We start from the raw sequence: 72089 nt of genomic DNA on the forward strand, positions 1-72089 counted from the left end.
CTTTCACAGCTTTTCTTTTCCTTATATAAGAAGAGAGTCTACATATAAACAGTATGGACTGAAGCGGCATTCATGCTCCCGCTCTGTAGGAGAATTATTTATCTTTAGCTCTATTCCTGGGAGGATGCTTTTGACAACATCTCATCTCACTGTCTGAAAACCACTGCCATCCATTAGGGCCATGAATTGCACTACGATGTCTTTGTGGGAGGCTTTGCCAGTTGCACTACGTTTAAAAGCTTCGAAGGAAGCAAAGCAATACTGAGGCAAAGAAAGAAAACATTTATTGTTCATGAATGTGGTGTCACACAGGTCCTGTCAGAAAAGAGCAGGGAGGTGAGGTCTTGGTTTGAGGTCTCTGAAGTAATCCTGCCTCCCCTCTTCTCTAAGCACAGGAAACTGGACTTTGGAACTGTTCTTTTTCAAGAACAATCAGCACATTCGTGTAAAAGCAGTACATTGCAAAAGACAGTCTAACATTCCACATGACAGCTAGGTTTTACATTTGTGATGCCCACTGTAATTTATATCCTTATAAAAATTTACAGAATAACATTTTTTGTGTCTCAGTGCAAAAGATATATATTCCAAAAGAATTTCAGAAAAGCCGTGCCCTTGTTAAATGTCCGTCCATATCCCTCCCCTTATCTGTACCCCTACAATAGTATAATTGGCCTGTTTACTGTACAAGACCACCAATAAATAACTAACAGAAGCAGTTTTACAGTCACTGTCAGGTAGCAGCAGTGTTTCAGCTTAGACTTTAAATACATATTCACAAACAACAGTGTGTCACTGTACACCCACAATTCATCAGAACTTTAACTATAGATAATAATAATAATAATTACATTTGTATTGATAGTAATTACCATGACAATAACAACAGAAAAAAAGAAATACATAGTGTCACATCGGCATTAAAGTATTTACATTGCTTTTTCAAGTTCTGTGGCTTAATTTCCCGTGTGTGAATTTCCCAAGTAAAAGAAGGCAATGAAGTGTCTCTAAGGTAAAAGGTTGACAGTGGGGAGTTTATCAGCTGGTGCAGATGCTATTGATGGAAATGATGCCTGGGTCCACCAGGCCAAGCTCCTCATGCTCATTCACACACAGCTGATAGCCACAGCCCCGCCTACGCTTCAGTGGGGTCACCTTGGCATCAGGCTTGGCTCGAGGTGGCAGGAGAAAGCCCACACTCCCTGCAATCAGCATGTGCCAGATGCTGTGTATGTAGAAGTAGTTCTCCTCCGTCTCCACAAAGGCGTAGAGCGCCACGGCAGATGTGGCAATCATGGTGCCCGGGAAAAGGAAGAACACCCAGCGCTTCCAGGTGGGCGGGTAGCAACGTCGACGCCGGATGGTGCGCACAGTCTGACAAGGTCCACAGACACATAAAAAAAAAGATTATCAATATCACTATTTACACCTGTTTTTTTCTGAAAGCTCACAAAGTAACATTTTCCAATGGGAACAGTTTAATACCCACTCATAATTTCATACAGGAAATGACAGCCTCCAAAAGAAATTCCATGAAAAGAAAAACACAGCGCCAATCCTTTACTGAGATCCATTTACAGACCAAGAAAAAGACTTAATTTATTCCCATATGTGCTGTGGTGCCTGCAACCAATATAACCCTAGCAACAACCACTAAGAACCTGAAAAAATCTATTTTTGTATTCATGTGTATCTGACCTCATCGCCACAGACTAGAAAGCAGAGTTATAATGTGCGCTTCCCAGGGCTGTGTGTAAACACGTGTTTGAACACATTGTCATGTGTGTTTCTTTTATGCTCACATGTTAACAGTATGATGTGTGTCAAAGGCAGCAGAGTCTCGCGTAGCAAACCACAAAGTGTTTTATATAGTGAAGTTTATTTTCATAGATCATAGTTTGTTTTCCACATGAATTGATCTCCAAGGCCTTGTGTTTAACGGTCTTACTAATTTAATTTAATGAACTTTTTTATGTAGAAAGAGCATATTGAAGTGGGAGATCACACAGGGAGAGTCATTAAAGAACTGAGACCAGTGGGATTTCAGCGAGGGACCACTAGACATCTCTATTTTATTGCAGGTGGAGAGGGATGGTATTCTCTGTGAATCTCTTGTGGTTTTATTGTATGAAATTTTGTATTCATGCCTAGCGCCGCAGAAAAAGTCTATCATCTGGATCAGCTGATGGATTAGTGACGTGCCTGTCAATGCTTTATCTGCTTTTTTATGTTTCTTTGCTGGAGCTGGATATGAAATCTATTTTTGAGAATATGTGCTAATGCTTTCTGTAAGTGTCCCATGATTGCCTCTATTACAGCGCAAAGAGAAATGAACATTTAATTTCATTCAGTCTCTATTTTCATCGCTTCATAAACACTGATTGCTTGAATGATTTTTTTTTCTTTCTCAAAAGGTTATTATGAAGAATTTGACACAATATAAGGGGAAACGTAAGCTGGTCGTGAATGACAAAAGTAATTACATGCACGAAACGGCTCTGTATGCATTTAACAATGAAGAATGCAAAATCCTTGCATACTTTTGTGGTTAAGCCAAATAATTCTAGACCAGGATTGTGTTTTTATGTATGAGGCAGGGACCTCATTTAGTTTGAAGAATTAGGGATATTTGGCATTGACAGAGTTGAACTTCCCCCCCCTTCCTCTTGCTGCTAATGACACCCCTGCACAGCAGCAGACGCTCTGTGCCCTCCGCTTGACTGATCTAATTCGGTTGTGTCTGAGAACATTCAGAATGCCAAGCTTTGCAGAAACATGACAAGCTGAAATGAAAGGGCTCTTGTAGAAAATGTGCAGTGCTCAGACTCGGAGTTGGAGTACGGAGCGGAGAATGTTGAAATGCAGACATACGCTGTTGAACCGCTGATAAATTATTAAGTGTCAGGTAATCAAAGCAGAATCCCGGGTTTATCTTTAAAAACTGCAACATTAGCATGAGATTCAACTGCCTTTTATGGAAAGGTTGCTGCGAGGAGTTTATTCCTATGCAGTCTGTTGTTTCATTTGCCAAGGGAGGATGAGATTATCTGTCTCTGTTTATACTTCCAGTCTGTAGACACTGTCACAGTATATCATTTGCCACTCGTCAAATAACATATGTCAACAAACCATCTATAATTGAATTACAAATCAGCCAAAGACTAAAGAAAATCAGCCAAATATTGAAAGCCGGTAGCTTTACATACATTTGCAGTGATTTATTTTAAAGCATTTAGAACGAAGACATTTTTGACAATAGTAAAAAATACACTTTCCTACTTATTGTGCTAAAGCTGCAGGGTTTACATGGTGGAATTAAACAGTACTTCGTCTTCCAATATTTCTGTAGGATCCTCCAGCTCGCAGATAGATAACTCTCAGAGCTACAACTCCCACACTTTATTCAGCACAAAGCTTTCTCCAAGGAAACCACAAACCTTGTTTTCAAACTCATGTCAGAGGTTTGGTGTTAAAGGCTTTTTTTTTCCACAAGAACCTTGCCTGAAAGACTATTATTTTTTATCTTCTCAGTTCAGGGAGCACATTATGACTCGAAGAAGAGTCAGTGAAAGTACAAGCTGAGTTATAATGGAACTACAACCCATGACTAATACCCACAGGCTGCAAAACTTTTAAAGCCCCTTCAATACTAATGTAAAATAGCTTCATTGGTCAGAAAACCACCAGTTTTTTATGCATGCACATGTTCCAAGCCTATGTTAGCTTACATGACAGATTTAATCCTTTTATACTTACTATCATCAGGGACTCGAGGGACTGTGGAGACGCATTTTATTTGCATGTCTGAACCAGCGTGAATGTTAAACACAAATTATGTATTAAAGTAACAGTTTCATGTTGTGCATAAATATAAAATAAAATATCTCCTACATACATATAATGTGATAAAATACATTTTGGCACAAGAAAAAAAATTTTACCCAGCCCACTATAAATTTTCAAAGGTTATATATATATTGGATAAAGATTTTTAGTGTGATACTTGTAATATCCACATTTTTATTTTACTTTATATGTTCTTACCTTATATCATATCATATTTGGATTTTTACTTATTTATCGCTTTAGACTGTTTCTCTACAGTTCCTATAAATAAGGAGATCATTTTTCTCTTACCCATGCCACGGCCATGATGCCCAGAGCAAACAGGCTGGGTCCCAGCAGGTTCCACAGACCATGACGATCCAGCTGCAGTGCCATGGACAGAGACATCGCCCCCAGCAGATACAGAACCTGACAAAAAAAAAACATGGATCAATAACTGCCCTCCATAAACACAGTCAGCATTGTTACATGTACAAGCAAGAACATATTTGTGCGGTCAGGCGATAGCACAACTCTACCTTTGGAGAGGTAAAGACTATTGTCAGTGTGGCAAAGCTGTAATCTTTTTTCCATACATATAGGAAAAATGGCTTTGCATCAAATCTCTAAACCATCAGGTGATTCATGTGTGGACTATACTTTCACGTTTTCTCTGTTTTGAGCTGACATCCTGTTATTTGGCTTTCAGAGTTATACTTTTCTTAACACACGTGTTTTTTTGCCATCAAGTTCTTTTGGAGAACATAGCTGTGATGCTCCACAGAAATAAGTGCCTTACTAAAAGAAATGTTGTTGTGCTTTGTCAACAAGTTCAACAAGGCTTTGGATGATGTTATTTTCTACTAGTCACCACAATAATATATTACAAATTTTAGTTTTCAGTTAATAGTCTGCTGTTGCATGTTTACGTGTAATATTGAGCTATTATTAAAGATGTCCGTGTTATGAAAGAACAAACAGGTTCGCGGTTGAGAATCATAGACAGTTTGACAGTATTGACAGATGGTTTTGAGGCACTATAGAAGTATTTGTTCATGTTATCTATTCAAAACAAGAAAATATAAAATAATGGCAGCTATTTACTGCATTGTTAACTGCCACAACAAGCTACCTTTAGCACACAGCATGCAAGTCTGTGCTCCAAAAGGTAAAAGCCTCTCATTATGTAAATATACAACCACTTTAATGTACCCATAGGGAAAATAACTGCAGAGTTCAGGTGAAATCAAAATGGGTATTTTAAAGTGCTTATAGAAAAATACACTAAACCTCTTGAAACAGCTGAAAGCCCCAATAAAACAGTGAAAACAAAATGCTAACAATAGAGCCACATGATATATAAAATCAGTTATTTTATTTTATTTCATTGCCAAGCTCACAACTGGACATAAAGCCACAGGATATAAAAGAGATAAAGTGAGAATGAAAAAAATCAATAAGCTGTGCTACACATGCTCGGGGAGAACTTGAGCCCATCCAGAATGCCTAGGGTCTAGTAGGCAATGTGAGGAGGAATCGGGGATTTTTGAGCTGGTAAGAGATGACCTGTCTGCAGGAGAATAGAACTAATTGGCACACACCAAGGAGGAAAGGAGCAGCATGGTGCAGCCTGAGGACTCTTTGCAGCAACAGTCATCAGTCATGCTGCTCTGGTGGATCACACAGTGGCACAGAAACAAGCATGCATTGCATGCAGGCATGAATGCATAGTGACAAATGAGCCTGCAGGAATTCTAAAAAAAACAATAACAATCTATTTTTATCTGCAACTTATATTTTCATGCTTAATAAGATATATAGTGTGTCAGATTTAATGTATATAGTATTGGTGCATGTCTAATGACCGTACCACACTGAGGTGTCATATAACGGCCAAGGAAACAGTATGTGATGAAGTGGAGCTAAGTAAAGGTCAACTTATCATCTTTTAAATAAAAATTTCATAATTAAATAATGCTGGAACCAGTAATATATTAACATATGCCTATATAAAACATTTTTACAAGGTTGTACAGACATTTGATGTACTAAGATTCCTGTGGATTACTGCTAATAACTGCTAAATTATTAGCAAGGTTACATACTCATTCATTCTATAGTATATTTTCAAATTTTCAAATTATTTGTGAAGTCACTTTACAAATATTAGGAATAATATCGGTTTAATTTCATATCATGAAAAGCAAACGGAAACAGAAAATTTGGAGTCATCAAACACTGAAAGAGAAAACAGCGCTTCTATTTGCAGCAGATATTTCAGGCGTACCTATTTAGCTACTAGTAATTAAAATCATGTGGCTATTTTTTTCTGATTGACTGAACAAACATGTTTGATGTCCTACAGTGCAATTACATTGGTGAGAACAATGTTTTCAGAACTGTTCAGTAAGGAAGGGGCAAAATTACAAAGATGTGATGAAGTGTAATTATCTTCATAATTGTGATCCAGAACTTTCACCAAGTTGAGACTAACATGCCTCCTGGTGTTCAATCTTTATGTGAACTAGCATAAAATGATTTTCAGCCAACATTTTTGTGAGACATTAAGAGCTTTGCGGGTCCAAAAGTCGCATACTACACAGCGAGACAAACAATATTCCATGCTCTTAGGTCCTTTATCCTCTAGTACTAGTGTAACATACAAACAAACACACACATACACACACTCAGTGTCTCTTTCAAGTACACAAACGCACAAAGTCCCACTTGCCAGTCCTGACATGTGCGATTTGATTAGTGACTGCGTACTGCAGCGCTAAGCAAAAATGAAAACTCTAGAGGACAGCAGATGTTCATGCACTCCCCACCCTCCTCCTACCTCACACCCTCTCTCCACTCTCCCCCCTCTCTCTGTCTCATTTATGGACATGGACACACATTTACACATACGCACACACTTTCCCTCAGACTGCTCCATCTTGGTATGCAGCCAGGGAGTGACCCATGGAGAAGGTGCACCTGTTAGTGTTTACCATTACCCACGCAATATGTCAGCAACCAGAGAATTTAGTGCCATGCAATGCTGATTTTAACACATTGATCTTTTCATTTATGACTGAAAATTGAGGCATATGAGGTGCTCGTTTATAGCGCTATAGCCTCTCAGTCCTTTAATCTAATCTAATCTCTCTTTGTTCATGGTCTGGGAGAGTGCAAAGGCATCAGGGTCTGAAAACGTCTGTTTCCAGATGTCTGAATCTACTGACATCTACCTACGACTAATATTTTATTAAGTAGCAAATGTGACAGGCTGAGTTGTTTTTCTAAATGGCTGTTTATCCATTTAGAAACATAATCTCCACATAAAAGGGTATGACCTAAGCTGCACTTCATGTGTCCAGGCTGAAGTGCCGCTTATTACTTTGCAGCTAGAATGGGGAAAATTAGTGTGTTTATAAATATGCACTGTTAATGATGACATGCATTTTCTCAGTTCATTTGTGTTGAGATCAATGTATCGAAAAACTGTTGATATCACTATGCAAGCCTTACATTTTCATCTTTATCTTTATAAAGGGAAAAGTTTCTATTACAACAGGACTTTTCAGTTTTATAGAAAGAAAACAAATATCCAGTCTGAGTATCAGTAGAAACAGGCTTCGCTCAGAATTACACATACCTGTTTGATGATGGATTTTAGCCTAGCCATTGCAATGACGGTGACCCACACTGACATGAGTGACCCGAGGAAGTCACAAAACTGCAGAACATCATACTCCATGATGCAAAACACCACAATACCTGGCTGGTCGCATGCATGGTAGAACTGTGAGAAAAGAAGAGAAAGGCACAAAGGTTACAAAAACACGCAGATGTGTCAGAACAATAGACGGCACAACAGCACAAAAGTATTGATTCTGTAAAAAGCATGAGCTGAATGATAAGCTGAATAAAATAAGCAATACCCAGGTTATTGCTGGTTACTGACAAAGAAGCTATACAGACCATTCTTTTACAAACTCATCTCAGATTCATTGCAACACAGTGGCATGCACATACTGGCCGACTCTATTTATGTATGAAATCCCACTAGCATATGTTTGCAGCTACATTTCTTGCAATTTTATTTTTACAGCTTTGTTGAAAGAAGAAAAAAAAATTCCGATATGAATACATTATCTATAAAATGTCTACTCACTACTGTATACACTATCAATAAATTATTATATACAGTGGGGCAAAAAAGTATTTAGTCAGCCACCGATTGTGCAAGTTCCCCCACCTAAAATGATGACAGAGGTCAGTAATTTGCACCAGAGGTACACTTCAACTGTGAGAGACAGAATGTGAAATAAAAATCCATGAATCCACATGGTAGGATTTGTAACGAATTTATTCGTAAATCAGGGTGGAAAATAAGTATTTGGTCACCTCAAACAAGGAAAATCTCTGGCTCTCACAGACCTGTAACGTCTTCTGTAAGAAGCTTTTCTGTCCCCCACTCGTTACCTGTATGAATGGCACCTGTTTGAACTCATCATCTGTATAAAAGACACCTGTCCACAGCCTCAAACAGTCAGACTCCAAACTCCGCCATGGCCAAGACCAAAGAGCTTTCGAAGGACACCAGGAAAAGTATTGTAGACCTGCACCAGACTGGGAAGAGTGAATCTACAATAGGCAAGCAGCTTGGTGTGAAAAAATCAACTGTGGGAGCAATCATCAGAAAATGGAAGACATACAAGACCACTGATAATCTCCCTCGATCTGGGGCTCCACGCAAGATCTCATCCCGTGGGGTCAAAATGATCATGAGAACGGTGAGCAAAGATCCCAGAACCACACGGGGGGACCTGGTGAATGACCTGCAGAGAGCTGGGACCAAAGTAACAAAGGTCACCATCAGTAACACACTACAACGGCAGGGAATCAAATCCCGCAGTGCCAGACGTGTTCCGCTGCTGAAGCCAGTGCATGTCCAGGCCCGTCTGAAGTTTGCCAGAGAGCACATGGATGATACAGCAGAGGATTGGGAGAATGTCATGTGGTCAGATGAAACCAAAGTAGAACTTTTTGGTATAAACTCAACTCGTCGTGTTTGGAGGAAGAAGAATACTGAGTTGCATCCCAAGAACACCATACCTACTGTGAAGCATGGGGGTGGAAACATCATGCTATGGGGCTGTTTTTCTGCCAAGGGGACAGGACGACTGATCCGTGTTAAGGACAGAATGAATGGGGCCATGTATCGTGAGATTTTGAGCCAAAACCTCCTTCCATCAGTGAGAACTTTGAAGATGAAACGAGGCTGGGTCTTCCAACATGACAATGATCCAAAACACACCGCCCGGGCAACAAAGGAGTGGCCATGTAAGAAGCATTTGAAAGTCCTGGAGTGGCCTAGCCAGTCTCCAGACCTCAACCTCATAGAAAATCTGTGGCGGGAGTTGAAAGTCCGTGTTGCTCGGCGACAGCCCCAAAACATCACTGCTCTCGAGAAGATCTGCATGGAGGAATGGGCCAAAATACCAGCTACTGTGTGTGCAAACCTGGTAAAGACCTATAGTAAACGTTTGACCTCTGTTATTGCCAACAAAGGTTATGTTACAAAGTATTGAGTTGTATTTTTGTTATTGACCAAATACTTATTTTCCACCCTAATTACGAATAAATTCTTTACAAATCCTACCATGTGGATTCATGGATTTTTTTTTCACATTCTGTCTCTCACAGTTGAAGTGTACCTCTGGTGCAAATTACTGACCTCTGTCATCATTTTAGGTGGGGGAACTTGCACAATCGGTGGCTGACTAAATACTTTTTTGCCCCACTGTATATCACATTATCGTAGTAAGACATCATTCATTTTAAGGAGAACTGGGGTTTTTATCATTTTATAAAGGAGGATTTCTTTTGTTAAATAATATTTCAAAAAATTACACAATAGGCACTTTCTCAACAAAAGCATGTGAAACCTTTTCTTCAAGGAGAAATATTAAATTAGTCCCCTGAGATATGAAAAAGCATGGTCTGCTTTTAAATGTAGTTTTCTTTCACTCTATAAAACGCACTCTTCTTGGTTAGGAGGCGGATAAAATGCAGCAGATTATTAAAAAATAATGATGCCATACCGAGCATTGTTTCTGGCTCCAGCAAGATTTCATCCTTAGCATCAATAGTAACGTTTATTGTCAGTATTTCTTAATTGTAATTCTGTGCTAATATACTAAATGTAGCTTTTTAAAAGGTAGCTGAAAGAAACAAAACAAAAACAAAAAACTTCATTTGATTCTAACAGTTCTAGTTGCCAAACGGTACTTTTGGTGGGGGTGAAATAATTTACCCAAACTTAATTTTGTCGTCATTTTTGCAGTGAAAATGTTTTCTAAAACTCGCTGTTGCCTGGGGGAAGTTCCCGTAGTGGAAAAGTAATAAAGTTATGGCTCTGAGCAGGGGATCATAGTAGGGATACTGGAGCATTTTTGTTTTAATGAAGGACATTCATTTTAATGCTTCCAATGCAGAATAGAATTGTAAGCATAGGTATTTCTGACTGTGGTGTAGTTTGGAATGACTTACTCAGAAATAGGAGTATGTCATCTGCATACACGGGAATTCGATGTAGAATGTGTTTCCTATTAAAGCTCGCCTTGCCACAATCTGATGACTTTCAGAAAACATCTGCTTTTGTGATTCTTTCTTTCTTTATGCTTACTTTTGTGCATTACTGATACCAACTGTTTATTAGCAAAGTACCATGCTTAAATAAAAGGAAAATATACTTTAGGTTATCACTTTTCACTCACAGTGGAGAAAAACATGGTGAAGATGTAGACCGAAGCCTCCAGGAGGTAGTGGCTTCGGATGGCGATGGCCACGGGCGGGACAAACATCAGGTTACTGAGACAGAGTAGCAGGGTGGAGAGGAGCTGGAAACTGTACGAATAGGCTTCTGAGTTGTCTGTGCACCCCCATCCATCCCAACCTAAAATACCAACACAAACAGACCACCTTAGTAAATCTGGTACTTTCACCTAAAAAACTAAAGCTCTAAGACAGGTTTTTGTTTTGTTTTTGTTTTTTAACAGGCTTTACATGTTGGGAAAAGCATAAATGGTGCCTGACTTCCTTAAACCCTCAATCAATTCCAGGAAAAACGTGGTTTTGGTTTATGAATGAGAAGAGTTTCCCCAGCAGGTGAAACTGTTTGTTTCAAACCCTTAATCTCTTAAAATGTATGAAATATTTATTATCTCTTGACAAGAATAAGGCCTTAGCAGCCTTTTGCTATGAACAGACATTTCTCTGCAAAAATAATCAAAAACAGATATGTGTGAAGTTGTTTATCCTGCATAATAGAGCCTCCTGGTGTGAACTCACTTCTATTTTAAAACACCCCCGCTTTGGTACATTGGATCTTTATCAAGTGGTTGATTGAATAAGACAGTGTGAATTAAATATTCGTGAGCACTGTTGAACAGAGGTTTTGCAGTCTGAGATGGGCCAAGGGCAAGTGCTGAATGCAAAGCGTCTGCCCAGGAAGTAGTCACACATGTGAAGTATGACAATGAATTTAACTGAGGAGAAACCAACTCTGATAAAAGAAGATCAAAGGCAGGATTTAAAAAAGCCTCAGAGGACATGCTTTGTTTAGTTTCATAAGCTCATCTTTTATTGAAAAGCTGTTGGTAATTAAGACTGTGTTTTATTGTCTTATCAAAATGCCTTATATTAGAAGATTAATACCAGGCCACTGAATGAGTCACTGAAAAGTGGCACATACAATTTAATTGCAGAATTGTCAGCTCAATTTTGGAAAATGACCTGTGCCATCCCACCTGGCTCGCTCTCATTTTCTTGTCACTCCGCATGATGTATTTTCCAACAAATTAGGAATTCTTTGCAGCAGTGATGACCTATTTTCTCAAAGAAAAGTTCTGTCTTATCTTTCATATGCGAAAGAATCTTTTGACAGACAAGTGTAATTATACATTCAGGGTTGCACTTGCTTGCTGTTTATTAATTACTAATTAATTACTGATAAATATTTAAGGAGCTTGTTAAATATATACAGTACTAATTATTTTTCCCTTACATAAAACAACTTCCACTCTTTTATTAATAACTGCATGACTTAGATATTAAAACAGAATCAAAAAAGACTTTACCGGACCACCTCGTTTCAATTTAATTGACAGTGTGCACTACAAGTTCAAATAAATAAACAAGGATTTAACAAAGCTGTCCATTTAAGCTGGAAAAAGTAAGACACTGTGATGGACTGCAATAGATTTTTAAAGTAAAATGTTACCTGCTTTGCATTCACATGCAGCATAAAGGTAATTGTTGGTGCGCAGAAGCTTGCACTGTCCATACGTCCCACAGTCATTGATGCACGGAGTCAGGTATGCACGCATATAAACCTCTGCAGTTACATTGCTGCATTGCTCAAATCTGGAAAAGGCAAAAATATATGATTGCAGGTGATGCCTTCACTGTTTTTCATCTGCATAATGATTTTTGTTTATGGCCAAATGTGTCAGATCTATAGACTGCATAGCTGTGCACACTTTTTAGCATTCCAAATTAAGCTGGTAAACATTATACTTACTAAATACAAATATAACAGCATTGTTATTGTGAGCATGTTATCAGCTGACATTCACATATCACTCCAAGCTCTTTTAGAGCTTTGTCTCACAAAGCCGCTCAGGCGCCTGCAGGGTTTTGTCTAGTTTCCTTGTGTCCTCCAGAAGCCCTCATCACCACAAAACACTGGAGATCAAAAGGTTGTTTCGGCATTGCTAGATGTCAGACAACTTCATTCTATTAGGCCTCGGAAATCTCCAGCTTTATAACGCAATTACAAAACTAATTTTCTGTAAATTATGTCTATTCCACCAAGGGTTCTAGTTTAACCTTCATTAATTATTTTGAATAGGTAACTCAACTGTAATTTCTCACAAAACTCTAAGTCTACAGGTGACTGCATATTCACAGACAGAGGTTACTTACTTAATTTGCTCATCTTTAACACTACAAAAACAAAAACTGCTAATCAATCAGTTAAAGAGAATAAAACTTCAAATATGTTTCTTTATGTGTTTCTGCAACATTTTATTTATTTTGTTTTTATTTAGTTGTATACATCAGCTTAACTGTATATTTGAAGGGCACCTGTCATTTACCATCTAATGACACCTGATTGGTTTAGTATATGCAAATGCGTGGAAATCTAGCACATAACACTCTGATCTTTGTCTGCATTTTCATACATCAGCTAAGTGTTCGTGTGAGGATGAGTCCACGTCCCACACCATCTGTTATTATCTGTTATTCAAATTCAATTGGAACTCCCAAGTGGGACGGGAAAAATCTGCTTAATTTCATTCTGTTCACATTTTTGTGCCATAAAGGCTTCGCCAGAACAGCTCAATCTGCTGAATTGCTAATACTTACGAACTCGTATATAACATTACAACAACAAAACTTAATGAAAACATTCGATCTAACTTCTCTCTCTGACATGATTCGCACCGACTTTAAATAACCCTCAGAGAAAAATACTTTACTTCTTGAATTCACAAGTTAAGTAACACTTACATAAACATGGAGAGAAAAACAGAAAGAGAGGGACACTGGTGTGGCCTTTGCAGTAGGCCAAAGCCTTATTGGTACCTACAAAGTATACTATTAATATCCAAATACCACTACCAATAAAACAGCGTTGCAATAGCATTTTTTCTAAAAAGCTTTTTGCAAACTTTTCTTGGACCCCTTGAATTAAAACTGAATGTGTGCATTTCGATTACAACTTGATTGTTTGATTTAAAATTCACTATGACGTGTGCAAAAAAGTGGTAAGTGTGAAAATGTGGATAAACCTCAAAATCTACCCCTCCTTTATGTCATATGCTTGGTGTGCACCATACACACATTTATGAAGCCAGTGCCAAATCAGTCTGCTGGGTGACAGATGGCAGTGGATGTGGTTCAATGAGGGAGGCTTCGTCATTCAAACAGAAAGCATGGTGTCTTCATTATGGCAATGAATTATTTATTTTGGTAAACAAACTAGTGATTGTGTTATGCTGACAAATTCAGAAGATATGAATGTCCTATTTTGCAATTGTCTTTGTGTAATTGACAGCAAATATTGTCTCGTAGAGGTTGCTGTGGAGCATTGGGACCTGGCCGAAGAACTGATTATGAGAATGTCATAAATTTATGTCAAAATGTATGACGTTCAGCTTGTTTTGTTGAATTCCTGCTTGTAAAAGATGACTTTCTAGGTTGAGCACTCAGGAGATTATAGTTTACACAATTTTAAAGAATAGTTTAAAAAAGGCATAGCTGTAAGGATTCTTACCATTGGACCCAATTTATCAAGCCTTTTTGCCAAGTTTTTCAACCTCCTGTTTGACAGGAGGTTCATATTTAGTGTATAACCATAAAAGCAAGTATCACAATTTTAACAGAGCAAATATTAATTTCCAAAACTGAAATAATGTCTCTTTATAGGCATAAAAACACATACTAAAACTTGGTTTAATTCAGCGGTCTCCAACCTTTTTTGCGCCACGGACTTAACGATAAAAACGATTAACAAAAAAAAACAAAACAATAAAAACGATAAAACCCCTGAAAACCAGAAATTTCACACCCTGGGGGTTGGGGACCGCTGGTTTAATTGATATATATTTAGGATAAGATGAGATGAGAAAGTTACAGCAGTTACAACACTATATGTAAAGCACAGATAATATATAGCAAATATGGAGACTGGTATGAAGCTCTATAAAATAGAATACATAACCAACAAACAGGTAAAGTTCTCAAGGGAAGCAGTGCTTTCTGTCTTACCCATGTTCAGTAGCACACAGAGTGCGCAGACTGAGGTACCAGGTGCCTGTTTGTGGGTAGGGAATCCTCAGTTTGGTGATATTAGTGGAGGTGTTCACAGAGAGGAAAAACCCTGCCACTGATTCTGAAGAAAAAGGTAACACAATAAAACACAGTCCAAGCTGTGACAGAGAAGGTTCATAACTAGATAAGTTTTGCGCATACACGGCAAAAATATCGATTACTTGTGCTGTTCTCACAATTCTACTAATAAACTTGCTTAGATTCAAAATCACACACTATGTGGCTGTTTTGTTTAAGCAAAATTTGGCATACCTGATTCACATTTCAGTGATGTGTTTTCGCGTAAGAAAAGTGGCATCCCGTGGTTGAGGCAGCCAAACACTGTGAGATTAGCTCCTTTCAGCGTAGACTGCAGGAAAAACACATAATCAAACGTCATTCATCCGTCCAACCATCAACCATCTGCTGCTATCATTCTGGTGAGCTAACACTGTTCATGATTACCTTTAGGTCTATTTTCTGCACAGCCACGAGATAGTAAACTTTAAAACTAACAAATCAAGTAAAGTGCTCTCTCTCTGTCTGCCAGAGGCACCTACAGTAAGTGAAGATGTTGGCAGTTTATCGCCTTGAAGCATCAATTATACATTAACATGCTCATGCATTGAAAGAAATCCAGGAGAATTATTCAAGCGTCGGGAACTGCATATGCTTATACAAATTGGTTCATTCTGCAGAGAGGTGAAGGGAGGCCACAGCTGTCCAAATTGGTCTATTGGTAAACAATAAATAGCAGCAAACTGGATGTGTCAATTTGCACTCAAGCACCAAACTTGACACTTTATTAGTTTTAAAATGCCCCTCCATTATTTACCCAGTCTCCATCTTTTGTTTCTGTGTGTGTGGGTGGGTACAGCGATGGGTCAGTTACTAAACCACAAAGTATGCTAAAAATCAGAAGACTTTCTGACGAAAACTTTACATTCAGAAATTCACCACATTATATACATTTGTGGGATAACTTTAGACAATTATTTCTTAAATACATAAGATTTCTATCACCCTCTTAGCAAAAAATGGGCATAATGTATATATAGGGAGTTGGCAAAGTTGTTGATTAATGCAATGACTAACAAACACTTTGCCAGGTGCTGAGATTTCAGGCTTCCTAAACTCACCATCTGGCCTCTATTCTCTTGGTGGGAAGACTAAATCACACCCAGTGGCATTTTGAGAGAGCCCCACACCCTCCCCCTCCTTCATCCTGGCTCTCCTCTACAGTTTGAGGATAAAGGATTAAGCAACAAATATCAAAGTGGCTCACCAGATGCAAACACGGGGAGAGCAAAGCAGGCAAGAGCCACCCCAAAGCCAGATAATATGATTCTAATTGGCAGGTCAAAGAACTCCATCAAAGTAGAGATGTTTGTAGTCAATGTAGCTAGATGGCAAGGTTGGTGTGCCAATTGACCAGTCAAGCACTATTAGAGGGATTATTATAAAATTTTAAACACAAATTCAAAGTATACTTTAATGAGGACGCATTTCAGTGACACTGATTTCCTAACTTTTCATTCAGAACAACAAAGCTGTCGGCTGTTCTTGTACACTAGAAAGCTCCACAAAGCTCAGTGTAAAAGTCAAAAGAGACATATTTTTTAATTGAGCAAAATGAGAGTGTGTGAAGCGTTAATGATGCAAAGGAAATAACAGAAAACATACTTTAATTATTAGACATTTGTTTTTCAATTAGGGCAATTAAGATAGAGGAATTAAAATAAATAAATAAACATCCATATTACTTTATTATTATTTTAAGCATGTATGGGAAATTATGGCATCACAAACCAAAAAAAAAAGACATACTAGAGGTAACTGTAAATTCTTAGCATCTTGAACTGTTGTGATTACAGTCCCAGTCTTTTCTCAAAGTTATCTTTTTTGGAATTCACTCTTAAAAAATGAGTTACCAATCTTAACTTCCTTTTTTGCTGGCCTCATATGCATTCCTGAGCATCTGTTGATTCAGTAATACTGCAGTATTAAAGCGGTTTAAACTGACAGAATCGTGAGGTTTTGCACTGTCACACAAAATATACTTTGTCAAGGTTTAGCGAGGATTCAACTGTATGCTGTCGCATATGAAATAACAAATCCCACTATGGAGTGCTCGACCTACCCCAGCCTGCAATTCAAGCTGCTATGAAAATTGTTACAGGGTTAAAGCTTACATGAAGCCAAAATGTGACGATGTCCATCCTGTTTTTGGTGTATTTACTCAAAATAACATGACAGACACATGTGTGTAAATTATTTGCAAGTTAAAAAAGTACATATATAATATAAGTGCTCCCAACCTGGTTAGCCAAGAAAGCTAAAGATGTTCAAAAATCAATGGAGCATGTGTAGCTTGTTTTCATTTTTTAGAAATTATATCCCCTTTTAAAATATAAAAAACTATAAGACTATTTCAGAATCAATGCACTTTTTAAATATGATTTATTATTCCACCAGTAATGAATCTCAGTGATTCATTTATTCATTTCATTATCTGCCCATAAACATCCTGGTTCCCCAGGAAACACATGCAATTACGGAAGAAAGATTATCTCAAGATACAGAGATGTGATATATGTGATCACTCTCAAATCTATCATCCAAACCGTTCATGCACTCGAAACAACGATATTCCCTTGCTTCTTTGATATTTTACTGATAACTTTTGAGGCTCATTCTGTCTCTCAAATCTGTCTGAAATAATTTCCCTTCAGCGTGGATGCTGGCTTTCTCAGCACACTGCATCATTTCTGTCCAGAACCCAGAATTTCTAAAAGGATTTCAATCACTTCTTAAAATAGCTTTAGCTGTCAGGGCATTATGTGATGTGTTGTTAATAATATTCTATTCTTGTTCTGCTTTAAGAACACATTCATGTCTGGAATTCTAATGTTGATTTTGTATGTTTTTTTTATTTACTGGCTTTACTCGTAAAGCCTTTTGTAATATGATTGTGAGCATTGCTATATTAATCATGTTTAATGTTAGGATTTATATGCCCGATCCATTATGCAGATGTTAGTTATGATTGGTGAATGTGAGTGGCAGACCCATAATTCAATCAGGGGTGCTATCTACCAGCAAAGTAAGGCTCAAGGTTAAAGACTGAAGAAAACTACTGTGGAAAATCTTTAAAAGGATCACTTCGACAGCCCTGATGCATCAACTCTGATTGCTAAAATAGAGGAGAAAAAAAAGGTTTGATGAATGCCAGCTTGTCTGTGTTGTATACTGACATGTTTTTGCTTTGCTGAGTTTAATAGAAGTTATGCTGATGACATGTGCCAGGCAGTAGATAATGCCAACTGATGCAAGAACATGGACAAGCTGTCATGTGCTGTATATACTGCCTCCATATTCCAGTGCCCAAACTAATTAAACCAAACCCCAATCTCTGTGATGGGTTTTAATTTTAATCAATAATATATCTGCTATCTGGATATCTTTTAAAGCACATGTTTCAGCCTCTGACCACATGAATGCTGCTTAGCAAAAGCAACAGAAGCTTTATTAGTTTGGGGTTTTTTTTGTCATTTATTTATTGGTATCAATCCAAGTTTATTATTTTAAATAAAAGATACACGTAGTGCACAATTAAGATGTGAAAAATATTACATTTCTTTAGATTTATTATTTATTGTGCATATGTTTAATTATATATTTATGAAGATTTTTAAAATGATTGTTTTAATCAATATTTATTTTAGCATTCAATTTCACACCTCTCCTGTGTGATAATGACAGATGGTGTTGCACAACTCTGCCATAAAAGCGCCTAGTTTTCACTGGCTGATTAAAAATATGAAAATAAATGGCCGTGGAAATACTGGATGTGAACATAAACTTACAAATAGAAAAATGAACATAAGAAATTAATATAGTTTTAAAAAAACATATTTATTGTTTGTCCCTGGCTGTTTAGCTATTAGGACCTAGTATATTATGTAAGCATTATTTTTCATGTATCACACTTATTTATTTTTTAATCTACTCCCCCAAACACTTATATGCTGCCAAAACAGTTTATTACTGTGACAAAAGTACTAGTGCATAAGGGTTAGCCAAAGCATTCATGAATATGCGCTCATTACACTGTTTCTAATTTCTTTTCTGCGTGAGCCTTACCAAAGGTAAACTTAAACTGATCAACTGCCAGGTGAGGCATCAGTGGGAATAAAAGCCATATGCATTCCTTTCACACTTTTGCACAGAGAGTGATGCAAGGCAGACAAGCAGGTCCAGCTATTGTCTCCTAAAGCCCTGCAAATCTGCCAGAGTCCCCCACAGGCAGCGGCTGACTGGATTCTGCGCCTGTGACAAGCAAGTGACAGATCATCGCCGAGGGGGGTTAAATCTGTTCATAGAATAATATAGCATGACAGTCTCTCTGAAGAATACATCTAACGGCTCATACAACTATCACACCAACCAGGTTTCATCCCAGCATACTGTCTTTGTGACATCTGCAGTGCGCACCCAGTTAAAATTAACCAACAGCACACACTTGGGAGTATACCGAGGTGTTGAATGGAGGGTGAAAGGGGTCAGGGAAAACACTTTGCTACTGCAAAGATAGCACCGATAAATACAAAGAGAGGTTCTGCTGCAAGATAAAGGACAGATACAGTAAACAGGTGAAAATGGGCACACCATGGAGAAAGCCAAGGGGCTCACGTAGCCTTTGTGGGTGGTGACAACAGCCACAGCAATCCCAAACTCCATTGATACACTGTTAAATGGATTACCGTCAATTATTTTCATTTCCTTTAAAAATTTTCTCTGACAATCTTGGAAAGAAGGCTGTTTGCTTTCTTACCGGGGGTTAGATGAGAAGATCGATCATTAATTTCATCTGTGTGTGCGTGTGTTCAGTAGAGATGATGGATGTGTAGTCTGGCTTATTATAAAGTCTTGAAGCGGTGAGAAACAGTATATAAGCTGCATTTGGACAATTTCAAACCTGTGAGGACAGGATTGTACGGGGGGGAGGGGGCACTACACATAGGGTTTACTTTCATTTATGATTAATCTGACATTGATTTCCTCATTAATTGACTTATCTTGTCTATTAAACCTAGAGCGTAATAGATTTAGTGTTAAATTCAAGTCTGCTGCTGCAAATGCACTTTTTCATCTTTTTTAATGTCTGACATTTCCTACTGTTTATATCTTTTGTGCTAAATCACTGGTACTGTGGGCAACACATTTCGTTTACCAGTATTTTTACTCTATCTTTAAATGTGGGGAGATAGACCCGATATTTTAAGCAATACTTCCCAAACTGTCAGGATGTTCCTTAGAAGTAAACAATCAAAGCTATCTGTTAGTGTTTTGTGCTTCATCTTGTTGCTGTCTCAACACTGGCTGGCTTTCTCTCCATTAGAAGTAAAATGTTTAAAAGTCCATCTGCCAGCCTGTAGCTCTCCAGTTTCTGGCTCCCTGTAGACCTCCAGAGCCAATGCAGGTGCATTCCTAATGCCATTACTATCTGAAGGACAGATCAACACAGACATATTAAATCCTGCTTGGCTGATTTTTGCATTTTGTTTGCTCTCAATTAGAGACATATGCCACAAGCCCAAACACTGGCGCCTGTTTCATTGTGAACTTTTTCAGTTCCCACAGCAAAGTCTATGACCATACGTGCATCCATATTTAGCAGGCGCGCTCAGCCAGGCACTTTGTGAGCCCAGTTATTCACCCTTGCTAGCTGCTGATTTTCTCCTCTATGACTGTTGCAAATTTACTTTTCTGATAACAATCTGATCCCTGCACAGGATACAGCAAGCGAAGGGTGAGAGTGGTGCCAGAGCACTGTCCAGCATCTTGGGCCAAATCCCTTCCTTGGACCAGGATGATAATACTGATTTGATGAGCTAACAGTGCCTCGCAATTTTACAAATACTGCGAGAAATTATGAAAGAAACAATAGTTGTATCATCTGTAAACCTCACCATGTTGAGTTTGAGCTCCATGTTTAGGACTCCTCCACTGTCTAAAACGGGCATTAGGTTGACGGCGAACACGGCTGCCCTGTCCGGTGGAATCGATATATTTGGACCGAAGAAGACGTAGAAGTGCACAGAAAAGGTGTCCAGCTCATTGCGCAGAGTAGGACGGATCGGCCAGCACTTGTTAGTGTCTGCAGTCGGTGCAAGGTAAATGATGCTGTCTTCTGAGGTGTGCAGGTGACTGCTGTTCTGGGACAGGCTTGGCAGGGCTGCCATTAACAGTGTATCAGATAAGGAGAAACCCATCGCTGTTCCAAAAGACTGAGGCATGTTCATCGAGGAGCTGGGTTGTGCTTGGTCTTTCAACAAACTGGGTTTGGAGCAATCTGTTCAGGAAAAAAAAAGTCAAAACAATGCTGTTATTTAATTTGCACTTATATGCACTATAAGCAACAGAGTCTCTATAAATGTTTGAGCTGGAGCTCTGTGTTTTAGATCCGTGCTTACAGGCAGTGTTTATTGTTTGCTATTGTTCCTCAATATCATTTATTCTCTCTCTGCTCTCTTGTGACCCCCGACTGATCACCAAGGCAGCCGCCCACCCTGCTGTTAAAAACTCTGTCTGTTAGAAGGTGTTTTTTTTTCTCACAGAAAGCATTTCATTAATGGGGATTAATGGGTTTTCTTTAAGGTCTTGACATATATGTAAAGCACCCAGAGTAAACCATGTTGTTGTTTGGCACTATATTAATGGAACTGAAACCTAATTATTTAGTTCAGCTGGCTTCCAGAACATATACAACAAGATTCAGTGCTGTGGATTGCCTCTAACTTGATTGTAGACTGTATGTTTTCCACCAACACATAGAAAATCAATGCAAAATGGTCACTGATGTCGAATGGCAAAGTATCATCCAATGCCAACAGTCCCCAAGGGGAAAGGATTTCAAAGGCTTTTTAGCTCAACCTCGTTTGCATATTATTGTCTCGAAAGGGTTTGAAGTATTTTGATGTCCGTACAGGCAGGTGGAGAACGCCTAAAAATACTGAATACTGCAGCTGCAGGTAACATTTGTGTAAAATCTGTAAAGCCTCGTAGACGGAGGACAAAGATGGAGCACTTGAAGAATCCTGAAAAAAATCTATAGAAAAATCTATAGAAGAAGAGGCAAATGTCACCCATCTGTCTCAAAAAGAGCCAACCAGTAATTAAACCAGAAGACATGTTAACCAATCACATCATACACAATACAGATCATGATACGTTCGGCTGTGTGGTGGCAGACATATTAACTTATTTCTGTGATGATATAGATAAGTCCACCTTTTGTTTTTCTTGGCTTTCTGTATCTAAGATGTGTATTCGCATTGTATTTATTCAGTCCTGAAATCGAGTAGGTTTTTAAATTAAGCTGTAAACCTTCCATATTGATGTATATTTAGGTCTTGGTGACCACTACAATTAAAGTAAAAGTCTCCTATTAAAGTCTCTTTTCATTCATTTAGATGGGCAGTTGCTCTTATCCAACAAAAATGGCTGCTGAGAGGCAAGACTAAATGTATATACACAATAAGTACTGTACTGTATTTGTGTGGGCGGCTTTCCCCCCTTTGATTTAGAGCATAACACATGAACCCTGTTCAGTTGTCTGCTGAGGACAGAAAAGCTGCAGTGATGAAATGCTTTATAAACAGCAACAATAAATAATAAAGTGCAACCTAGTTTTATCACACTTTGTATTACTAGCAACCGTGACACCTGTAAATTGGACCAAATTCAACTATGGGCACATATTTCTGAGACAGCTCATAACAACAATAACCAATAACAGAAAGAAAGGTGAGGACTCCAGATGGTCTCCTCCCTCAACCTGAGCTGTTCTCCAATTTAAATCCACAAAAGGTCAAGTAAGATCTGCCTGGCAGACAGGATGAGAGACAGAGTGTGAATAATTAGTGTCTGTGTTGCCATAGTAACAAAGTGCACTGTACAGTGCCGAGCAAAGGGAGGGGATCGCTACATGGAAGTGGACGTCCCACAGATTTGTGAGCTATCCCCATTGAGGGAGCATAAAGAGTATCTCGGTTCTCCACAACCCCAAAACAGCATGTAGCACTTAAGGATGGTATCATTTGCCTCTTAGCAATCCTGCACGAATCACCTCAGTTTGGGTTCCAGTCTTTTCTTGAAGAAGCCTCTTGATGATCTGACTGTGTCTGGCATCCCTTATCCCATCAAACATAAACTGTCAGATGCATGAGCATTTTGGACAGTCTTTGAAAAACATTTTCCGATTTGTGCTTAGATAAGAGTAGAACAGCCAAGATTTAGTCTTTTATGTGCATCTGAAAGCCATAATCCTCTATACTTTGACTGCATACCTTTGAATACTTGATATGGCATGCTGCAGAGATCCACTCTGAGCTTTTGTTTGGCCTAATTTATGAGGTAAACCACCCAAGCTTGGTCTTTTAAAGCAGCAGGAAGAAAAATAAATAAAATTGCAGACAAACTGCTCATGGATAAACACCGCAATTTATCTGCAGATAATAAGAAAAAAGAGAAATCCAACAGATAAACATCTAGTAAAGCAGTAAAATACTTTAATTGGCAAAATTGGTAAAATAGTTTAATTCAAAAACCTCACAATGTGAAAAACCTTCAGTTCATTTATAGATCTCCAAATCACAATCACAACAGGCGCTGAATATGCCGTGTCATTAAACATTAAAGGGTAATTTAAATCAATCTATAACACTAATGCACAAAGATGTCTTCACTTTAAAATGTAAATGTAAATTTAAACAGAATACATTTTTTATTTATTAATTTTAAATCTCCATATCTATAAAGGTCAAATCATGAAATTTAGGCAAAACAGAAGGTAAGGGGTTTGTTTTTTTGTTTTTTTGTTTTTAAATCAGCATCTCAATTTTTAGTTTAATCGAACTCAATATTTTTATGTCATTTACAGCGCACTTTTTTTATTCTTTGCAATTGCTTTTCCAGCACTTGTCCAATTAAACACAATAGATAAACCAGGTTATTAAATATAAAACTAATATTGGTTTGAATATTTTACTTTCACGAGTTTAAAATCCAGATAAAAAATACAGCTTAATGATGAAATTCTCAAAAAGAAGAAAGAATATATGTGTTTTGTTATAACATTTTATAAATTTTTTGATCTTTTAATATCTAAATTAATATAATGACAGACATTAAAGACTTTATTCAAATTTAGATGGAAATAATTTATCGTTGATGAATGTACTGAATCTGAAACCGAGGAGGAACTATGCTACACCTGTGCATGTTCCCTCTTAAGTGGACCTGGAAAAGGTATAACAGGAACAACTACTCTGTCTGCAGCTGTCTGTGTCTCCATTCACAGCAGAGCACCATCCCCATCTTCAGACGCTTCATTAGAGCTGCTTTTGTAGTCCTTTCTGCCATCTGTTGTCTTTACTTAAAAGCATGTTCAACTGGGCTGAAATCAGGGGAATGTTACGGCTATTTAAGAACATTACATTTCTTTGCTTTTAGAAGCTCTTGGGTTAGTTTGCAGTATGTTCTGAGTCAATATCCCTCTGTGGATCACTTCAGTTTTGCAGCATTTGACTGAATCCCATGAAAAAACAAAACAAAAGCTATATCACTATACACTTCAGAATTTGCTCGACTACTTCTCATCATCAAAATACTGCACTAACCCAGTTCCACTGGCACCCATGCATGCCTATGCCATCAAATTGGCTCTACCATACTTGACAGATGATGCGGCATGCTTTGATCATGCTCCCTTTCCTTCTCCTGCCATCACTCCGCTAGTAGTTTAAGATATCTTTGAGTTAAGTCTATTGTGGCTTTTCTATTCTTGAGCGTTCCCATACTGAGATAAACTATCTTTTGAATGGTAAATGGCCTGTATTTATATAGCGCTTTACTAGTCCCTAAGGACCCCAAAGCGCTTTACATATCCAGTCATCCACCCATTCATTCACACTCTGGTGATGGCAAGCTACATTGTAGCCACAGCCACCCTGGGGCGCACTGACAGAGGCGAGGCTGCCGGACACTGGCGCCACCGGGCCCTCTGACCACCACCAGTAGGCAACGGGTGAAGTGTCTTGCCCAAGGACACAACGACCGAGACTGTCCAAGCCGGGGCTCGAACCGGCAACCTTCCGATTACAAGGCGAACGCCCAACTCTTGAGCCACGATCGCCTCACTGAAGTTGCTGACTACTTCAACATGTCTTTGGATCACATAAGGAGCTCTGTGAGCATCTACCAAGTGCAAATACCAATTCAAGTACAGACCTTGTATCTTCTTAATTTACAGGGAATTAATGCGGATTTGGGTTTCACCTGGCCATGACACTCCTTATCAGGCAGCTGTCCAATTATTTTTAAATCCATAAAAAGGAGTGACTACGCAAAGGAATATTAATTTAAAAAATGTCTATATGGTAATTCGTTTATGGTTAATGCAGTGTTATTATTAAAACCCCTGATTTAAAACGAAAAGTCTAATCTCAGTCAAACCTCAGTTGCAACATTATAAACGGTCACTGTCTAAAGGCAGATTTCCCCCAGACGTCTGTGGGAAATCTGCCTTGTAACTTATGACGTAACAGGAAACGCTTCTTAACCTTGCGATGTAACCTACCAAGCCATTTAGTTGTTGTGAGATGTATTGACCTGTACCATAATATACACATGTAGTTACATTTTTCATAAGATTAAAAGGGGTTTCCAGCTATGTTGTAAGTTACAACAGATTTCCTGCAGAAGTCTAAATCAGGCTTTACTGATCTATCTGAATGACCAGAAGCAAATAGCAGTGAAAGTTATGTAATATTAACCAACAAAGTCCATATTCTGACTTTATGACTTTTTAACTTCAGGTCTGAAGCTTATTGAAATGATTGTAATTGAAATGATTTTTTTATGTGTTTATAATGTGTTTATTCTGATATAAATAAAGAACACAAATTTGCTACAAACAACTGAAATTAACATTAGCCAGAAAATATGGCAAAAAAGCATCACACTCACCTGTGACCTGCACCCCGATGCGGAAGTAGACGTCAGAGTTACTTAGATATCTCTCCACCAGGATGTAATACCATTGCTCCCAGGCAGGTACAAGGGTGACTAATTCACAAGGGTTCCACTCCCTGCAGTCGAGGGCACTTGAGTTATGCACTGGCGGTGCCCGCGCTCTTATCTTCAGCACCACGGGACAACTGTCACTACTCTTGTTCTTGGTGCTGCAGTTTACCAGCTGAACCTTCACCTTTGATATATAATTGGGGATGAACACTCTGCACAGGCACACATAAACACATGTTTTAGGCATTATACCACACAATAAAATGTAGACCTCTACTGAGTAAACATAATGTAAGTCAGCTTCATTGAAATAAGTGTCTTTTAGATTTGTTGAATGTTGTGTATCACATCTATTCTGCAAAGGCTTCTATGTTAAATCTATATACTATATATTTTATCATGAGAAAATGAAGATAAGGCTTCAATAAAAATATATATAGTATTATAGTCCCTTCACATCATTTATGCAGCACTCATAATAGCAGCTCTCCTTCCTTTAGGCACCATCGCGAAGACCATGAAAAAAATGAAGATTAACCTTGGAAGCAAAATCTTATTATTCCAATCAAAAGACTCAAAGTAGGTGAAGTTGATAAAGGTGTGCAAACTAATCACACACAGGAATTGCACCTTTTAAAATGAAATTGCAAGATACATTAAAAAAACATAACTTAAGAGGCAGATGAAGGATTAGGCTGGGGAAGTGTCATGCTGCAAAAAATAAAAATAAAACGCAATTTTCTCCTGGTGTCTTTTCTCAAAGTCAAGCCCCTGTCAGGTTTCTAGGAGCCCACGTAGGTGACTTACTTATAAAGTGCAGATCTATTATGGACTGGGATCATCTGGTCAATGAAGTATCCAGGGTAAAGTACTGAAATCCCAACCAGCCTCTGAACAATGAGCTGAGGCTGGAACAGATACTGGCATTCCTCGGACAGACCCTACAAAGATAAAGCAGCAGTTGTTCAGATTGTATTTTTGTGGTTAACTCACCAATTTTTTTAAAAGCTGGTAAAGAGGAGATTAGATATCATTCAGACCGACTGAAAATTCCTAATGGACTGTGTGCATTAAGCCTGTCAGCCTCCTGGATTAATATCATTCCGTCCTCCCCCTCCCTGCCACACAGCGTAACATGCACCCACTATTTCACTTGTGTTGTTCTGAACCATTAATGCTTGATGTGCATTACTTTGTGAGATGAGCCGAGTAGACAGACTGATTTAGAGCCAAGAGACCGTGCATTAGTTTCTACACATGATGTGCTGTAAAATTTGTTTGTAAAATGAAGAGAAGCCTTTTGCACCTGATTCAACAGGACAGGTGTGAATGCCAAATTAGGCCCTTCGTTTCTGTCAACTGATCATTGACCCCTCCTGCTCTCGAGTCACAATTACTGTGGCATGTCATTAGTCTGGAAGCTGCTGGGGTGACCCTTTGATTTATTACAGCCTGTCGCTTGGACATGCACATGCACCTTGTGCTTGAATAAAAGCTCAACCAACGTGGGCTTTTGAGAGCAAATGGTTTTACACTGTGAGCCCAAACGGTTTTGATGTTCAATAGCTTTACATTTGACCTTCTTCATAACAAAAGCGATGTGGGCATTCATTCATTTTCCACAGAATTTCACTCTTGGCAAGATGTTAAAGCCTCTAAAACTCCATTAGAGCCATAAAGCACTAAACCTCCCTAATGAAACCCTGTCTAAATGCATTATTTTAGCTCCTTCAGTCACAGTTGCCCACCGAGACGATGTAATTTTAAGGTTCGCTTTGGAATATACAGTATGTCAAAGTTTATCAGGTATACATGGAGAGCTGCAAAAAAACAAAAACCTTTTAGAGCTTGTGTTCGCAACTCTGTTCAATTGTATGCTATTGTATTTGAGTCAGCAGTAAGTATTGTTGTATTGCTGCTGCACTGAATTGACAGGACATAGTACCTGTCAACACATTCTCATCCCAAGGTGTCAAATACAACGGTTTGCCACTGGCATCACAGAGATAAGCAGAAAGCTGTCCCCTTTCCTTGGAAAAGGTGTAGCATTGGCCTAGAGGTTTGTTAGCAAGTAGACCGTGGCTTGTACCTTATTAGGGAACTTTTGCTGACTTGTTTTCTTTTCATTTTTTTTTCATTTGCACTCACGTTTTTATCTTGTATAGGTACCACAACTACCTGTTTAAGTTTAAAAGAACGTTTTACAAATGTACCTCTTCACAATATTAGCCCTTCGTTTATAAAAATGCTCAAGGGCATCCAGTGCGCTCTACAGAGACATATAAAAAGGGTATTACAGAACTCCAATTTTGCTCTGTAAAGAGTAGAATATTCTATTTGCAATAAAGGACATTTCAGCAAATGCAGTTATTCTCTTTGACTCTGTTTTCAGTTGCTAAATCCTTACTTACTCTTAAGATTGGTATTAAACTGAGATAGTTATAAATGCGTCGCACATCTCCCTTTTCTGCTTGCATTGCTTCCAATTGTGTCTATTTTCTAAAGGAAAAACATCTTAGTTGCTAGAAAATTGCTTCAGAAAGCAAAATTTTAAAAGGTTTGTTATTTCCATCTACAGAGTGTGTCATTGGAAGCTGGTCACATTTGAGCCATGGTGGCTTATATCCCCAAATCCCCCAAAACAAACCAATTCTTCTGTATATGTGATGCTGCTGGCAAGTTCTGATTATATTTTTGATTGTTGTGTATTTCAGGTGCACTTTTGCCAGTCAGTGGAAACCACAAAGCACAAGTGAACACCATGCCAGTGACACATAAATTCCCTGAAATGGAAATCAGCAGGTGTTTATGCAGCCAAATAGGAGAACACGATGAGATGAAGAAAAACTCTCTGACACTGTTCAGCCTCTTTAGGTTCTGCAGCACATACTGGAATACTAATGCCAAGGATCACTTAAATCATTTTTATTTAATTTTTTTTTTCCCGTCACAAAGGGGAGTTAAGCAAGCATGAAGAAAATGATTTAGATATCATTAGAGTTATGATACATAACACTCTGACACAAATAAGCTTACATTTTACCAGTCATAAGTGGTGAATGATGTGTAACACAAACATGATGCAGTCTTTTCATTTACAGCTCTAAACAACTGATGCTGGGTGCAGAGGGGTTTCTATTTTTCACAGCGTGGATGTAACGCTGGCAATATTGGTCTAGTGGTTCAGTACTAAGAAAGATTCATTCCGAGTATTTGTTTTCAGTAAAGCTGTAGGAATTCTGGTGTTTATTTGTGATAAATGTGCAGGCTCACCTTGACTGAGATCTTGCCTTCATCCTTAGGTAAATGTGCCGCCAGAAACCAGTCTCCAGGGAGAGGGCTGGTCACGTTGAATGCTCCTGTTGTACGGTTTGGAAGAGTCCAGGTCAGAGTCACAGCAAATGACCCTGGGATGACTGTATCCCGAGGGAAGCGGGTGAACAGGGGGTTGATTACTGGAGGAGCCCCGGACCTGAAGTACCTATTAATCACAAAGCCACAGTTTAGCCTCCTTAGGCCTAATACTGTCATAAACAACAAGAACATCTGCTAAATATTAAAGTTATCCATGGGAACAGCTAACAGCAGAAGTACAGCTGGCATCCTATACACAAATAAGAATCACAGCAACAAGTTCTCAGACCACACGTCTTCAAAAATATTATATATTTATACACCAGACAAAGATGTTTCAAGCAAGGAGTTAATTTATTCAGCACATATCCATCTTTGACCTTTCTTTTGATCTCAGCTATGCACCTGTAGAGCATTGACTGTATCGCGCACAGTTATGACACCACCACACTGACAATCCAGACAGACAGGCATATAAACACCTGCCAAAGCACTCAAAATGGTCTTTGTTCTGGTTTCTGCTAGAGCAAGTGATTCCAAGGCCATGTTTCTGTATGACAAACACACACACACACTCACAGCTGGTACCGTTTCAGATACAGAACATTAATAATAAGCTCTTCATATCTGAATGGAACAAGCGCGTCCATTATTTCAGACGCTATATCACTGAGACACAGGAGACTGACAAAAATACATAAAGCTTCATACAGCTAACGGCTTCACAGTTTCTCCTTGCGTGTAGGCTATAACCCCTTATTTTTCTAAATGTATTTAAGATGCTTATAATCAGCTGGAGAAGAAGAACACTTCAGTTGGAGAACAACAACAGAACAGTGTTAAGCCAAACTCGGTGTCTTACACAGTCACATTGCGGTTCGGGCAGCTGTCTCCAAACGTGCCCCCTTGCTCCTTGAAGGTGATGAGATTCCATACGGCCATCATGGTGTCGTCAGGCACATTGAAGTGGAACAGTTCCACACTGGCGAAGGAGTTGAAAGCACTCAGCTTACGAGGCGTACGGGTGAAGTATTCAGTCACAAAAAGGCAATCTGCAGGGAAGAGAATAAGAGGAATGTGTCCCAAAAATATTTGTGATGGTGGATAGCCTTTAAGCCTTATCGAGCCATTACTCTGCTTTGTCACAACTAAAAGTCACTTTCAACATACTGATGTGCGCATCATGTTTGGCATGTTACCAGATTAGTTTAGAATGTTACCAATTTAATTTGGTAACATTTCTTTTCAATGCATACAAACTATAGCTGAGGTTAATGGAAGTTGCAAGAAAATAAAAACATGACCTAATAATGGTATTATATGAAAAGTCAGGTGATCAAAGTGATGTAGTGTCCAATGCAGGGCACTATATCACAGGGTGGAAAACAGTTTTACTGCCACTATTACTTTAAAGTAACAACGTCCTATAAATCTTGAAGCAAAGTTGCAATGAAAAGATAGACAAGACAGGCGGGTGCTTTGCTTTACTCTGAAGTGCAGTGGTTGGTTTGAGGAAGAGAAACTTTGACTCAACTGACTGAACATCCCATATGCTTTGACTCATGGTTGTAGCTGGGAAACTTAAAACTAAAAATGACATCCATACTGCATGCTACATACTACAGAAGGACTGCAGAGTGTACTATTATAATCTATTAAATGTGTTGCACAGTGTAGTATGACCGCTAAGCTGGAAACAACCCTGGATTTATTTGTATGTTCATGTATTCAGTGTATATATAGCTCCACGGACATTTATGGTAGCCCATGAAATAACTGTCAGCACATCTCAATTAGGAAAGCTGTGTGCTTGGAACAACCATCTCACTAACAGACCAATATCAACATCGTTGAAAGCATTGAATCATGATTAAAGCTGTTGCTTACAAAGAATAAATATTTAATTATGAACATTTCCCAATATGCCTGTACTATCACTGCTGTGACTAGAGAGCAGCTTTAAGGTGACTCGCTGCAATGACTTACAGAGTTTCACCTCAGAGGCAGCAAATTATTTCTTTAAGAGGTAAATAATCAAAATATGTGATCAAAGACTTTTAACTCCTTCAAAAGAAGCTGCGGGAGACGGATATATGCAGGCTCACTCACGTCCTGCATAATGTCAAATCCTTGGATTACACCCACCAAAGCCTCTCCATATAAATGCAGCAGACAAGCAGCAGGTGTAATCTGCCACATTACCTACATGAGCTGGGCTGGCATCAAGCACAGCCAGCGGGTGGGCAAAATCTGGGGGAAATTGTGTGCAAGTCACTTAATTGCTAAACTAGAACATAAAGCGTCTTTTAGGCGAGGCGTTATCATAAATATAAACTCAAGTAGGTAGAAAAGAAGGCAGCAGATTATTACGGGAATAATGCGGTGGCACTTTGATGTTTCACTGGAGGAAAATGCTTCCACTTGTGGCGCATTCGCTTTCTGCGTGTCAGCCATTAAAATTGCAATACCTGTGGTGACATTGTTTGGGTTTTCTTTTTGTCTCACCTACAATTTGTACAAAAATATAAATAATTTCACACCACTGTTTTCAGAATACAGTGAATAGGAGCCCGGACCTCTAAAATGATGACAGTAAAATAACAAAACAAAACATGATAAATAAAACGAGTGAAAAGGCAATGAGGTGCAGACGTGTAAAGAAATAGGTTGTCTTGAATGCGCAATACTTTCTTATGTTTGCGTAAAAGGAGCAAAACAGCTCTTTTCTGTTCTTTTCTCCCCCCACGACATTATCCACTCACCTATGGAGGCAACCTTGAATACTAAAGATGTACTACGGAAGCCGAAACTGAGAAGAATGAAGTGGTTTGCTGTCAAGAGTGAAATCCTAATCCCATACAAAGCTCCAGGTCTTTATTTGAGCCTCATTCCAGCCTTTTGCTGGACTGTTATCTCTGGTATATGTGAGCCTTCTTTACATTAAGATTCTTCTTTGCCCTTTCATTAACAGACTGTGACTGGGGTCACAGCCTGAAGTGCTATAACTCAAAAGGGTGAGTTTGGCGCTAACAGTGCTGGAGTCTGCAGTAAGCCTACAGTCACTGCTTGGCTGATTAGAAAGAAACAGACATGATTTTTTCTTTCCATTTACAGATTGCAGCTAAGCCCACAAAAAGTGTAGTTACAGTGGATCGGTCAGAAAGAGGTTTAAAAAAAGAAGAAGCTGCCGATTTTGCACAGAAGTAGGACTGTGAATGGTGATTACGCTATTCAAGAGGAATCCTTAAATCAGAATTAATTGCTAATCGTCACTTTTTCCAGGTGTCATAATCTAAGGTACATGAAAGCCACCATTCATCATCAAAAATACACCTTCACACAGTCTCTAGATCACTAACAGAGGGTCAGGGCTGTCACAGTGGGTCAAGAGATGGTAGAGGGAACTAAGAAAATCAAACTCTTCCTTTTTTAAAACCTTTGCTTATTGTCATTGTGCCTCTTTACTGGCACAAACTAAAATCTTAGAGGGGTTTATAGCCAAAGGATTTAAAAAATCGTTTTTCCTAAGCATAGCTTTTAATCATCATTTTTATCACAAGTTAATATTTAAGGCTTGATTTTACTTACACGTGTTAATTGCATCAGTGTCTTGCAAGTACTGAATATCCTGAAACAGGGTGCGTTTCTTTGGCAACTGTCACAGCCTCGCGTTTACATTTTTATAGTTGTGATTTCCAATGCTCTCTAATGTGCAAGCTATACAGAGGTGGTTACCGTCACACTTAATTGACAAGACAGGCTACGTGTCAAACACGTCGAGATCTCAAGATCTGAGGTTGTTGTGACAAAATGAATACAGAAAATTAGAATAATGAACTGACATATCTATTTTCAAGCTACGCGTGAAAAGCTCCGGGCTCGGTGACACTCCAGCAGCCACGCACAGAGACTTCACTTAAGTCTGAAGGTGTAAACATGCCAAAATATCTAAATATGCTTGTTTGTTTGCCAGCCAAATAAAGACGTTTCATTTGAAGATAAAGGCAGCCGAGTGCTTACAGGCTTTCTCATAGTGTGGTTCTGGATTCAATAATCTCTTCAATGAGCACCTCCCTACCACTGTTTTACTCTGTTAGAGGCTTAATATAGACATAATCCTGCTTTTTGTCATCTCAACATGGGATTTATCCATTAATACTTAGCTGGGCTGTCTTTAAACTTTACTTTTTGGAACAGCAAAAAGTAATTGCTGCTTTTCGAAATTCCTCCTCCTCTAGCAGATTTTAAAATCTCTCTCAAAAAAAAAACAGCTGCTAAAGATCAACGATCTGGAACAAGAGCCACTAAATGACACCAAATTTAATACTGGCCAGCGATAAAGTCAAATTTTGAGTCAACACTATTCTCTCCTCCATCCTCCTCACATCCACCTACAGAAACAAACGCCTCGAAGATAACACGCAGCCGTAAAGATTACTGGACCTTCCACTTCCACAATGGGAGATGCAGACACCAGAGATATTAAACATTAACATGCACAATCTGCCTGGCAATCAAGTGGGTTAACATAAATTATTTTATGGTAAAGAATAAGCTCTAATTCTATGTTGTCTCTGTTTTACTGAGATATATCCAAGAAAGCAGGGGAGGAAGGGTAAACTGAGTAAACTGGACTTTCTGTCTAAAGCCAAATATGTCGAATGAGTTACTAGAATTGATAAAGCAAAACAGCAACAAGTCAGACAGACCTGTATGGTCCTTAGTGGCCACAGCCAGTACAGTCTGTGCTGTAGGTATGGATTCATTGTTATCACGCAGGGAGATTTTTGTTGCACACCTCAGTCTTGAAGCAGCAAAGAAATTTTCATGGATAGACATTTAAAAAAAGAAAACAAATCAAGGAGGATACGCTTAGGTTCTTCTTTTTTAAGGAAACAGATAGAGAGAAATAATAAGAGCATGCTGCACTTTTCATACATTTAAAAACCTAAAAACAACTTGATTTTACAAAAGTCAACTTCAAAATTCTCCCATTATCCAGTTAAACCAGTTTAGTCCTCATCTCCTATCAAAGCCGGTTAAATTTAAGACGGGAAACAAGAAGGTTTGACTTAACCTTTCCCTTTATCCCATTACTATGGTCACATTTTGTAGTTAGCCGTGCCAGCGTGCACTAACTTGGCTTTGAGCCTTCACGTCTCCGCAAAACGAGAACAAATGAAAGGTAACAAGAGTCAACACGTCCGGACTGATCGGTTTTCTTGTGACCACATTTAGACCTCCGTATCGTAGCCTACAACCTATAGGAGCTTCACTCAGTGCATTGTGAGCCATAATTAGCAGCATCCTTCCCCATACGTAACGTAACCGAAGCAGGTCCGTGTTCGTGAAAACCGTTTTGTCAGTGGCCGAGACTGAAAGCAGCAGCTGTGGATGTTTCGGAGACTGAATTGAAGCCAGAGACAGGATGAGATGCTGCCGCCGCTGCTGGGAGGATTTCAGCACCCCGACAAAAGGAACAGCTCTCCGCGAATCAAAAGCAACACTCACTGAATGGAAACTCACCTCCAACAGCGCAGAGATAGGTGTAAACAAGCAAGAGGAGCCTCGGAGGGCTACATCCTGAGCCCAGGCGCTCCAGTTGCCACATCGTTAAAAGCAGAATATTTTGTGAGGGGCTCCAGCCCGAGTGCAGTTCTCAGACGCTCTGCTGGTCTACATTTTTTCAGATATTTGCCAACGACCAGCTGTTTGTGCATGACGTCATTCAGACGACGACGGGACAGCGCCTCCTCTTTGGCTTTGATTTGACAACCTCAATATGTCGACTTATTTCATTGGACCTCCGGCCCTGTCAGTCCGGCGATAGTGCAGACGTAGATTGCACCACAAGGGTTCACACTTCGCCGTCCGGGCCACCCGACACGGGCACGAGTGAGGTGTGAGGCTGCAGCTGCCCCTCGAGCCTGCAGCCTCTTCTGCCAGGACCCAGGACACAAAGTTGGTACTTTGGAGGAATGGAAGACTTCATCTTATGTGGTCGTGCACAAGCCTCAAAACTAATAAAATACGATTTCCAGCGATTAATAAATTCAAAGCAACTTTTTTGGGTTTCTGTTAGACTAAAAAAAAAAAGAAAGTAAAAATGCAGCAACTCCACGTGTCTGTCTAGTTTTAAAAAACTAGCAATATACATACTCCTTAAAATATAACATATTACGTGAGCATAAATAAAATGAAAGGCTAAAAGGATTTATTTTAATGATTCATAGTGGGCTCAATTTGGGCCTCAAATATAAAAGCAGTCAAACCACAGTTAACAAAGCACAAGTGGACAATGAGTCATTACATTTATCCAGTGAAAAATATTTAAAAGTGAATGAATACACAAAATATACTTGAGGAGTTTGAATTTTTCATTTTAAGGATCACGTGGTCATCGGGTGACGTGTTTGTCAGACAATCATGATGCTACCACCAGGACACCAGCATTAAGAATGACTCAGATTTTTATTTCTAGGCCATGGGGTGACATGAATCATAAGTGTCCCAGCTGATTTATTGGGATTGAGTATAACTGATCTGTCATCAATAAAACATTAAACTAAAGCACTAGAGCTGAGCTAAAAGAAAATGTGTGGAGGGTAAGAATGTCAAAACAATGTTACTGATGTGCCCAACAAGATGTAACTCTACTCATCTAACACTAACTCACAAAGACTTTAATAAATCCAACGCACTGGATGGGTGCCAGTCAAATTGCCTAGGGTTTCATTTAAGCAGCAAACTATAGAGTACAGAGTAGTTGAATTACGTTTAAATTCATTTATGACTAGTACACAAAACAAATATTTGCTTTTTTACATCAGGTAGCTGGCATAGTTTGACATTTCACTGATCTAAAACAGAGAAATCCACTTTCTTCTTATCCTTGACCAAATAAAAGTCAAAGGTTTGACTATGTTACAGAACAAGGTGGGCGAGAAACAAACAAATTCAACACTGGAACCTGAAGTAATAGTGATTGTGGAGGAGCAGAGAGCTAAATAGTTACATATTCTTTAGTTGAAGATTGTATTCAAACTACAATCTAAGTAAAAACTGAGTGCAGAGGTGTAAGATATGCTATGCAAATGTGGTTTCTTATAATTACTTTCATGTGGCGATGGAACAATGCAGCAAATAAAAAATAAAAAATAAAATTTAAATCTTTGGTTTGTTGCTATGATTCAGTGCAGTGTCTGCTGCAGCCATAGTTTACTCTGAAGCCTTCCTCAAAGTTCGAAAGATTGCCAGACTCCCTAGATACCACGACCCACGCATGGCAACCCACTGTGTATGGCCGGCCTCTCTATGAGGTACCACAATATTCAACTAAGGTACTGTTCTGTTTCACTGCGACTGACTGAAACTGCCTCTTTTAAAGCCGGCCTTTTCTTCTTTAGCTCTTTCAATGCATTTTGTTTGTGAAGGCGCTCTATACACAGACTCGATTTAGCACACGGGCACAGACAAGATGCACAGCACTCACACAAAAGAGACACAGGAAAGTATATGCTTATGGTTATCTAAATCAGTGCTGCCAGTGGCCAGCTCATGAAAAATCTGCCTCTGTCTTGGAAATTATCCCAAATACCTCTTATTCCTTTGAATCCTAGGAGAAGCTCACATCCTCAGAGGCAAAACGTTTCATAAGTTTAATTGCTACTGTAATTAAAAGTAGTTCAAGTCAGTAGGAAAGATCACTAAGGCTGTAAATAAACAGCTTCAACAAAAGCGAGCGCACACCTGTACCACTTATGTATCACTTACATGTGAAATGAGTCAAAACTGGATCACCTTGCAGTAACTGCATTAACAGACCTCACAGGATGAATTCAATCCAACAAAAGTCACTACACCTTTCATTGTGGAAATTTAAAGCTCATACTTATTTATTTTTTAATAACACTCTCAAAATCCTTTTTATTGTGAAAGACACAAACATTATAGAAGCTCCTGGAGAGAAATAGTTGAGTCTGTCTTTTCCAGAGAGAATTGTTATTCTACATTTCTCTACTTTCTACTACAGAGGTATTCTGATCCAAGCCAGGCACATACTTGAGCATTTCATAGTTTTTATTTTTTAAGAACACTTGTGTGAAACTCTTTTGCTGTGCGCTTTGAATTGTTGTCATGTTATACTATTCTTCTTCTGGCAGGCTTCTGGACACAGGGAATTATCTAGTTCACGAGAATTCATGGTGCAATCTACAAATGTCACCTCTCCAACACCTTTTGCACTCACCAATAACATCGAACTTTGCTTCACTGTCAGGACAATGATTTCAGTCATTGTTCCAGGCCAACATCAGGCCAAACATGCCGGAATCGATCTGAGCCAAACAAAGCTCTCTAGGTCTCATGTGACTAAAGAATTTGCTGCCAATATTCAAGCTACTCTTTATGCTCTATAGCAAAGTTTTATATTGCAGTCTTGTGTCCTTTGTACTAAGCTTTTCAATGGAGACAGATTTCCATTGAAAACCCCTGTGCCAAGGCTGAAGCACTTGACCATCTGTGCTTCAGTGCTAGATTGTAAGTGGTGCATTATCTGTGGAATCATTCTAGGATGACAGCTACTGCACCTCTGATTAGAGTTATTATGCCTAACTCTTATCTTCCTGATTACTGTCACAACTGTGTTTCAACTGATTTTTAGTTGGTCACTGAATCAGATTTTTAAAATTCCATCAGGTGGTTCTTCCCATGAGGAACCATGGTGCAGACATGGAGATAGACAAAGGATATGTCCAAGAGTCGACTTACACATGAGTACTCACCTTCATTTCAGTATTTTCTTTTTAACGTTTGCGTCGGCGATTGCAAGGATAGTCACTTTTGTTGCATTGCATTTCTCCTTTGCCGGATCTACTTTCAGTAGAGTTCTTCTACAGTGTATGCTTTTGATTGTTTGAATCAATTTCTTTGAATTGTTTGTATCTGTGCTTCAGCTGGATTAGTGCTTTGTTGTCCTGTAGACTCATCTGCTGGTATCCTGTTATTTAACTATTCTTGGTCTGCTCCCATCTCACTTACTGACCTACATCAGTCAAAAATGCGTAGGAAGTTACTGTCTTCCCTCCCAAGACTTAGTTCTTTTATCCATCCCCAAAGCCTCTACTGAATTTGAGAGAGAAAAAAAAAGTGTTTTCAAATATGCTGCTCCATCTGCTTGAAATCTGCTGCAAAACCAACTAAATCTGAGGAAGCTGAGCTCACTAAATATGACTAATCTGAAATGACTTGAAGGCTGTCACACCTGTCTAACTAGACATTGACCTACAGTAAAACACATTTTTCAGGTATTTCTATAGTGATATTTTTAATCTCAATACTTCATTTCTTTAATGTATTATGCGTGTGTTGTTCTGTGACTGTTGATTTCTATCTTGTGGAGGACGCTCTTCCAAAAAGGATTCTAGATCTCACGTGCATATCTCCTGGTTAAAAAAAAAAATGGAACAAAAGTAAATTTGACATTTAAGTGATATTTCACTCTCTGATGTATACTCTATGTTAAAACATTCTTAAAATAGGACTTTTCTGAATCATTATGGCTTTTTTACTTCAGTAAAAACTTTGAAGAAGGGTCCATTGTGCTCGGTAAGTCCTCCTACAGTGACATTTGGTGGAACACGAAGGAAGAAATAACCAGCAAACCAGTTTTAAAAAGTGTGTGTGTGGGTGGCATACACATGCATACACACACACCTTCCACACATATCATGGCCTGAGTATTTTTGCTCTCCCCAAAGTGAGGCTCTCACAGCCTCAGTATACCAGGCACACAGTCATACACAGAGGAGCATGAAGGGCTTCCAGTTAAGCATTTTAACCACCTGGCTTCATACAAACATTCAAATCTACTCCTGCACCAAATCCCTGGCCTCTGAAAATCCTTCGGAGGAAAACCTAACTTGTTGCAAGGGGGAATTCAGATGGTCTATACCAATATGTGAAGATATCAACTGTGTGCAACATGTTCAATTAAAAAGATAAATTGACAAAATGAAAAACCGGGAGGGCGGGAAAGAGAGGCTGGCCAGCTGGTAAAGTGAAGAACTCGTTCTGAGGCTTAGCTTCGGCACACAGCACACTCTGTCTGCAGCATGAGATATAAGACCACATCCTATTTGTGCCTTTGACACAATAGTAGCACACCACCTTTCCACAGCAGACATCACAAAGTGCTTTACAATAAAAGAATAAACAAGCAGAAGCCCCAGAAAGCCAGACAAGAATAAACTCTCCAGTGTCTCTAAATAATAAATAATTACACTAAACTTGGAAATCTTCAAAATACTTTTTCTCCTTGTATATACGCAGGTCCTTCTGTGCGTGCTTGTATGCTTCCTCTACACTACCTCAGATATTTATAGCTAAACAGTGCCCCCTTATGAAGATTTCTTTCGTTCTGGCCATGCACGATTGATGAAAAGGCAGCAATTTGAACTTTTCACATTTTTTTTTAATTGTTTGCATTTACAGTACTTGAGCCAACAAATGAAACACATTTAAGAAAACGTGCATTTACACTGGAATGAAAACAGTTAAGGCACAACTTAACAGGGGAAGTGTCTCACAACAGTTCCATCATCCAGTCACAGCTCAAGGTATCCAAAGTCGAGCGATCCCAACTCTGTGAGAGTTTTTACTCAATCTGGTAAACTACGAGAAATACTATATAAACAGTAAATCTATACTAAGTCTCGTGTCTCTATATGTACAAACTAAATGAGCATTACATCCGGAAAACTCCAAAACGTGTCTTCGTTGTTGGTGCATTGAGTGCTGCACTGAGGCTCAGACCCAAAACCATACGAGTTTCAGCAGGATCAATAATCCCGTCATCCCACAGCCTGTAAAAATAATAAAGTGCTCCACATTATTAGATGGCACATTACTCCTCACTCATGCGATACTTCTTGCGGTGCTTGTGCAGGACTATAATCAATTACTTTAATAGAGTGTCAAGGTTTTGTCTTCCTCTCTTTGGATGACTCCCCTTATAGTCTAGGTTTAAAGATTTGCATTTTTTTCCTTTCTGCAAGGTATCAGATTTGTATTCTTTTCAGAGTCGGACCTATATTTCATTAAAGAGCAAACAATATGGCTGTTGTTAATGTAATATAGCATATGTATATTATAAGCGTATCATCAGATAAATGATTATAATAGACAAGCAAGTCCTGATATTTAAGAAACTAATACCAGCTCCTGCTTAAGTCATAAATAAATGAAGAGATAAATCAGTTTTCAAAATTCTTACTCTTTTGCAGTTAGCTAATTTTTTTTATTCATTAACTGATGCTTCCACAGCAAGCAATTCTGATACAACAGGTTTCAAGCATTAATGACACACATAAATTTGACAAGTGCTTTCAGGGTAGCTTGTGATTAATTAGTGTGTAATGGGGCCTTGATTGCCCCTTGGCCTTTCTCTTTCTTTATATTTTATACAATTAACTGCAAAAATAAGCACCGACATGCTCTGAAATGTGTGTTTAACCTTCATAACTATATTGGTTTTTAATGTCAGTGAGGCAGTTTCCAGTTAGATAAATATGTACAGTATACTATCCATCTCATTTTAAGACGCACATGTAATCACCACATGAGGATTTGTACTCTACGCTTACAAACACACAATGAAAACAGCTCAGGGACTAAATGAAAAGAACACGGCTCTTATTATTTAAACAACAGGACATCTGATGCTAAAGAAAAACATCACAGCATCACTGGTCCTGCATGAATAGTCTTGTGGTTTCTTAGTTCTTGGAAAATAAGGCTAATGTGAGATTACTGAAAAGAGTCTAAAAAATAAATTCTAAACACATGCTGGTGGCCTGCTGATAGTTCATTTGTGGCCAGTGCTGCCATTCGAGAAACAACATTTTATCTTAGCAACAGTAGTTAAACCAATTTTGGAAATTCAAAGACTCAGTTATGTGTAGTCCTTCATTTTATCACACACATCCCTAAAATACAACATATTGGATGAGCAGATCTCACCTAGCACTGGAGTAATAGGGACTGCCTTCCTCTTCAAACCGCCGCACGATTGGCTCCTTCATGGCAGCCTCTTGCTCTGCTGTGAACTGAGAATATATTGAGAAAATAGAATTAGGCGGTAAGGACCTGCGCCAGAGGCGTTTTAAAGGTTGTCTGAATTATTGAAGGTGTAGTGAAATGTAAAGCTGAAAGCACACAGCCATTTCATTTGCCATGAAGGTCAATTTCCCCAGCTTGAAAACACCAAGCCAATCTTTGTGAACACAATAAAAACAGATCATACACTCGATAAATAACGCAAAGCTAATCTTTACTGATTTAAATGGGCCAAACTGTTGTAAATATCAGAAACATTTTTTTTAAAAAGGGGGAAAAATTTAATTAAACAGCAACAAAAATATAAGAAATGGTATGAAGAAAAACTGAATTCATTAGACTGTAATTCAAGGTCTCTATATTAGACTGCTTTAATTTTAACCAGGAAGACGTGTTTTCACACATAAGCTCATTGCCCTAAGTTATCCTTTCTCACATGAAGCACATAATCGAAGATAAAATGCTTCAGATGCATTCTCTCTACTGGAAACACTTCATTTGAGGGGTACCTAGTGTAGAGCCTGCAGGAGGCACGACACATGACACCATACTTGCTGGGAATTCACTGCACAATTACCCCTGCTGCACTCACATGGCTGCAATCGGACACTGCAATTGCACTAGGAAGATGACAAGGAAAAGACCATCCTGTGCTCTAAACGACTGAACCAGATATTTGAGTTCTCACGTAAAGTTCGACTTATATTGGTTAATCACAAAGGAAGTTGTCGTGGGGCAAACAACTGTAGTACTGACTGTACCCCTAATACATGTTTAACATGTAAGCTGTATTATACTGTATAATTTAATAAGCTCTCGGTAGATCAACCTGTGTTCCACTGTGAAGACAAGTAGAATAAAAGCAGAAAAAAATAAGAATATTTGATACCTGTTCAAAAATTGACCCAATGATTAGTTTTTACAACCTTTTTGAGTTGAAACATTTTAAACATCATCAAAACGGCTGTCAGCAGGGCACTGATGTGAGGTGTCATTCTGAAGCTATTAATGCACTGGTTAATAGCCCCATAACAGCATACCTGACACAGTTTAATGACAGCCATTTGATGGCTACACTATTCAGGATAAGTCATCACAGTCACACTTAACACTGAAATTATTTCACTGTGCCATGTCAAACCATTATTGAAAGAAAAGTGTCTTTCATAATGTTTATGCTGTTGGCAGGAAACCCACTAAAGTCAATTCAAGCCTTTCCAGCGGAGCACAGATTTTAGTCTGCCGTGTCAAGCGATTAACATGAATCATTACCTCCTTTCCCTCACGTGCCCTCTGATCCTTAGTGATGGTAGCCAAGACAGTGGCAGCTTGCTCACCACCCATTACAGAGATTCGGGAATTTGGCCACATGTACAGGAAACGTGGGCTGTGAGACAAGAAACAGTGTCAATTTGAGTATGTTTCGAGAGCCAGAATAGTCACCTAGATCACAACCAATAGGATAACAAAAGAAACCCTGAACATCAAAAATATGATTTGAGAGACTAGGAGGGCTTAACCTGGGGAAAAGTACTTCTTTGATATTTCATAGAAAGACTAAGGGAGGGTGAGTATCAGCTCCAACTTTCCAAAACACTAAATCATTTATGCTTATTTCAATTTACATGAGGACGCTTATTACAGCTCAAATAACCTGATAGGAATTAAACATGAGTGTGCCCACAATAATATTATCATTCCACTGACTTCATACATGCTTAAAGCTATTTGAATGGTAATTTTAATACTGTTAAAACCATTTTTTTTCTATCCAGAGGGAGCTGTGCAAAATCTGATAAACTTCCTCAAGTGATTTCAAGACTTCCATCCATCAGTCTATCTACCTATACAAATACACTGCACTCTGTTGTAGAGTGCTCTTCACTAAGGATGCTACACATCAATAATTCAGCTTCTTATCACTCCTAGTCTTTGAAAAATAGCTGACAAAAATTAAAAAGACAAAATAATGATACATCCTCGAGTAATAAATGTCACTTTATTTTGATTAAAATTGATTTTTTTTATTTTAAAATACTTCTTAGCTTTGAAAGGGTTCCACTTAGAAAGTCTCTTTTACTGTTACAAAAGGTCACTACCACCTACACGCAAGAAGTCCAAGGCTATCTGATGCACAAAATGAAAGGCAATTGCATTTTGTACATTTTGTACACTTGAATTTCGCAGAGAAGCAGCTAATGTGTTTCGCAATAGTTCACAATGAATTAATTTACTTTAGCTGTTACCAGGGCTGCGTTTTTATTCCAACAAACCTCTAATCCCTACAGAGAATTTCTTCATACCTGTAGGCTCTGCCACACATGCCATAGTTTCCCGCACCATAGGAGCCGCCAATGATAACAGTAATCTTGGGTACACTGGCACAGGCAACCGCAGTAACCATCTTGGCTCCATCCTTGGCAATTCCTCCTGCTTCATACTCCCTACCCACCATGAAGCCTGAGATGAAGATGAAGACAAGAGATAGCCTAAGCCTGTGTTGTTATTTCAAGGAGGAAAGTCTGGCTGTGTTAATCTTAAACACGAAATAAGTCAAACTGGGAGATTAATGAAACAGATTTGTACATCATATAATAAGATTTGGTTATGATGTAAATTATAAAATTATCCGTATGATCACAGAACACATTGCAATTAAAGTAAATAATATTCAGAATTGTTTGCCGAGTAACAAACAACATCTAAACCCCACAACAGAACAAAATTACCAATGTAAATAAAGAATTCCCACCGACCTGTTATGTTTTGGAGGAAAACAAGTGGAATGTTTCGTTGGCAGCATAATTCAATGAAATGCGTCCCCTGAAAAGAATTTCAGATATTCATTACATGTAGTACATTCTCAGACCTAAAGAACAACTGCCCAGAGTTCAAACATGTATTACCGGTACCTTAAAATAGTACAAGATGGTAATGATTTACTTTTTGGGCCTCTCAAGAAATAACCAAGAGACCATAAACTTTAAATGAACTGCCAAAGGAAAGAGATGTGTAAATTTTTAAGAAAATATATTCAAAGCACAAAAGTTTATCCAGCGAAGTGAAATCTGGGTAATAACCCACTGAAAAGTTTGGATTACATCTGGAGTTTGTATTTTCACAAGAAGATGTAAACTGTCACAATGTTGCCTGAGGTGATGCTTTTGAATCTTGCATTACACCTGTTAATACAATAAATAAATAAATAAAACAAGCAACAGAGTTCATGGCCTCCCCTCAATCCATCCAGAAATAACAGAAACCAGTTACTTTGGGAGCGAGCTCACCTGCCGCTACACTGACTTTGTATTTTCTGTATTCTAGTTTAAATACGAAGGCAGTGAATGGCCTTCAATTATGTCAGAAAAAATCACTGCATAACACAGAGCTGCCAGGAAATATTGAACAGACAAACACATACAAAAGACTGAACTATGTGGAGACAACTCATTTCCATATATTTGTATTGCTGAATTACTCAGGTGTTTTCTTTATTTTGGCAGTTTCCTCCACTGGCTCTCTTTCAGTGAAGCATTTTGTTGTGTGTTGCAAAGTGCAAACAACAGTTGGAAACAATGTGAAATATGACTGCTTCTCTGTGAAATTATTCAATTTCAATTCAACTTTATTTATATAGCACTAAATCAAAACAACATTTGCCTCCAGGTGCTTTATATTTTAATGTAAAGACCCTACGATAATAAAGAGAACAAACCAACAGTCAGAAACCCTTCTTTGAGCAAGCAACAGTGAGAAGGAAAAACTCCCTTTTACAGGAAGAAACCTCCAGCAGAACCAGGCTCAGGGAGGGGCAGTCATTTACTGCCACCAGCTGGGGGTAAGGGAAGGGAGACAGGACAAAAGACGAGTAGCTGATGATTAAATGCAACACACTCTTTATTAGTATAAACACAAAGAGTGAAAACAGACGAGTGAAGAAGAAGAAACACTCAGTGCATTATGGGAAGCCCCCAGCAGCCTAGGCCAATGGCAGCATAACTAAGAGTGTGTTCACCTGATCCAGCCCTAACTATAAGAACAAAAGCCTAATCTTAAAAACAGAGGGGGTCTCTGTCTCCCAAATCCCAAACTGGGACCTGGTTCCGTAGAAGAGGGGCCTGAAACCTCCTGTTCTACATTTAAATACTCTCAGAAACACAAGTAAGCCTGCAGGCTGAGAGCAAAGTGTTCTATTGAGATAATATGGTAGCATGAGGTAGTATGAGATAAGGTTATCTATAACATTGCTCCTGAATGTGTGAACAACAGAAATCTAATCGTATCTCTGATACCTCTCCCTTTTATCAACACAGAAAAAACTGGAAAAAGCTTTTAACAGTTTAACAGTTAGCATAATGGAAGCCTGGGCATGTCTTTAGCGATGACAGCGTGTCTCAGAAATGCAGGTACTGTATTGATTTTTCTTGAATATGCTCCCCGAGCATGTCTGTTCCACATCTTTGTCTGAGGCACTGTATCAGACCCTTTTGAAAGTAATTATAGTGACAAGATAGCCAATGCTTATAATGTCATGTTGAGACCTCGCAAAAAATAAAAAATAAAAATGAATGAAAGAAATCTTCGTTCAGGTCAAGCTTGTAATCCAATTCAAAACGTGCTTAGAAAAACTTATTAGTCTATAATCACAAATTCGGCCCCTCATCTTCCCTAAGCCTGTATAAAGTTCAGCTCTGTGCACAGCAAATTGGCTTGAGAATTAAGTGAATTACACTGAATGAAAATTATTACTGTTCTCCGTGCATGGTTTCTAAATGCTATCATATTTATCAGACTACTCGTGAAAGGATGTAAAGGTGCATTTTAAGGCTTCTTGCATAGGAGAAACACTACAACTCTAATGTGAATGAGAAGTGCAAATAACCTACAAACAGAAAAATGTTGGTGTTCATAAGCAGCAAATATCTGTGGAGCACGCTATCTGTACTATTTCCGCACAGTGTTTAAAGTCCTTGACATTTTGAGAGGCACATAAACAGTACAAAGCTCAGTCTCCTGGAAATTCAGCTTTTAACTTTGTATAGGTTTTATTTATTTATTTATTGTATTGTTTTTGCAGATAAAAGACAGTTTTTACAGTTTGATTTATCTGTAGCTATAAAGTGCCTTTACCTTTTTTGCAGACTCTGAGAACAAGACTCCATTGTTCCCAATGATTCCAACGGGATAACCAAATATCCTTGAAAATCCTTAAAAGGTACAAATTCACAAGAATGAACTCAAACAATGGTCAGGTTTTAAATTTAGAGAAGGAAAAAAAAATCAACCATGTCTTGGAAATTGAAATCAATACTAGTTCACATACCTGTAACAAGCGTGTCTCCATAGAATGCCTTGAATTCATCAAATTTACTGCCATCTACAATTCTGGCAATGACCTGCAATCCAATCAGTAAACAAAAGTTATAAAAAATGTGATGCAATGTCAAATAACACAGATAGTGACAACTTTTCAACAATTTCTACTTATTTAAGTGATTTTCACTCTGCTAAAAGCAATGCTACACTTGAAAAACTCCTGTAAAGAGGCTGCACTCAGTTGATCTTACAACCTTAAATGGACTGCCAATACTATTCTACACTACAAACACTTTGGCATCTGTAGAGTAAGCAGTAATTCTAGCTCGCGGGTCTACATCAAGAATCAAAGGGCACAAGCTTTAAACCAATAGAGAATATCTGGCAAGCACTGCCACACAGCAGAAAAGCAAAGTGACTGATGCCAGCCACCTTATTATTGATTCAGCTGCTGATAGGAGAACATGACAACTCAACATTGTTAAAGTGCATTCTGAACCTCTGACAGCCAGATTTATAAATAAACCAATCAAAATTGGTTTATTTACAAATCTTAAAGCAGTCATAGCACTTCCACATTGTGTAAATCAGTCTTTTGGCTGTATTAAACAATGAGATGAATGAATGATTTTATTATATTTGACTCACATTAAAGAAATAATATCATAGCAAAGAAAAGTCGTCTCACCATTTTAAACTAATTACTAAGAGGTTCAACACAGTAGCCTACAAAATATCCAAATAAGATTCTGAAATGTTCAGAAATGGTAAAGAAATCTTCCAAGCAGTCCTGTGAAAAGCTTAGTACATCCTTATTGCTTCAAAGGAATTCAATAGGAACAGGATAAGTAGCAGCCAGGTGTTGCTAACCAGAAGTATTTGATTTACTGATCATCAGCAAGTGTGACCTATAAAAGCAGAAGCTTTGAGAGTTTGTTGTGAATTGGAGCTGTATAAATAAAACTGAACAGAAATTTTCTAGTCTGGAATATTCAGGTGTGTGTTAATACAATGCCACAATCTTCCCAGGAAATCGAACCAAAGTTCAGGCCCAGCAATGCTCTAGCTTCTAGCAGCTGCACCCATGGTAAAGATTTCCAAATCTGAATCGCATCTTTCTTGAGTTATTGTATTTACAATTGTGGGTGCCCACACTGCCCACCTGCCCACTCACCCAGGAGGGTGACAACAATACTCCATCAGCCTTTTATTTCTGTGGCGTAAAAAAAAACAAGAACTTCATCTCAGATTTTACAGGGTCCAGTTAGCATGTTAAATGTTAACATTCATGACAATACAATTAGAAATACAAGGGACTTGTTTGTTAGTGCAGCCTGGAGAAAGCCTCTGCTCTCTGAAAAGAACATGGCAGCACAGCTTAGGTTTAAAAAGTTGCTTCTGAACAAACTACAAGACTTCTGGAACAATGTCCTTTGGACAAAATCAAAGTGGAGATGTTTGGTCATAATGCGCAACACCATGTAAGGTGAAAACCAAACCCAGCAGATCTGCACAAACACCTCACGCCAACTATCAAGCATGGTGGAAGAGAGATGATTTGTGCTTGTTTTGCAGCACTTTACAGTCTCTGAGTCAAGCATGAACTCCTCTGTACACCAGCATATTCTAAAGCTAAATGAGGCCATCTGTCTGACAGCTAAAGCACGGGCACAACTGAGTTGCGTAACGGGATGACGATCTCAAGGACAGCAGAAAATTTACAACAGACTGGCTGAAAAAGAAAAGAATCAAGGTGCTGCAACAGCCCAATAAAAGCCCAGACCTCAAACTGATTGAAATGCTGTGCAGGTATGTTAGGAGAGCTCTGCAGAAATCAATGAACTGAAGAAATGTTAGAATAGTGGGACAACAATCCACCACAATGATGTGAAACACTGATAAAGTCACACAGAACATTATTACTCCAAGTTATTGCTAGTTCTGCAAGCTAGTGAATAATAGGGTATAGTCCATCACAGATCTACACACACTCCTGTGAAAGCGCATCACTTAATATAGAAGGGAATTTTTTTAAGTGCGACTTGAAACCATCGTTCTGGAAACTGGGCAATTACCTCTCTGACATCAAAGTTACGTTTCAAGTTATCTCCGACTATGCCGTAGAGTTCATCTGCAGGATAGAGAGGACTCTCAGGAGGTTCTATAGTAACCTAAAAAAAAAAGCAAACAAAAAGACTCAGTGTCAATGAAGCTGCAGAGAGAACAGTTTGATTTAAATTGTCGACTGTAAACAACAGACTGACCTCGATATTTTTTCTGTAGTTAAGGCTTCTCACTGTCTTTCTCGCTAAATGAAGAGCGTGGTTATCGTCTAAAGCATAGTGGTCTGTCACTCCAGATTTTCTGCAAAGTAAGAAAAAACAAAGGCAGTCATTGGAAATATTACCTTATAAATCATTACTGTGGGGGAAAAAAAACCTACAGTACTTTCTATGTAGTACATAGTGTAGGTAGAAAGTTTCCTGAACATTTCATGCTTTCGATGAAAGGGTTAATAATCGGATTGAGTTCATTTTTATATGAAACAAAGACAAAGCCCAAAATGTATTTTGTTAATTGGTTCAAAATAAGAAAGAAAGAAACTGAGAAACACTTTAATTACCCAAGTCAAATCAAATCCTTTGCTATGACACTCAGAGCAATGATCTTTGAGATGTGTATATAACTTGACTGGATTCCAATTGTGCCTAACTTAATTAAATAGAAATAATCAGGAAAGGCACACACAGCAGACTGTAGATGAAAAAAACAAGTCATGATGTCGAGAGAACTATTGGTAGGTGTGCTAGATTGGATTGTCTCAAAGCACAGATCTGGGGAAAGACACAATAATATCCAAGAGAACAATAACCTCCATCATTCTTAATCCTGGAACAGTCATCCTAAATTTGGCTGCTCAACTGAATTGAGTCATCTGGGAAGAAGGACCTCGGTTAAACAAGCAACTAGAATCACACAAGACTAACCTGAAGCATACTGCCAAGAAAACAATGGTGTTGCTTGGGGAAAAACTCTGTCAGGGTCCAGACCTGAACCTAACAAAGCATCTAGAGATGTCTAAAAAAAAAAAACGTGGTGAAGCTTTTACCAAACAACTATCAAGAATAATGGGACACGTGTCTAAAATGATGGTGTTCGAAGCTTGTAGGAACTTTCCCAACATGACAATAAGGGAAAATAACAATAAGTAGTTGGATATTTAAGTAAATGGGATATTTGGATATTTTAGTCTTTTTCTTTTGTGTAACAACACTTTGTCATTGTGAAGTACTGCCTCCTGATTGACACAGAAACAAGGAAAGTGAATTTGTTTTAAGGATCTGTATAACATTATGATTTCAGTAAGAGAACAATCTACTGGACGTATAACACAAGGGCACGGAGGACATTAAATCGTCATTTTCAGGGATTCGAACATCAAGTCCTGATGTATATATTTTGCGAAAACTATTTAGCTATCTCTTTGGTATTTAAAAGTCAAGATGAGAGCTAATATTGAATCCCACATATCCCACATATCCCATAAAAATGATCCGTTCATACTTGCAGTGTAGATCAGCACCACCAAGATCTTCTGCAGAAACTTCTTCCCCAGTGGCAGCTTTGACCTATTAAAGAATTATATTACCAGGAAATATGCATTTTATCTCTTGTATTCAGTACAAGTTCAAATATATAGCTTGCTATATGAACAAACATTTAGCTCTATAAAATGAAACACAATATTTGTCTGTTTGTCAGTTACTTAATGTTAAATAATAACAGAAATAATAAAAAATTAACAAACCAGTGGAGGTCCTCCAAGAAAAATGGTTCCTTGCTTCCGTACGATGATGCTCTCGTCTGCCATTGCTGGCACATACGCTCCTCCAGCAGTGCAGGAGCCCATCACGACAGCAATCTTGAAGAGAGAAGAAAAATAGTTAGGTCTCATATCAAACATATCCTTCAGGCGTTTTCAAAGATATCTTCATTACTCTGCTTTGAATAATTTGCATATGATTAGGGGGTTTTTTCTCTTTAAAATTTCAATTAACCTTATGTGCAGTTATAATGCCACCTATGACTACTCCATTAGCAAAAAAAAAAATCTGGTTATAGTTTCACTTGAAAAGTTTAAATACTAGAAACGAAATAGCCATTACATCACTGAACAACAACTTTTAAGCTATGAGTACTGCAGACTTTATGATGCCTATTGGACAGGGAATGGTATTCAATTTAGATGTGGGAACTACAACTCTTATTTCAGGTGGGCTCATAGAAACATTCCATTTTCAAGAAAACCACTCTTCCAGAAATAAATTCTGAACATATATTATTCTGCCAAGAGAAGGAAAAATTCCAAAAGAACATTACATTGGCCAAAACATTTTATAGCTCTGAAAAACTTTCGTCTTCCTGCAGATGAATTTGAAAACAGCTTTTTAACTAACACACAGTGAAGGTCGGTTTGGTGAGCAATATATCCTGCTTTTTATCATCCTTGAATCAATAGAGATGTGACTGCAAGACAGGTGCAAAACCGTGCACAGTGCAAAACTGCTGCAGTTCTTTTCATCATCATATATAAGATGGATTTGAGTAGCCTGCAGGTGCAAAACATGAAGAGCCTTCAAGCGTGGAATTCATTTGAATATACCACCTCTGCTCTTTGATATTTTTCTTGTTTCAACAAAGATGTAAACACACGTATGGTTGAAAAAAGAGAGAGCTACCAGAACTGCAAAAAATACAGACACTGAGCAGTATAATGTGATATAACCCTGGTGATAAAGGCTCTTCTGTGTTCTTAAATAAATATTAAATTCAATTTAATACAGTTTATCATGTGATTGCTGTCAATTTCTGTTCATGGAAGCTTTTCCCACAATGTTCCAACAGGCCATGAATGCCCCTGCTGCCATAATTAATTTCTTTTGTGTATCTGTCGCTCAGTATTTTTATTGCCTTTGCCTTGCAGCAAAATGGCCTTTGCCCCACGACAGCATGGTGAAAAAAATTAAATAATTTAAAAAATACTTAATAGAGGACTGTGACTTTCATGTATATTCATTTATATTGCCTTCTACACGTATAGAATGAAAGCATAACAAAAATCATTATTTAAAAGGTAAACAAATATACCGTGGAAGCCCAATAATGGGCTTTAGTAAAGATGTAATCGGGGGAGACAAGCAAATTATAAAGCCACTGCGTTAGGGTTTTATCATTCTGCTTTTGTGCCCATTAAATGAGTTAATACAATGCATCACCTGTGCTATTCCCTCTGAAGACAACCTGGCCTGGTTGTAGAAAATGCGCCCGAAATGATCTCTGTCTGGAAAGACTTCAGCCTGCCTGGGCAGGTTAGCACCGCCAGAATCCACTGAAGGAGATAAAAACATTACAAACTCACTTATTATAAACATCTCGACTATAATTAGATTACAGAGACAGACTTCCCTGCTATCCTCAGGCAGGGCATTCTGGGATGTCTCTGGTGTAAATATTGACCAAAAAAAAACAAAAAAACAACCCAAATATTAGGATTTTTCCCATAAGGTCCTTAAGAAGCTGTTATAGGGTTTTAAGCCCAATACTGATACTAATATTTGGTGATTTAAAAATCTGATATACTGGCCAATGTTTTTTTTTTTCAGATGTGTGAAACAAACAGATTTCCCCAGCAGTTATTTATGAGTGTTTACTAAGATATAATGAAAATGTAGTTTGGTTTACTGTTACAACAAGTCATTGATTACTCATTTACATTCTGCCAACAGCACGGGTAAGCTGGTTTGTTGTGTTTGTGGTGAACCAAATAAGTGTTGTCAACAGGGAAATTGCAGAGTGTCCTCTGGTGGACAAACTATGCAACACCATCACTTATAACACAGTTAAAGTGTTTCATCCATCTCGCTCTTACTTTTGAAATGTTTATTTTTTTAGCCATTATAACATATTGCATATATCAGTCAGGCTCTACTTGCACAGGTGAACTGACAAACCCTAACCCAACAGTCCTACTGTATTTTAAAGTTAAATTCTAACAGGGATAGTAGAAAATTATTATTACTATTATTATTTTTTATTACTAATAATTATTATTAATAATATTATTATTCTTTGATTCTGTAGATAATCGTTTATTAGTGTTTTACAAACCCTTACAAATATGGAGATACTCACCCAAGTAAATGCATGGCAGATGGTTCTGCTGGGCTATTTCTTGTGCACGAAGATGTTTCTTCACTGTAATTGGGTAGTATGTTCCCCCTTTGACAGTAGCATCATTTGCAACAATAATACACTCCACTCTATGAACATTTAGAAAAGAATGAATAAATAAATATTAGATTATGCACCTGGGGTACTCAATTGAGATTCTAGTGGAAAACCTACACTGCAATTACTTTGGATCTGATCCTGTGGTTAAAAATACAAATTTTCATCTGTGACAAATTATTAAACTGAACCATTTTTACATATGATCATCAGAACGAAACACTTTCACTATTTTTTAAAGGCATTACATTCAAATCTGGTGAATATCATAAACATTTAGAGCACTTGCCCTGAAACCCGCCCAATTCCAGTAATTATACCGCCTGCTGGGACTTCCTCTTTTCCATACAACTCATATCCTGCAAATTGGGAAAATTCCAAAAATGGAGACCTGCAATAACATGAAATAAAAGCGGGGAAAAGAAGACAAATTCATATCCATGCATCCATGTTTTTCTGCACAAGTTCTTTTAAAATAGCACATTTTAGTTTAGAGAAATATTATCCTCTTTTGCTTCTTCTCATTGTACAGAGAACTGTACTGTAGACACCATCAGACATTTAAAACTAGTGATACCACAGTTTGTGTAAGGACAAATTCTAGGACAAAAGCTAGGGGGGATGAAACAGCCATGACTTTTAAATCTGTGACAAAGATAGAAGTAAGCAGTAATACCCTGGATCCAGCAGTCTGTCTATGCGCTCTCTAGGCAACAGTTTCCCACGGGAAGTATGAAGTCTTCTTGCTTTTTCCCCTCCTCCTGAATTAATTAAAAAGTAATAAATTAATAATAACAAATTTACAAAGTTAACAATTTGAGAATATTTTGTACTACTACTACTCCTGCAAGTAGCATTGATGACAGTGCTGATGGTTTAAAAAAAATAAAAATAAAAAATTACCAAGAATTGCTAATCCCTGGTGGGACAGGCTTTTATTCATTTCTTTGTGACTTTTGTAGTTACTGATGTTTTTCTATGTGCCAGTAGGGTTGAAAAATAAGTGAACATGTACTTCGGTCGGCTTCACAACTTTCTGTGTTTTACTGAAAATCATTTCTATTGTCACTTTGAGCACATTCATTCCCTTTGTTGGGTCAATTAGTTGCAATGTTTTGTCATTTTTTTTAGTCATCATTTATCGAAAGAATAAAAATTTGAAACCTTATTACACCCACACTTTTTACAGAACTTGCTCTAAATAGCAATACTGTACTTTTATAACTACATTTCACCAAAAAGAGAAAAAGAATTAAAAACAAATAAACAGAAGAGAAAAACAAATGTTTTATAAACAATAACAATCTTACACAAGTCTTATATTTCCTACTTTTATTATATATTTATACAGCATAGTAGACTACACAATCATAATAACTTATACATTTTTTAATATGTCTTGTCTACTGCTTTTAAACATAACTTTTCTCCTGAGTTCCAGCTACGCCTCTCTAATAATAGCAACCTCTCATTACAGAGTTTGGAAGTAGATTATTTTATGTTTTTTACATTATGTTAAGATCAAGTAAACAGCTAACTATGTGTTAAACGGCATGCAGTTTAACACATACTCCCATATAAAAAGTGCTTTTTATGCATTTACGTGTTAGAGCAGGTCCCTTAAGGCTTAATCATCTACAAGTGGAACCTGATTACTTTACTAGAACACATAGGTGTAAGCAATGATGTTTGGGCAACAATTTCATCACCCAGATTGCCTGAACTCAGGCACTAATTTGAACTGCTGAAATGAAAACACAAAGTGATGAATTTATCTCTGGGATAGTGCGTAACCTGCTGTGTGCGAACACGTACCCAATTTAATATTTTCTGTCCGGCTTTTCAGCTCATCAAGAAGAACTTTCATTCGGTCATAATTCTCCTAAAAAACAAAAAGAGAGAAATTCATTTGTTAGAATTTCCTCTTAATCCAATTTCTGTAAGAGATTTGCACTAAAATAAGAAAATGTAAATGATGATGATGATGTAAATGCTCTCCAGTCATTTGTTGAGTTTATTTAATATTAAAAAAATTGTACTCATAAATATACACTGATTAGTGTTTAGTTATGTGTTCCAACAAATTGATAATTTTATTAAAAAACACAGAAGAGGTCAGCAGTTTGTGGAAGCTCCCATGTTGCTCTGCCAAACTGAATACAATGGACAAGACGGGCATCACCGTTCTGCCAAATAACCTTTTATATGTGTGGCCAGAGACGGACCACATACGTGGTACGCCAAAGGCAGAGGAGACGAGAACACACAGGCAGTACAATGGAGGCAAATTTTAATTCATGCCTGCACCTTCAGATTCAAGATGTGATATGATTTAAGGATCATACCTATGGTTTTTAAACTGAGAGTAGATCTTGTTCACCAAAGAAGCAAAAATGTGAAGGAGCAAGCGGCATGTGGTTAGAAACTCATCCTCATCCTGCTCACCTCAAGCCTTATTTCCTGAACTGAAGTCAGGGCTCTAACACATGGAAACATGCTTAGATATTGTCACAGTGACTTATTGTCATCAGATTGGACAAGCGAACTTCCGATCTCTGGACAGCTGTCTACAAACCAGCTAAACAATAGCAACAGCTGGTTATAAGCGAATATTGTGTCTGTTAATATTATGCTTGATTGTACTAAAAATCACACTTTGCCTCTAACAAACAGTTTGATTGGATTCTCACCTAGTGAGAGTTTATTTGCTAAGAGTCTGAGTCCAGAGATGTTAGAGGCACTTGATAAAACAGCAGAAAACAACAGCAAAGACAGCAGTGCTTCATCGATTTGTATTAGACTCCTTTCACAAGGTTTTGCAGCCTCCTCCAGTAAATAAACGTGGACATATACTACATGCACCTACTACACCTACACGCACTACAGATTAATGGCAGGCAGAGTTGTTTGTCCTACAGTGGTCAACATAGCTAGTACTATGCACTTGAATTGGTTAATGTAAGAAAAAAAAATTCAGTTGACTGCAATCGGCAATCGACTGATACCTCGTGACATGGTGAGATTTTTACACAGTTTACCTTCAAGGGCAGTTGATCATCTTGTATTTTGAAACTTGTAATTCACATATAAATTGTGAATGACAAAAACACGCTGTCATAAAAAACAGATTAACTGTTGAATTAAAACACCACTCAACCCCAACAGTAACCTGCTATTAACACCAGTCTGATTCATACAAGACATCTGTACCTGTAACTGGCTTCCACTAACTAACCCTTAATGGCGTAAGTGGGAAAGCACTACAGTCCTTGTGTGCATATCATTTTTTTTATGTTGTATTTAAACAGCTGATGATTGTGCCACTGAGGATGAATTGACTGTTTTGTGCCATTGATATAATCACAAAATTATAGCTCCAAACTAGCAACTTTAAGCAATAAAACATCAAGCCTCACTAATCAGTTATTCTAAGAAATGTATTGTTGTTGCAATGACATGCAAAGCTGTTATTTGTGTCTTTCACTTTCAGAGGTTGCACCTTCACAGTTAGACTGGTAGACTTTTTTGCACGCTGTTTACCTCTACAACTCACTTAATTCTTCAGCGCTGATATTGTCGATAAATTCTTAGCTTTTAAGGAGTCTGACCTCTAGAGTGAACTTCAACATAGGGGACAGACTAAACAAACACTTTCCTTCGTGTCTGGGAACGTTATTAGTTCCTGTTGCCCGTCAGGTGTAAAACACCTCACCTGGATGCGTCTGAACTCTCCGAACTGTTACCTTACTGTTTGACTAGCAGGCGTTAGCAACAGGCTAACCTACCTGATATTCAGAAGTCTGTTTATCAGGCTGTGAGCCGAGTCGAGCGACTTTATCTGCGTGGTACGCTCTTGTGCAAGCCAACGGCAGACTCCTGCAACGAAGCAGCCACGGTTTGAATGACTGCAGGATCATTTTAAATGTTCTCGACTAATTAAACGGGATCAGATTTAGCAACTGCTAGCCTGCTAGGTAACCTAGCGGTAATCTTCTTTTGTGGTTTTTGGCAGGGGAAGTAGAGCTCCATATCGCCACCTTCTGATTAAAGAAACGGTTTACATGTGCAGATTTGTGAAAATGCACCACATTTTTTTTATGAATATTGCTTGTTTTTTGTTACTTCTAAATCCTACAATTATGTCATATGGTTGAAATATTTAAATCAAGCTCCCTATAGCAGCCTTTTCTACAGCTTCACACAAATAGTGTAAAGAGTGGTTTTAAATGCAGCATTTTCTATCACTTTAGTTTTTAAACTTACTTATATATAGCTCTGATGTGCAATTCTTTTGTCAAGCTGTACTGTTTACATCCTCCAAAATCACATATTTATATATAATATAGATAGTCTTATGCATATCTACATATATTTATACATACACACACATTAGTATATCTGAGAGTAACGAAATTTCTATTCTCTGTATGTCCTGTACATGTGGCAGAATTGACAAATAAAGTTGACTTTGACTTTGACTTTGACTTGATCTGTTATTTGAATTGTATGCACCAGTAAAGGTATAGCTATAATTAAACAAAATATAAGTAAAGAATCTTGCATCTTTTTAAAAGCCTAAACACTTTTTTTTTTACCATAAGATCCCCGTTCAGGTTCTTCTTGTTATGAAAACAGTACTGCTGTAACTGAAGTAAGCACTGTGTCATTTTTGTTGCATCAAATTTAGAGTGGCTGCTAAAACCTTTTGTGGTGTAGTTTAGGTGTAGCTTTTAAATTCTTTCTCTAGCCTTGTGATGGGAACAAAAAACACCCATCTAAATATTTTCCCAACTATCTATTGTCCATAGAGGCCTAAATTGGTAAATTATTCCTCAAGGTTGTAAATCGGCTTCTGAATAAATTTTTGCAGATCCATTTTCAGATGGAAATAAAAAAATAATAATAATAATTAAGCATCGGCTCCAAGGGCCAGAACTGCAAACTTCTGTTGATATTTCTCCTCTGAAAGCATGAGAGCAAGCAGAGCATCGCACGTCAAAGCTGCCATCATGTGGATTTTAAAAGCACTACAGCTGAGCTGAACTTACATGAGTGTGTGTGCTTGCCTTACTCTTCTTGTACATTATTTACACAGTTACACTCTGGGGATCTGTCTTCCTTGTGAAAACAAATAATCCAATTTTAAAATGAAGACTCAATTCATTTCTATTTATATATCACCAAATCACAACAACTGGTCCCTCAAGGTGCTTAAGTTGAAAACTGGACGTTTTCAGATTGGCTGATTGTTAGGATGATCATTAGAGTAATAATGTAGTCGTTTCAATCGGGTAAATTGTCTAGGAAATGTATTCGGTCAGTGTAATTTTACAAAAAGTGTTAGTATATTAGAGAACTGTGCCTTTCACACAATTATGCAGGTTAAAATATACAGTTCTTTAAGAAAAGCCGGAAAGTAACTGATCTGTTGGTATTAAATGTGCATTTGTTTAAATGTGAACTGAACTCATATGTGCATGAATAATGGCATATTCAGAATGCACATCTTTAATTTCTTAAAAAGGTGTGCACTGAACATTTCACAAACTGTGGCCACAAATTGGTCTTTTACAACATGCTAAAGTAACACTGAAACCAATGCAGGGAAAAGGCCTTGCCTTGTTTAGAAATGGGAACTAAAGTTGGTTTTAAGTGGGAATGGGAGTTAGCCTAAAAGCTTCAAAAAGCATCCCTTCTGACCTGAGTGCTTTATTCGAGGTAGAGTAAAGTACGGGCTGAAGAGCATTCAAACCAAGAGCTTTTAGTTCATTTGGTTTTAAGAGGCCTTTCTCCTCCAACGCTCCCACCTATTCTATCAGTATGCATGGAAATGTCCATGACCTCCACTCAAATGACTGCTCCTGTTTTCTTAGGGAATATACAATCCTCCACTCTCCGTGTGAACTTAAACCCTCTCACTCATCCAGCTCTCTCTACTTTTCCGTGACCCTTGAACTCTTCACAGCAGCAGCCGTGAAGTGACAGAATAGATGTAGAGGCATGAAAAGCCTCTTTTAAAGTAAAGCAAAAAAGAAAAAGAAAAAGCTAAAACATTTTGATAGCTGAGAGGTTTAGAAAAATGACTGAATTGCAAATGAAAAGGAAAAAAATAGAAGGCATGAAACTGATTAATTTTTTAATACTGATATTTTTATTATATTTGTTTTATACTCTAAAACCACAAAGTTTTGGGTGGTAAATCTGCTATCAGATTGAAATTTTGATCTAAAGGAAACAGATGCAGATGTACTGCAGCTTATCCCTTCATGGATCCAGGGATACTCCAGTTTTTGAGCTATTTATTTCAAAATCACAATGATTAACCTCCTGCCGGCAGCATATTGCACAAATCCAAAGATTGGGCACTGAAAGATTTCAATACACAAGCAAATTGGTTTTACATAAAAGCTACAGGTATTTTTACTTTTTCACAGTCTAATCAGAAAAGCGCAGATAATAACATTAGGTGAGCTGGTTCCATTTAGGTGAGCTGGGGTCAGGGTTCTGCTCATGCTGACTCACTGAAATTGCTTACTGGTATATTTGAATAAAAGCCACCATTATCCTTGTTTTGCCTGAACTTTGTCCTGACCAGTTCATTTTTTCCGAGTGATTAGACTTCTATGGCAGTTCAAGCAGCAGCTGAAATGAATTATTCTGGAATTATACTTCAAGTCATGAACCAACTCATGATACAGATGTAAATTCTCCCACCTTATCAACTAACAGGAAGGTCACTCAAGCATGCTCCGGCATCATTTCTGAGGTAGTTATAAATCAGATATTTGAATAAGTTGAACTTTGATTTTTTTTTTTTTTTTGGTGTGATTTTGATTACAGCCCTAAAAGATGCAGATGCAATATGATCCTCAGAGATATCAAGGTTATCTTCCATCCATCCATTTTCTTATGCTCATCCAATTCAGGGTCACAGGGGGGTTGGGTCCTATCCCAACTGTTATCAGGGAGGAGGTGGGCTACACCCTTGATGGACCCTCAGTCTGTCACAGGCCTAACACTTGAAAACAGACAACTCATTTCATAGCGTACATTCACACATTCAGTTGATGTAAAGTCAGTAATGACTCAAACATGGATGTCTTTGGACTGCGGAAGGAAGCCAGACTACCTAGAAAGAACACACACAGGCACCAGGAGAACATGAAAACACACAGAGAAGGACCTGTGTTTTCCCAGGGAGAACAGTGGCAACAGTGCTAACCTCTACACTGTGCTGCCCTCGGCTCATGTAGCTAAATGTTTTTCCTCCAAAACTTGATTGGTTTATGTAGATCTATACACACCAAAATCTACCTTTTCCATCCTCTGACTCAGGTCCAATTCCTGTGCCGAAGTGTCTCACATACACGCATACACACACATAGTCAGTACATGATGACTGATTCCTCCCCTGTCTTTATACAAGTTGAGCTGAAATCTCTCATCCTTCCCTTTTTGGAAAGAGATAATGACGCTCGTTTCATAGCTCAAAGAAGTCATTAATGTGTGACACAGCCTTGAATGTAGGATATCAAAGCCCTGCGGAGTGTGCCCACCCCTCTCGCCCACTAACGGGCACAACCTTGTTAAGATGGCAGAGATATGAATTAATCATCAGTCCACCCTGTAACAAAGCAGAAAATTGTTAGCAGCATCAGCTGTTGTGAGAAATGCTGCTTTTGAATTGCTCAAAAGTATAAAGCTTCTTACAAATCTGTCATCTCATTACAGAATCACTCTCAAATTTACTTCCCCAGATAAGTTAATGGACATGCTGACTCCTATGTAGTCTCATCCAATCTTTTTCATAGATGTGACGGTACAGGCAAGGCAGAAAATGGAATAAGATGAAAATTAGTAAGTCAGATATGACAGTCAAAGATTTGGCCAAATGCATGGCCATAAAAGACAGTACTATAACACTGATATAATCCCAGTAAGCCTAAACTTTGGCATTTCTATATCCTTTGTGCACTTGGTGTCCTCTGAGAAATAAAAGACTAAAGACACACATGCAGTGTCTTATGGAAACAGTAGAGTTTGCACGCACATTGCTGCTGACTGCGTAACACACCCACCAAACCTACCTCTGACACACTGGACTTTGAAGGACTTCTGCTAAAGTTTGCCCCTGTTTTCAGATTTAACATGATCCAGATGATGAGGCTTGTTAAGAAATGAAAATAAAAGCTAAAGTTAACCATAAGAGCTTTTGTGCCTGAATAAATTGTTGAATATGAATGAATAAACCATAGAGTAATTCTTAAAGCTGACATTGTAGTTGATTTAGTATGGTTTAAGTTTATTTTATGGGTCATTTATTGTCATATCTGTCTGCATATATGTTTATACCTTGTTTATATCTTGAGCTAATGTCAGTTATCTATTTGATATCTATCTACAGTTTCATTTCGGTGGGGTTTTGGCAAAGTCATTTGATGTCCTTTGGTTTTACAGAGAAGAACTCTGAATTTGTCTAGTAATAGATTGATCCCGACTGAGATATAATTTCTCCCATAACTTTTCATTTTCAGGAAACTGTTGCTACAGTTGGCTGTACTGTCACTAAACTAAGAACTTGCCTGTTACACTCAGAAGAAATTTTAAATTTTCTCAAATTTTAAGTTTCATTTTATTTATCACTGTGGGATTAATTTACAAAATAAATGTTCAGTAACTTTGTTTCTGACAAAGTATATGCAAAATTTATTAGCATCAACATACTTTCAGTTTAAAAACTCCAACTTTAGCATGCAAAGCTAAAATGCTAATCCTGCTAAACATCATTATCTGATGCTAGCTTAAAGAATCCCTTTTCCTAAGTAGATCGCAGAGCTTTTGCACAGTGTTTCTAGTGAACTGTGTCCTGAAGGACACCCTCACAGTCTTTGTTTGGAACTGCAGTAAATATTCACTCGGCTACTATAATCCTCTAGATTTTCGAGAGTGTACTGCCAGAGCTGTAAAACAGTGAGTTGATTAAAGCAATTCTGACAGTGCGAAGTCAGCAGAGTATTGCAATGATTCTGTTAAGTGGTACTCTGCGAACATTATGCCTACAGACTATGACACACATGGGCAAATATGGTGCAAGGGCTGGAAACAGAATCGAGGTGAATGACTACAGTGAGTCTGCACAGCTTGTTAACTCGGTTGCAGTGATATCACTGATATCACTTTAAAGACGTGTGATAAATTAAATGTTAACATATAATTTAGACAGATTTTACTTTTATGTTAGTAAAATTTAGACTAAAACCTGTAACCACAGTTTTGTTATCCCGTGTGTGGCCCTTCGCTTGATCAAAGTCAGCCCCATCCTTTAGCCTACCCCAGATTATTGGAATCCTAACGGTTTTTGGAAGGAGAATAAATGTAAATCTGTGGTCACAAACATACCTATTTTAGATATCGAAATATGCAGTTTTGTTACAAAGTATATCTTGCTTTATGAGCCATATCTAGCAACAGTGTGATTCACCACGTGGACACTAACACCATGTTGCTATTGTGTGGCCTGTTTGTTTAATCCAGCTTCTGTGTCTGTCAGGAAAGTGGGCAATTTGCATGCTGCAAGTGCTCTTAATATAAAATGTTGAAGTAGGGTGGCTCATTCCCACATTGCATCCCCACCTTTCCTCCTTCTCTCCCACTTTTGGCTGTGTGAAGTACTGTTTGGAGAGCTGTAACAGGAGTATCATTCACTGTAATGGTGGAGCGTCCTCCTCCACAGCCCTCACTTAGATCACTTAATCCACTTTAGCAGTCCAGTGCTGTGCACTGTGTGAACACAGCACGTTCACAATGGGAGGTTAGAGTGAGACGCTGACCTGTCAGTTTGCACTAAAATGCCACACTAAAACACTCGAAACCCTTGTTTCTCGCAGCTCATTTAATATGGATGTAGAGAAGGCCTGCTACACACTCCAGTCAAAATCGGGATCTTTTCTGGTAAAATATATTTTTTGGGCACACAGTATACTTTAAAATGAACATAGATGGTTGTGTCCTAGGAATACTTTGAAATCAGTGAATATGTGGGATTTCTAAGCAACAGTGGACACACTGGATACTTTATTTGACCAGTTTATTCAATTAAATTCTATCAGTTCGGTGCAAAGAGGATTCTGAAGCAGGTTTCAAAATGTAAAGATGGGAATATATGGAAGGTTGTTTTAGTAGATTTAATGTTAAATCAGTTAAACAAAAGACAATCTGCAAACTGCAGCTTAGATTTTCAGTTTAAAATGAGACACAAGTGATTGACCTGCATGTCATAAAAACAATCCCATGTAATCTACTCAACAAAAAAGACAATTTGAGTGCACTTTCTTTGGGTATATCCCACATCGCGTCAGTTAACCTTTCTCAGTGCATTACACAACTAATTATTTTTAAAGATATATCTATGGTGTACCTTGCCTGTTGCCCAGTAACAGCTGGGGCAGGCTCAAACCACAACCCTGAATTGGATAAATGGAAGGAAATAGATTTATGGACAAAAATTATGTCTACATTGGACATTTGCAATTTTAAATGAAGAAACCCCAAAACTATTTTAATGACTGTCCTCCAGTCTCAGTCCATCCATCAGAACAATTTAGAGAACCAAAAGTAATACACAGGATGTTCACTCATCTGGAATTCCCTGACTGTTTATTGTTCACCAGAAAAAAACAGTACAATAGTGCAGACCAGTATTTCTTGATTGACATTCCAGGTTAGGGTTAGTAATTTAACTCAAATAGTTATCCCAGCATTGCATATGTATAGACAAGCGGTGGCTGGGTTTCACATTTGCACTGAATAGTTACAGTTAGGGGCGAGGAATACTAATGCCCATTAGTATTAACAAGTATAACTAATTACAACATTTTCTTATTGTAGGTTGCTTTATCTAAAAAAATATTTTTAGACTGAGTGCAATACAAAAGTGCAAGGTGCCACCAACACAGGTATTGTAGGGAAAATCTACTTATTGTTATGTTTCACATAGTCCCTAATACATTAAATATAGCAGCTCCATAGACATTCACCTAACAAGTGAAAGATCCCTTGCTTGATTGGCAGAAAAAACCCAAATCTCTCAGATCCTTGTCACTAATACTTTTGCTGCAATATGTAGCAATAAATCTTACACTTTCTCTGATGCTTTTCCAGTGCAACTACAATGTGTTTTTTGGGGGGGAATTTAATTGCAATTAACTATGTTATCTGGTAATAAAATAGAACCTAAACGATACACAAGTCCTACAGACTTCTAGCTTAAACAGTAAAAGAGGCTCAGACAAAACAGTCCACACAGTAATTTAATAAATTCAAGCACAGACTAGAAAAAAGAGAGCAAAGGCATTTTGTATCGAATGAAAAAAGCTCAACTAGTAACAGGAAATTTCTGCTGTAAGCTCGAATAATTACATGTTTACAGTAAAGTTATAGCCAGTCAAGCTAAATGCTCTACACATCATTACTGTTTAACAACATTTCTGTGCCAGATCTTCTTAGCCTTCTAACATGTAGCAGTCAGATAAGATGAGTAACATTCAGATTTGACTCTTGACATGACAGCGACTACAACCAAAGAGCATTTCCTTTTTTTTCCTTTTTAATGTTTTATCTAGATGAAGACTGAAGATAGTACAAGGAGGTGACACCAGATTTTATTCATTCAAGAGCAGAAAGCGCAAAAGAGCACTCAAGACAGCAAAGTGAATGAATCGTCATTTTGATCAGAAAGCATAGCTGAATTTAGCAAACAGGAATGTGAAAAAACATATTTATAACCACCTTCGAAATGTACAGTGTCTGTGTAAAAAAACAAACAAAAAACAGCCATAACAGTAAATTATTTTCAATACAGTCTCTCCTGTATGAAATCCAGTCAGCTCAACATACCATACTGTAAAATGTCTTTTTGTATTCAGATCAGTGCATTTATTACAAGGCTTTCTTTCAATCTGCCACATAGCCAACATGCTTCTATATAATGTATTTAATTTAAACTTTTCTTTTCCTAAAACAATCTGCCGATATATCAGTACATCCCTAATCAAGACCTTATTAAAATAAGATAGGTAGGTAGATCTCAGGCAGGTTAACACTAAGCATGAGTGCTTTATCAATTTTCAAAGTAAAGCAGTCATTTACAGTAGTTAAAAAAATGTGGTCACATTTCTTTTTTCCCCCCCTCCCATTTCATGAAATGAGAGCAAAAAGCGTAAACAATGAGTTACAGAAATACGTTGCTGGCAACATGTCATTTACCTCAAAAGGAAATAGATGAATTCAGCAATAGTACAGGATGGATCTGAGTAATATAAGAACAGTTTCATTCATAGTCTTCAAATTCATTCTGACAGGCACTACTAGTACATCCACAAAGCGAGTCTATATCAGTCTTTCTTGTTGCCAAATTCTCCAAAGTACTAAAAATCTCATATCAAACTAACCTAACCTAACAAAAGTTACTGGCAGTAGCTAAACCAAGAGATTGGGTTTAGGCACTCAATTTAAAATTATTACTGTTTAACATATGCCTCCTGATAGTTCGGTTTAGTAAGAAAGTTTAAAATGCCTGTTTAGGACAAGCTGGCATCCATCCTGATTGGATGATTATAGGTTAGAATCTTGGTGACATAAATCTGTGCTAGTAACTTATTGTGTTGTGTTTACATTCCTGTAGATTAATGTGATGTGGGACTGATGTTATAACTATGTAATAACACAAATGAATTACAAGCAACAAACAAGTTTTTAAAGCTTAAAAACAGCAACAAATATCAAAGAATAAACACTTTTTAACTCCAATAGTTATTTTTTCTGGTTAACTCCACTGGTCAATAGTGTGTTCCAAGTGTTTGAAATAAAGTTTGGTTCTGGAAATTTGTGATCATTTCAGCAGTACTGTTGATAAATGATCCTTGTAATTAAAAAGGATCCTTAAATGTTCCAAGACACTCAAAAACACTTCCAACAGAGGAGACACATTTCAGTTCTGCGTATGTAACTGAACGCAGCAGGACAAAAGGAGGGCAGAAGTATAGCGTAAAGGCACTGTGTTATTTTTACAAGCCAACAGACGTAAATCCAAGACAAATCAAGACCACATCGCTGACCACTTGTTTTTCCCAAAGGTTTTAACAGAAAATCCAGGCTGGAGTGACTGACCTCCAAATACCAATAAATCTGTTTTACTGAAATCTATCAGTAGGAAGCCAGCGAGCATCCAGAGAAGTCCGAGCTAAGGGACAGAGACAGTGCAAAAGTCAGTCAGTAGAGAGGGCATTGAGGGCAATTCTGTTAGTTTGTTCAGTGCCCACAGAGTCGAAAATACAGAAATAAATACAACACACACACACACCCACGCACACACAAACAGCTCTTACTTCACTCAGAAGCTGAACTACAAGAACAAATTCAGGAACACAGGTAGAAAATGATGCTGTAGGTAAACAAACAACGGTATTTAAAGGAACAGTTCTTCTTTTTCTTTTTTTTTGGCAAAGATTTTGATCAGAGCTGTGATTTCCCAAAGCGTTTGTGGCTGCCTCCTTGTGGCCTTCAAAGGTATTTCAATTGGGTCTTGAAAGGGCTTGCCTGCCCTAAACCAAACGCCCCCAAACAGTATTTATGATCATATTGTATGTTTATATATTTACATTTTAAAACATAACCAGAACTCATATATATACTCATAAAGTCAAGCTGATGAATTAAGTTACTGGCTTATTCTACCTATGTTTTGTGTATTTTCTAACTCATCGTTGTTGGGAAAATGTGTTGATGAGAGCTGTGATTATTGTTTTTGGCTGGTCGCACAAAATTTTAAGATTTCAAATCGTTTGGCAACATTTTTAAGTTTGGGAATGAATGGATTAGAAGATCAGCACTACACTCTGTTAGTCTAGGAACCCTTTCATTTATCACCTGATGGAACAATAGCCAACAGTTTGGACTATCCAGTATAGCCATTAATTACAAATGAAGCTAATAAATACAATGAAAACAAAAACCATGATCATTATCTCATTAGACTACAGCTAGTAGTTTCTAGATTGTATTTAATAGGATACTTTTATGTATATGCAACCAGTGTCTCCTCAGAGTAATAGATCAATTCTAACTACACATGGTAACCGGAAAGCTTGTGGTACCTGAAATATCATCCCTTGTCTCCAAATTTTGCATATTCATATGCAGTGTTCCTTTATCAGATATTTTTAGGTGTAAATCCTTGTTGCCTGAAAATCTCACAGCAATGACCAGATATCTTGTAGTAGGCATAGTTGAGTATCCATACTAATCTGAGCCAGGCTTAAGTCCTCCTGGCTGCATCTAGCATTCAGAAAGTCTTATTGATCTTATCTCTAAAAAAAACTGAATATATGAACATGTTTAATAAGAAACTATTCCAAACTAATTCTTGATGGACAATACTATTTTAAGCAGCTCTGACACAACCTTTTTAGATAGATTGTTATGAAATTTGTTGATGTTTTTCACAGGTGGAAGCTTTTTCTTACTGTTATTTAAAAGAAAAAGAAAAAGGTGTATATATTCATAGCCCAAAGAAGGAAAAATCAGTGTGTTGAAATAACACACTGTACATGAATTCAAGCCATAACTAACCAATTAAAGATGAATATACTGTCTCACATTTCGATACCATTTAAAAAACGGAGCCTCTGATATATTTGCTTGAAAAAACCCATTCACATGTGCGCAAGTGCTATATTTTTGTGTGTCCTGCACCCTTTGGATGAATGTGCCATCGTCACAATTAAGGCGACACTTCTGCAGGATGCAGTTAAGCACAGAAATAATGAGGGGATGTCAAAATGGGAAGAAAGCTCAGCTGCAGACTCAAAACACATGGCAATATAAATGGCAAAAAAGTAACCAAATTGTTGCCCCTTTATTTACACCATCAGCATTAGTTGTGTGCAGGTTGGCTGTTGATATTCCAGAGTAGCCCAGAAGCACTACGGCTCTGATCTGCCACCTAGTTTGCATACATTTTAGCCTCCATGTATGTATAAAGTACACAGGCAGATTAGTATGTATGTGAACAGTCATGCTTGTTTTACAGTCTACACACTGAAAAAAGAAAAATGATATAAGAGGCTTAAGTGAAAGGTAACATAAAGGAATGTTAACAGCCCAACAGCATTCACTCATCCTCACAATAACACAAAGTCACTTAAAAGGAAAAAAAAAAGATCTGTGCTTGGGTCCGCTTGTTGGTTTTGATCCTCGACTAGCCAGAAGGTCAGGAAGTCATGGTCCAAGAAAATGTTTGGTTTGTTCCTTTTAGGTTTATCCTATACACATAAAAAAATTTACACAGATGAAGGAGACCTCACGGTTGGATGGAAGGATGGCCTTCTTGTTTAACAAGCACAGCTATTAGTAGATGACCTCATAGACAGTTGCCTTCTTATCTCCTGATCCCGTCACAATGTACTTATCATCAATGGAGATGTCACAGCTCAGCACAGAGGATGATTCTTTTGACTGTCGGGGGAATAAAAGATGCAAGAAAATGTATAAAAAGGGTGAGAAAGATGAAGGCTACGCAGACACACGACTTTCTTGTTATTGTAAAGACACAGAAGGTTGTTGAACTCACAATAGCTGCAAAAGTTCAGTCATACAGACTGTTGTATTTTCATTAGGAAAGTAATTTCATCCAAGGAATACCCAAGAATGACTTGTTAAGAGTTCTTATTTTTCTTTATTAAAAATAAGAAATAACACCCCCACTTGCGTGTTTTTTGTTTTTAATCGAGTAATTCATTCAGTCCAGTTTATTTATTCCCATAATTGATTCTCACCTGCTTCACTTTCCCACCTGCTGCATCACCTGTTCTTCCCTGTTCCTCTCATATGTTTTTATTCATCTAATCAGCCCCATCAGCAGGCTACTCCCAGTCTCACATTACCTAGCGCTTTAGCTCTTTGGTGTTCTGCTGCTCAATTCCGTTTTGCACCAGATTAGTCCCAATGTATGTCTTTTTTTAGAAATAACGGTAAGTGCCCAGGATTCTGCATCAGCTGCTCCCTGTGCTTGTTTTTTTATAACCTTGAATCTCCTTGTGTGACTAAAGCTCATCTTTTGCTTTTTACCATCTGTCTTTTGTGTCATACTCTTGGGTCCTCTATATAGAACCCTGATAGCTAAACTTTACAATCAGTGAGCAAAAGCGGTGTTTGATATCTCTACCTGGGTTATTTCTCTAAAATCCATAACTCTTGGCTACTACGCTGCGCTGCACTTGGCCTCTCAGTTGCCTTTCATCCATGGTTGTGTTCTTGCCCACTTACCTGGAATATGCTGGCTCCATATGGGGTTCTCCATGCATTTAGCAGATTGTCTTTTCCTGTACTTACAAACCACTTCCCTGCAGAGGATCGACAACTGCATTAGGCTACGGCAACGAAAAACGCTTTAAATCTTTAAAAGCCAAAGTAAATTATTTAAGTGAAGGTTAATTTGCTCGCTCAGGTGCTAAAGCATTATCTCATCGTTAACATCTCAAGACCTGGCACATATATTCATTTCATGTTGCAAAATACTGGTGACAACAGAATCATCTCAATAAAGTTGTTTATGCTTACCACAGTGCGCAAATCTGAGTGACAGCACACAGCTTTCATGCAGGTGGAGCTGGTATTTGTCAGGTTTGGTGACATGCAACACCTCCACATTACTGTTCTCCATCCCAACTGCCAGCCACTCTCCCGTTGGACAGTATCCCAGTGAGAAGATCTGCAGCCAACACCAACATACCCATTTTAATGACAGCTATGTCTCCCTATATTCTGTGTAAATAATACTCAGTATATCTCTTATATTAGGGTAAGGTATGCATCTGTCTATTGGAGGTGGGCACAGATAGATGTTCCAAAAATATGTCATAGTCCTATACCTCAACCTTTTACATTACAAAGAGGTAGATGAATAGTTAAGTCCTCATTGTTTTTTAAAAATCCCATTTTTACACCATGGAAGAGCAAAATGCACGCACAGGATACAACTGATAGCTGTAAAAACTGGTAAACCATTACTTCTTTTCTCTGTCAAATGGTTCCAGATTTGCTCAAGCTGTAGCAGGGGGGAGTGGGGCTAGACCTGACATTACTGGAAAGCCTAAGAACTCTATCAGCCATGACTGTCCTCTCTGAGCTCTCTTTACTGCACACTCACCTCCTCATGTGCACACTGAAATGGCTCTATTCAGGAAAATTGCAGTAATGGTCTATTATTGCTGCTTTTCTACTCACAAGGGGGAAAAAACTAAATTCTACCTGCACATATTATTAGTGTTAAAAGTATTTGAGGACAGGGCTCAGCCGGGCTTTTAGTGTGGGTTAAATGTTCTGAACTGAGCTTGTAAATGACTGCAATAAATCAAAACCCGAGACAGTAATCACACAAACTGCAAATGGCAGTGACTTGTCCTGGGGTGCACAATTTTCATCTGTGGCATTTTACCACCAAATAATAATAGACGTCCGTGCAAAACCCAAATTTCTGAACCCTGAACACACACCTGAAAGCTGCCGGAGGAGTGGAACAAATTCCACACTGCTTCATTATGTTCGCTCCCAATAGTCACGTGATGCAGTACGTGTATAAATGTGTACCTGAGAGGTGAAGTCGTGCTGTTGCAGCTGGCGTCCCTCTCTCAGGTCCCAGGACCGGACAGTGTTATCCAGACCTCCGGTCCAAAGCTTGGTCCCATCATTAGAAATGTCTATGCAGCTGGCTCCATCTGTGTGGCCCTGGAACTGCCTGCAGAGAAACAGACAAACCCATAACTAACAATACTGTTTTTCTTTCAAGTTGGCTTGACATCAACCAGATCAGCATCTTGACTAAACTAATGGGTAGCCAACATGTGATGCTGTTTTGGTTTAATAGCAGGTTCTTTTTTTTTTCTCTCTTTTTTTCTTTCAGCATAATTCAATAACCTTAAATTACATTCCCCAGTTCTTTACCTAACCAGAGTCTGGTTGTTAAGATCCCAGACGGCAATGTTTCCATCAGAGCAGCAGGAAAAGCAGACTTTGGAATCCGGGCTGATGGCCAGAGCATAACATGCAGGTGCAGACGAAGTTAATTCCGCTTTGATCCGAGGAGTCGGTGTAGCCAAATCCCAGATTGATAAAGTACTCGCTTCTCCCCCAACGATAAGAGTTCGTCCATCAGGAAGTAGCCGACAGGATCGAATATAGTTATCCCTGTTCTGATGTGCCAAAAAAGAACTGTCATTGAAATGTATACATGCAAGCAACTAGTGGCTGTAAAAGTGGTATTCTAAAAGTATGTTACATGAGAACCAATGTGTTGAACTCACAAGGCAGTCCAGCTGGGAAACAGGGGTCTTGTTGCCCGGGTGACTGATATCCCACACCTTGACACAGCCCTTGCCGCCGGTATAAACGTGACGTGTAGGGTTACTGATGGTAACGGCACACACCACCTCCCCGTGGGTGAGAGTATTGATCTGTCTAGCATGGCGCGGGATACCAGGGCCGATCAGTGCATCCGGAGGAAAAGGCACAGGCTGCATTTGTCCGTCAGCGCTCACATGAAAGGAATAAGCTCTGAAGCAAAATAAAAGGGTCGTGTGAGGTGATAAAGGGTGATGAGAGAAAAGTAAGAAAACATAAGCAGAGGGGAATATATGTGTGTTTCTGTGAACTTTCTCAGTATGATTATGCCATTTAAGAAAGACTAAAAAAGACTTACGGTTTTCCACCAGGAATGCCCGACAGGCTAGGAGGAAGTCCAGGAACACGTATGTGGTGGTGAGGATCAAATCCTACCTAAAGAACACAAGAGTGAGACGTTTTTAAAATATACAAAAATGCTTAAACAAATAGAAGACTCGAATGAAGTCAGGTGTGCAGGGCAGGAAGGCATTTATAGTGACGTGACAGGAAAGGAAGTGTGTTTTTACATCCAGCGACCTCATTTATAAAATTAACAAACGATCAGTTTTAATCCCAGCTATGACTCAAGCAGAAACCAAGCGCAAGTAGGTGTTTTTAAAAAACACTCTGATGTGGAAATTATTTTCTCTCTCAGAAAAGTCTAGACTTAACCTAAGTGATTTTCCCACTGTTTATGTTGGGTCATTACAGATACCCAGTAGGAATTAATTGCCAGACATCAAGGTGTTTTGAATTAACAGGAGGATTAAAATTAATTAAGAGAAGGACTTTTTTTATAA

General features: G+C 38.2%; 3 protein-coding genes across 5 annotated transcripts in view; all 3 read right to left on the reverse strand.

Annotated features, from left to right (window-relative positions):
- Positions 1–268: 268 nt before the first annotated feature.
- Positions 269–34845, reverse strand: tmem8b (transmembrane protein 8B). The gene is made up of 13 exons (XM_005738139.1): positions 34660–34845; positions 29996–30185; positions 29053–29260; positions 26587–26720; positions 25723–25991; positions 20664–21046; positions 14965–15061; positions 14650–14773; positions 12098–12240; positions 10593–10771; positions 7466–7612; positions 4138–4254; positions 269–1374 (listed from the first exon to the last, which is right to left on the reverse strand). Exons 1-13 carry the CDS (start codon positions 34742–34744, stop codon positions 1039–1041), a joined length of 2412 nt encoding a protein of 803 aa, XP_005738196.1. The 5' UTR covers positions 34745–34845; the 3' UTR covers positions 269–1038.
- A 4762-nt stretch (positions 34846–39607) lies between these two features.
- Positions 39608–56869, reverse strand: mccc2 (methylcrotonyl-CoA carboxylase subunit 2). Of its 2 annotated transcripts, none has more exons than XM_005738140.2 (17): positions 56637–56869; positions 54667–54733; positions 53528–53612; positions 53141–53242; positions 52756–52883; positions 51840–51952; positions 50372–50485; positions 50128–50192; positions 48828–48927; positions 48639–48734; positions 46571–46643; positions 46378–46454; positions 44004–44070; positions 43551–43707; positions 42520–42634; positions 41152–41237; positions 39608–39995 (listed from the first exon to the last, which is right to left on the reverse strand). In XM_005738140.2, exons 1-17 carry the CDS (start codon positions 56766–56768, stop codon positions 39878–39880), a joined length of 1695 nt encoding a protein of 564 aa, XP_005738197.1. In that variant the 5' UTR covers positions 56769–56869; the 3' UTR covers positions 39608–39877. The 2 variants fall into 2 exon arrangements, with proteins under 2 accessions (XP_005738197.1, XP_005738198.1); XM_005738141.2 differs by lacking the exon at positions 56637–56869 and adding an exon at positions 56564–56596.
- Positions 56870–64347: 7478 nt separating this feature from the next.
- The window catches only part of LOC102205446 (transducin-like enhancer protein 4), a 45265-nt gene continuing 37523 nt past the window's right edge, over positions 64348–72089 (reverse strand). For both annotated transcript variants that reach the window (XM_005738142.2, XM_005738144.2), the window contains exons 14-20: positions 71606–71682; positions 71211–71460; positions 70852–71099; positions 70498–70645; positions 69469–69619; positions 69175–69251; positions 64348–68364 (exon numbers count right to left, since the gene is read on the reverse strand). In XM_005738142.2, the coding sequence (XP_005738199.1) occupies positions 68257–68364; positions 69175–69251; positions 69469–69619; positions 70498–70645; positions 70852–71099; positions 71211–71460; positions 71606–71682 (1059 nt within the window). In that variant the 3' untranslated portion in view covers positions 64348–68256. The remainder of the gene's footprint in view (positions 68365–69174; positions 69252–69468; positions 69620–70497; positions 70646–70851; positions 71100–71210; positions 71461–71605; positions 71683–72089) is intronic.

The sequence above is a fragment of the Pundamilia nyererei genome, unplaced genomic scaffold (genome assembly GCF_000239375.1).
Source record: "Pundamilia nyererei isolate P.nyererei 1_Seehausen unplaced genomic scaffold, PunNye1.0 scaffold00082, whole genome shotgun sequence".
Lineage (NCBI taxonomy): Eukaryota > Metazoa > Chordata > Actinopteri > Cichliformes > Cichlidae > Pundamilia > Pundamilia nyererei.

Excerpts from the sequence above, each read along its gene's own strand:
- tmem8b (XM_005738139.1), bottom strand. The coding sequence starts at position 34,744 with ATGTGGCAACTGGAGCGCCTGGGCTCAGGATGTAGCCCTCCGAGGCTC. Across the intron at positions 30,186-34,659 it reads CTATCTCTGCGCTGTTGGAG|ATTGCCTTTTTGTGACTGAA; the intron begins GTGAGTTTCCAT and ends TCTTCCCTGCAG. Across the intron at positions 10,772-12,097 it reads TGCATGTGAATGCAAAGCAG|GTTGGGATGGATGGGGGTGC; the intron begins GTAACATTTTAC and ends TTGGTATTTTAG.
- mccc2 (XM_005738140.2), bottom strand. The coding sequence starts at position 56,768 with ATGATCCTGCAGTCATTCAAACCGTGGCTGCTTCGTTGCAGGAGTCTG. Across the intron at positions 50,193-50,371 it reads TTCTTGGAGGACCTCCACTG|GTCAAAGCTGCCACTGGGGA; the intron begins GTTTGTTAATTT and ends ATTCTTTAATAG. Across the intron at positions 48,928-50,127 it reads GGTGCTGATCTACACTGCAA|AAAATCTGGAGTGACAGACC; the intron begins GTATGAACGGAT and ends CTTACTTTGCAG.